General features: G+C 45.3%; 1 protein-coding gene across 1 annotated transcript; it reads left to right on the forward strand.

The window, feature by feature from the left end:
• The first annotated feature begins 23,183 nt into the window (after nucleotides 1-23,183).
• Nucleotides 23,184-40,607, forward strand: KCNG4 (potassium voltage-gated channel modifier subfamily G member 4). The gene is made up of 3 exons (XM_075282189.1): nucleotides 23,184-23,294; nucleotides 24,167-24,950; nucleotides 39,642-40,607. Exons 2-3 carry the CDS (start codon nucleotides 24,201-24,203, stop codon nucleotides 40,410-40,412), a joined length of 1,521 nt encoding a protein of 506 aa, XP_075138290.1. The 5' UTR covers nucleotides 23,184-23,294; nucleotides 24,167-24,200; the 3' UTR covers nucleotides 40,413-40,607.
• Nucleotides 40,608-72,089: the final 31,482 nt, after the last annotated feature.

A 72,089-nucleotide genomic window follows, 5' to 3' on the forward strand; every position in this document is an offset into this window, starting at 1 on the left:
CTGACAGGTCTGCGTCTGTAATGGCATAGTCCACCACGCTGTTGCCCACTTGAGAGTTTAGTGTGAAGCGTCCTCTGGGATCGCCTGTGGTACGTCCGTTTATTATGTACAGTCCTAGTCTTCGGCACATGTTCAGCAGTTGTCTCCCACTCTTGTTGACAATTTTGTCTTGGCTGTTTCTTCTTGTCTGTGTGGGTTCTGGGTGGTGGATCTCACTACCGTGCGTATGTGGGTTGTCGTCAGGGGGCAGGTAGTCTATCTCTGTGCCTGTCCTTGCATTCAGGTCTCCGCATATTAGTACTCTGCCTTTGGGTTGGAATGGACAGCTTCCCTTTGTAGGACCTCGTAAGTATAATAGTATAATAGTATAATATAGTATAATAGTATAATACGGCTCCATATGTACAAGAACATAAGTAGTATAATACTGTTCCATATGTACAAGAACATAAGTAGTATAATACTATTCCATATGTACAAGAACATAAGTAGTATAATACTGCTCCATATGTACAAGAACATAAGTAGTATAATACTGCTCCATATGTACAAGAACATAAGTAGTATAATACTGCTCCATATGTACAAGAACATAAGTAGTATAATACTGCTCCATATGTACAAGAACATAAGTAGTATAATACTGCTCCATATGTACAAGAACATAAGTAGTATAATACTGCTCCATATGTACAAGAACATAAGTAGTATAATACTGTTCCATATGTACAAGAACATAAGTAGTATAATACTGCTCCATATGTACAAGAACATAAGTAGTATAATACTGCTCCATATGTACAAGAACATAAGTAGTATAATACTGCTCCATATGTACAAGAACATAAGTAGTATAATACTGCTCCATATGTACAAGAACATAAGTAGTATAATACTGCTCCATATGTACAAGAACATAAGTAGTATAATACTGCTCCATATGTACAAGAACATAAGTAGTATAATACTGCTCCATATGTACAAGAACATAAGTAGTATAATACTGCTCCATATGTACAAGAACATAAGTAGTATAATACTGCTCCATATGTACAAGAATATAATTGTTAGAATATTGCTCCTGATGTATAAAAATATAACTGCTATAATACTGTGTCCTAGGTACAAAAATATAAAGGGGTTGTCTGTAAATTTCAGGACCCAGGAAGGAAGTCACGGAAGGTGAAAAATAAAAGGGTCATACTTGTTCCCAATGCTCCAGTGTCTGCTGCAACTGTCCAGTCCAGCTTGTGGAGATCCTTTGTTGGCGGAAGTTCTGAGCCGCATGTGATTGCATCAGCGGCCACAGGAAAGGAACTGGTGACATCACAAACATACGTAAGCAGTACCTCTCCTGTGACATGCATGGTGCAGGACTTCTGCCAGCAAAGAGTCTACACACGCTGGAACTGACATTGGAATCCAACTCAAATTCAGCGTCAAATTCCTACATGTGAATAGTATAATTTTGCCCCATGTACAAGAATATAACTACTAGGGCCCCTTCACATGGCGTAAGCGCTCAGCTCATTCCGAGCCGTACACGTGAGCCCTTCTAAACACTTCCCATTCACTTCAATGGGAGCGCTCGTAAAGCCGGCTTTACGCACGCTTCCATTGAAGTGAATGGGAAGTGTTTAGAAGCGCTCGCGTGTACGGCTTGGAATGAGCTGAGCGCTTACGCCATGTGAAGGGGCCCTATATTATTGACTCCTATGTACAAGAATATAACTACTATAATACTGCCTCATGCATACAACAATAAAACTACTAAAACACCGCCTCCTATACAAGAACATAACTACTATACTAGACTGGGGTGGTATGAGATTTTGTCTTGTCTGTTTGATTTTTCATGGTTGTGATATAAAGTGAACATAGCGTGCTCAGGATGCGCTGCGCTGCCTGCTTACTGTCCATCACTTACAGTTAATGCTGTTTCTGCCACGTTTGCTCTGGGCACTCAGGGTCGATTTACTGTCGTGGGGATTAGATACGTTTAATAAATATGAATTTCTCATTATTTCTTCATTTGTTTTGTGTCTATTGAATTATGGAGAATCAGCGTCACAGTGAATAAGTATCAGAATGAAGCAAAGGGTAGTATTTAAGGGAGGGAGCAACTTCCATAACTAGGGGCAGTGCCTCCTGTGCCTTTCATCACAATTACTGGGTCTTCATTCCCGAATCCATCACCCGCTACGCTCCTTGCACTAACACAAGCATTGATCCCGTTTTCAGAATCAATATGTATAGGGAGCTGTCACCGGAGGAGATGGGCTGTAAATCACAGGAATTACCTGTAATGAAATGACACAATTTATTTCAATAGAGGAATGGATTTATTTTTCCAGGGCTTTAGGGGCAATTTGTACTTAACAAATGATCATTGATAAAGTCATGAACAATTAAGGGTTGGTCAATAGAAGATGAAGTGGGTGGAAATTCATCTCAAGTGCTGCAGAAACACCTTTAGGCTGAGGCCCCATGTTGCGGAAAAGCAGCTTTTTCTGCTGCAGATTTTGCTGCGTTTTTTTGAGCCAAAACCAAGAATGGTACCAAAGTAATGAGAAATATTTAGGAAGTTCTTATACTTCTCCCTTCTGCTCAATCCATTCCTGGCTTTGGCACATAAAACCGCAGCAAAATCTGCAATAAAAAAAGCTGTGTTTGGCTGCATTCACACTGAGTAACACTGGCGTTTTTTTGTGCTTATTTTTGCACATAGCGCCGCGTTAACGCTGCGTTAACGCCGCGTATACGCTGTGCTATTTTGCGGTGGCGTTGAACGGCACAAACGCGGCGTATACGTGGCGTTAACACGGCGCTATGTGCAAAAATAAGCACAAAAAACGCCAGCGTTACTCAGTGTGAATGCAGCCTTAGTGGAACGTTTGGCCTCTCCATTAGTGTCAGTCTTGACTGCAGTTCTGGCATTATTATCTTAACAGGAGCCCAGAATAAGCAGAGCTTTATAATCCTCGTTTTTGGTTGTTCCATTTTTCTAACCTCTCTTTCTGTGATGAGCTATGGACATAACTAACATTCGTGATAAGATCAAACAAATCAAATCCATTGTAATAGTTCACAAAGACTAATTTGTTCCATTCTCAGTGTCTTGTCTTCTGCATTCATGTATGATAATCATATGTGATGTGTGCATACACTAGGACGGTCAGCGCTGGACCCTACTGTCCCCCAATAATAGCAATGTTAGCAATGATAACAAGCAAGGGAACGGTTAATGACATTGCTTATGTCTCATGCTTCATTTTCTGCTATGTCGATGTAAATATGATCAGTACTCAATGCTGATTCAATGAAGTGACTTGGTAGCCAACAGGCCATTACTTACTGGGGTTTGTCTGAGGACAGGACAACACAGCATCTTACCACAATTCACTGCTTTCCTGCAGGTTCCAAAGTAATGTAGAAGGGTTGCAACATAAAATGCATCTGTGGAAGGTGATCAGCTCTGCACCCTGATATAGAGTTTCATGTACGGACTGTCCTGACTCGTGATGTGGGTGTGGTTGTCATAGGTCATAGGTCAATTCACTCCACTCAATCTTGCACTCACCCCTAAGTCAGGCTGCAAAATGAGCGTAAATCGCCCCCCAACACAGTCCACACACCCCATACAAGGGGCCTTAGCCTAAAATGTTGTGGGTTTATAGAGCAAACACAAACTACCATAAAATTTAACAATTCAATATCCCAAGTGTGGATAGATAGATAGATAGATAGATAGATAGATAGATAGATAGATAGATAAATAGATAGATAGATAGATAGATAGAAAGAGAGAGAGAGAGAGAGAGAGAGAGAGAGAGAGAGAGAGAGAGAAAGAAGAAAAACAGCAACGATGTGGCCATGTTTTCATGGGATTTAAAGTCTTTTTTAATATGACGCTCCTAGCTCATGCTTGGCCATGCTCCCTGCCAGAATGCCACCTCTCTTCCCACTTTGCACATCTTGGATATTACCAGTGGCGTAACTAGGAACAGCGAACTTTTGATATGCCCCCCCCCAACCGATGCCCGCCAAAGAGCCCGACAGAATCTCCTCTCGCATTCCTGAGCTCTCTATTATATCCCATGGTGGCCCCTGTACACAGTATTATGCCCCATAGTGGCCCTTGCACACAGTATTATGCCACTTAGTGATTCCTACACACAGTATTATGCCCCATAGTGATTCCTGTACACACTATTATGCTCCATACAGTGTTGGCCAAAAGTATTGGCACCCCTGCAATTCTGTCAGATAATATTCGTTTTCTTCTAGAAAATGATTGCAAGCACAAACTCTTTGGTATTAATATCTTCATTTATTTTGCTTGCAATGAAAAAACACAAAAGAGAATGAAAAAAAAAGTCAAATCATTGATCATTTTACACAAAACTCCAAAAATCCGCCGGACAAAAGTATTGGCACCCTCAGCACAACCTTTAGAGAAAATAACTGCGAACAACCGCTTCCGGTAACCATCAATGAGTTTCTTACTGGAAATTCTCTGCTGGAATTTTAGACCATTCTTCTTTGGCAAACTGCTCCAGGTCCCTGAGATGTGAAGGGGGCCTTCTCCAAACTGCCATATTGAGATCTCTCCACAGGTGTTCTATGGGATTCAGGTCTGGACTCATTGTTGGCCACTTTAGAAGTCTCTAGTGCTTTCTCTCAAACCATTTTCTAGTGCTTTTTGAAGTGTGTTTTGGATCATTGTCCTGCTGGAAGACCCATGACCTCTGAAGGAGACCCAGCTTTCTCACACTGGGCCCTATATTATGCTGCAAAATTTGTTGGTAGTCTTCAGACTTCATAATGCCATGTACACGGTCAAGCAGTCCAGTGCCAGAGGCAGCAAAGCAACCTCAAAACATCAAGGAACCTCCGCCATGTTTGACTGTAGGGGTCGTGTTCTTTTCTTTGAAGGCCTCTTATTTTTTCCTGTAAACTCTATGTTGATGCCTTTTCCTACTTTTGTCTCATCTGACCAGAGAACATTCTTCCAAAACGTTTTTGGCTTTCTCAGGTAAGTTTTGGCAAACTCCACCCTGGCTTTTTTATGTCTCTGGGTAAGAAGTGGGGTCTTCCTGGGTATCCTACCATACAGTCCCTTTTCATTCAGACGACGACGGATAGTACGGGGTGACACTGTTGTACCCTCAGACTGCAGGGCAGCTTGAACTTGTTTGGATGTTAGTCGAGGTTCTTTATCCACCATCTGCACAATCTTGCGTTGAAATCTCTTGTCAATTTTTCTTTTCCGTCCACATCTAGGGAGGTTAGCCACAGTGCCATGGGCTTTAAATTTCTTGATGACACTGTGCACGGTAGACACAGGAACATTCAGGTCTTTGGAGATGGACATGTAGCCTTGAGATTGCTCATGCTTCCTCACAATTTTGCTTCTCAAGTCCTCAGACAGTTCTTTGGTCTTATTTCTTTTCTCCATGCTCAATGTGGTACACACAAGGACAAAGGACAGAAGTTGAGTCAACTTTAATCCATTTCAGCTGGCTGCAAGTGTGATTTAGTTATTGCCACCACCTGTTAGGTGCCTCAGGTAAGTAACAGGTGCTGTTAATTACACAAATTAGAGAAGCATCACATGATTTTTCAAACGGTGCCAATACTTTTGTCCACCCTTTTTTTATGTTTGCTGTGGAATGATATCCAATTTGGCTTTTTGACAATTCTTTTTGTGGTTTTCCATTGAAGACAAATTAAATGAAGATAATAATACCACAGAATTTGTGCTTGCAATCATTTTCTGGAAGAAAATGAGTATTATCTGACAGAATTGCAGGGGTGCCAATACTTTTGGCCAACACTGTACGCCACTGGATATTACTGGTTTCATCCACGCCTTAGAACGAAGTGTATTCTACAAATGGCCATGAGGTCACTGTCCAGACACAATTTCCCCTCCTTTTTACCTGACTGGGTTTGTTAGAGGCAACTAGATGTAGAACAATAAACCTGGCTCATCTGGACATCTAGTGGTGTGCTGCAGAACGTTAATAATCTTAACTGACATTACTTGTATACACATATTCCAATGTTATATACTGATAACATTCACTAATGATATACAGTATACATGAACAATATAATTCAATAATGATACATACACAAGTAGGGTTCCTTTCATTGCATAGAGAAAGATCATGTTATAGGGACACTAACTCTGTAGTTTGTTTCCTCGATTGCACAGGTGAATACAATGGCCAACATTCACATGACCAAGTTTCTGCTGTGAAACATGGTCTGTGTGTGTAGGATTTACCGGCCTCCACCTTATGCCAGGAGCTGGACTCCTAGAAGTATAGCTATTTAGGCTGCTAGGATGCCATACCTTCCCAGCAACATACTGTATGTATGTAAGATGCATGTGGCACACACAGTCCCAGTTTCATGGCTAAAACTCGGCTATGTGGATGGGGGTTAGTAACCCATGAGGATTACTCATGAGGATGCACCTTGAAAGTGGCCAAAAATGCACCTAAATTTAGCACTTTTTTGGTACATTGTGGAGCATCTCAGTCTCTGCACCCCATTCACCACTTTTTTAGACAATGGCCGGAGCGGGAAGAAAACTAGGTGAGTTCTGGACGGGGACTCCGTAGTCCGCCATTTTTACTATAACTCACACTGGCTTGAGTTATACCACAAATCTATACCACTCCCTGACTGGCATAGATGTGTGACCAGGCGCACCTACATGCTCTAGAATTACTAAGAGGTTGGAGTCTCTTAATAATTCTTGCGAGTTGAAAGGCTGATGGGGAATGAATTAAAACTGGCATAAGAATCGCCAGTCTTAATAAATTCTCCCCAAAATCTGTTGCTCTCGATTATTATTATTAAGTCTAGGAGGGGCTGTCTAGAGGGTAGGGAAATGCACTCTACTGATCTAGGTTATCAATTTAGAGCTGTTTTACACACCTGTGTTTGGTCATATCCATGTGTAAGGGTGTATAAGGCTAAGGCCCCACAGGCCGGAAACGCTGCGCTAAAGTGCTGTGGGAACAACTGCGGCGTGATCGCACTGTGGTTCTTCCTGTAGCACTTTGAACAGAAAGTTCACAGAGTTTTCCTCCGCGGACTTTCTGTTACAATTATATCTACGGGAAAGCCGCCAGCGTTTCCGTAGATATAATTGACATGCTTCGATTTTCAAAACCGCAATGGTTTTGGAAAGCGAAGTGTGTCCACGCTGCGATTTTTTTCCGCAAAGTGGGCATAGGATTCGCATGAATCCCATCCACCTTGAAAGTACTGTAAAACGCTGCGATTTTTCCCACGGCATTTCCGCCACGGGCAAATTGCGGCATTTCTGGGGTGTGGGGCCCCGGCCTAAAGCATTTCACAAGAGTTATGGTAAGTTCACACAGGGTTTTTTTAAATCAATGGGAGCCGGTCAGTTTTTCTTTCCGGGAACCGTTTCTTCCGGCTCCTAGAAAAAGAAGCGAGATGCTCATTCTTTCAGGTGGAATTGCCTCGCGACATCTGCCTGAAGACACTCCCTCCTAAATAGGCCCATTCATTTGGGCCTGATCTGGAGCAGAGTGCACAACTGGATGCTGGTGCAGTGCACTGGCATGCAGTCTCAGCTACCCATATTTTGGACTGGAACGTGAGGCAGCCTCTGCCTCAGGTTCCGGCCCAAAAAACCCCATGTGAACTCACCCTTAGAGAACTGTTCTTCCATTTTTCTTATATCTGTGCCTTGATTCTGCACGTTATAGTAAGACAGGTGACTGTGCAACACTCAGGAAGGCCAGGGCTGCTATCACGGTAATATATCCGATGTGGCCGGCTTTCAGGGGGTCCCAAATGTGCACAAACTCTCCCTTTTTGATGTCCCCGATTACCCGCCCCCACGTGATATCTGACAATGACAACAGACAACCAGGCTTCGGGGGTAATCGTTGCTCTTTTTACTAGCAGGACAAAGTAATACCAATGTACATATGGGGGAATTCTTCACATACAATACAGCGATCTTTGTAGGTAGTGTCCAATTAAGCAGGTGATGGAGCTTGGAGCAGGAATGTTTTGGATAGTTTAATTAATAGTTGCTTGAGTAGTAAACTTGTATATATTTGTAAAGATGGCCGGTATCCAGGGGGTTAGTCCTCAACAACTGGGTACACGTATGTAGAATAGCAAATACAATTTTTCTTAGCAGCGGGAGATTCTCGATTTCTGCTAGACTAGCTATGGGCTTCTTAAATATAGATTTGTCCAAAAGACTTACTTGGATAGAGAGATACGTGTAGACGTCCCAGATGTATGGATAAAACAAGTCCATCAACTTTAGCGCTTGTAAGATTGGAGCTTCAGAGGAACACTCTCTGAGAAGGACCTTGAGAACAGAGGAGAAGACATCTCTGCTTGGTGTACCCTGATAGTGGGCAGCCATTATCAGTTCTCCATGTGCTCTTTCTGCTAGCTGTCTCTACACAAAGGGGCAGACAGAAGGTCCCCCACCCCCCTCGAGGGGGCTGTAACTCGACTCCTCCTCCAGGCCAAATCAAGGGAGCTTGATTGGTCCTGAAGGTCACCTGATTATAATGGACACACCTTCACACTGACAACTCAAATTACAATGGCAAAGTATAGGCAGGTGTAGTTCACAAAAACATCCACAAGATGGCGCATGCTCTGGAAAAATAGAAATGAAGGAATGAAGGGGGAGTAAATCTTTACCTTATATGAAAATGTCCATACTATGTCGGTCTGCAAGGACTATTAGAGGGAATTGGACTAGCAGTATCGGGACATTACAACTGCAATCTATTACTACTGTTAGAGACTCCTTAATGACTTGGTGCTTTTTGCTGCAGGATTTAGGACAATTCCCAAACCTTGGGGACTTCATCTGTTTTCTGTGGGATATAAATGATGACAGCAATTACTCCCTATAAAATAGTCACCTTATGGGTGCATTGTAATGCATTGCATTAGTGATCAGACCCCTAGGGGGTGAAACAAATGCATAAAAATAAAAAAAAAAATTAAAAAAAAGAAAAAAAGTATAAAAAGAAATAAATATTAAAAGTTCAAATCACCCCACTTTCCCTAGAACACATATAAAAGTACTTAAATACTGTGAAACACATACATATGAGATATCCCTGTGTTCGAAATTGCCCGCTCTACAAATCTAAAAAACTACTTTTCCTGTATGGTAAATGCTGTAGCGGCAGCAGCCAAACTGATGTTTTTTACTGTTTTGCTTCTGATAAAAATTTGAGTAAAAAGTGATAAAAGAATTAGCAATTCCCCAAAATGGTAGAACTGAAAAGTACACCCGGCCCCGCAAAAAAGATGCCCTATACATCCCCGTGCACGGAAGAATAAAAAAGTTCCGGGTGTCAGAATACAACTTTTAGAAAAAAAATTTTTTAACACAGTTTTGGATTTTTTTTTAAAGGGGTTAAAATGTAAATAAAACCATATAAATTTGGTATCCCCGGAATCGTACCCAAACATAGAATACAGATGACATGTAATTTTGGCTGCACCGTAAACGCCGTAAAACTGAAACCCGTAAGAAAGTCGCACAAATGCATTTTTTCTTCAAATCCACCCCATTCTGAATTTTTTTCCTGCTTCCCAGTACATTATATAGAATAATTAATGGTGGCATCATGAAGAACAATTTGTCCCGCAAAAATTAAGACCTCATATGGCTCTGGGAGCGGAGAAATAAAAATGTTATGGGGTTTAGAAGGAAGGGAGTCAAAAATAAAGAACGAAAATATGCTGTCGGCTGGAAGGGGGTTAAAAAATAAAAATAATAATTTTTTTTTTTTTAATTTTTGCTTGGTAAACCCCTTTAATAGCTCACATTTGTAGGTATTTTCTGATCTGTTTCTCAAGAATCCATAGTTGGGAGATATTCAATGTTTTTGCCAAATCTCTAGTGCTTCTTCTACAATCTCTTCCTTTACTGCAGTGACAGGCATTTTGCACACATCAGTGTTATTTTCTGTGCAGAATGCTCACTCTACAAGTGACCTATAACTCTTCCTGTGTACTACATGCTATCAGCATTCATAACTTTCACTTCTCTTTTCTTTTTAACATTGGGTAAATGCATACCACACAACCATCCCGGATTCAGTGGGATAGCCCCAGATTCCAGGTCTTGTCCCGGTCAGCAGGAGGTATGTCCCGGTCTCAACTTATCTGCATCTGGTGAACGCAGTTGAATATAGTGGTGAAGCAGGAGCTGTCTCCCCTGTGTTCTAACGCCCACACACATCACGCCTACAGCTCCCTGAAGACTCTGGGAGCAGAGACTGCAGAGGAGTGAGGAGAGGTGAGTATCAGTGTTTTTTTATGTTAAACTTTGGCAGAGGAAGTGGAACATTTAACTGGGGGGCAGATAAATGGGGGACATTAAAAACTTTGGGGACAGATGTAGGAGGAATATTACAGTGGGGGGCAAGTGGAAACTTTGAAGGCAGATAGAGGGGGGCATTAAACTGAGGGCAGATGAAGAGGTACACTAAAGTGGGGGCAGATGTCGGGGGGCATTAAACTGGTGGGCTCTGGAGGGGAACATTAATGTAGGAAAACTGACATACAAGACATAATAAATCTCCTGCATAGTGATTTTACTGTACAGTTAATGCATGCAGAAATGTCACAATATAGTGATAATACACACAGTGATGTCACAGTACAGGAAAAATGCACACAATGACAGTTTCAGGACAATGCAGATAGTGATGTTACAGCACAGGGATAATAAACATAATGATGTCACAGTAGGGTGGTTATTCCCAATTGTAAGGTCAATAGCAAAATAGGCTTTTAATCTTAGGGCGCTATAGAACCTATGTAGGTCCATGCCCAACTGGAGCAGATCAAACTTGTACAATGGACAGAACGAGTGTCCTTTTTGTAATATATTAAGTAAGGATGGACTCAGTAGCTTGGAACTTATGTAAACTACTAGGAATGCGTTGGTATTGTGCAAGTAGTGCGCTATTTCTATCCCGCGAGTGTAACCTGCTGCTGGTAGACCTGAAGGCAGATGAATTTGGTGATCCTGACCAAATCAGGGTACTGTTTCTCATCGAGTGGTATCCATCTTGCCCCTTATAAACACTATTAGAGGTATAATCATCCAGAACCCTTTGAAATTTCTTGCATTTCTGTGATTCCACCTCCTTCCTATGGTTAGCGAGTAGGATGGTTAGCTTCTCCTGCATCGCACTGAAATCAAACAGGATGCTCTGAGTTGTAGTTCTGTTGTATCAATCTGCTGTTTCAATGAAGTGATACTTTCCTGTAGGAAGGAGATGGTTAAGTTAATAATATCATGAGAGCACTTGTTGAGGATTTGCTCAATTGTGTGTATCTGCTAACCTCCTTAAAGAATGTGGGTACAATAGTCATCCTCATGCCCCTCAGAATTCTTTGTACCTGTACATATTCGGCCAGTTTGGCACAATGCAATTTTTGGGAGGCCGCTCTTCTCTTGTAGTTCAATACAGGAGCGTACTGCGCAGGCGTCGGAGGTTGGACCGAGATGGAAGACAGAAGAGGCGGGGTTGCAGCTGAAGATGGAGGCATCGCTGGAGTGAGCTCTCGGGCAGCAGTGGGAACGCCCCCATCGCCGTTTGAGCGCTGGGGCCCGCCCTCATTGCTGCAGAGAACTTATTTGCATACCGGTTAAAACCGGTATTTCTAAGGAACGGCGCCGCGGCAACCACATCTAAAGGTAAGAGACGAATAGCCTTTCTTAAGGCTATTCCGACGTGGTAATTAGAAAAATTGTTGGTTTAGTGGTAGAATCCCTTTAATGCGCTGATGCATTGATGTGGAGTCAGGCCCCCAATCCGTAATACCAGAATAAAAAGGATTTCAACACATGTTGCTTTAGTGCTTTTTATTATAACTTTGCTCAAGCACATGCGATATAGTCGAATACTGAATAAATGATGTTTCGGCCATAAACCTGGCCTTCATCAGATTCTACCACATACTAAATTACAGAATATAGAATTATGTACATGCAACACGTAGATTTGTCATTCATATGTCTACAGTAATTGCGTTCCAAAATTTTTCCAAACTGCCAAATGGACAAGTAGTCATACAAGGGAGGTTAATTCAGACAGACATAATATATACAGGGGAGGTTAGTTCAGACACACATAATATATACAGGGGAGGTTAGTTCAGACACACATAATATATACAGGGGAGGTTAGTTCAGACAGACATAATGCATATAGTATTAGTAAGTAATAGGATAGGAAATAAAGATTAGAAGCACATACCGAAGATATTACACTTGTGTCTCAGAGGAATTTAACTTAAAGATGGCTGTCAGGTGCTTCTCTTGCTTACTGGAAACTGTAATGTATACATGCATATATAAATAATGAAGTAGGAAATGTAGTAGTTAGTTACAGCGATTTTTTTATTCACATTTTTTTCTCTCTTTTCACGGTTACGTTTATTTGTTTTGTTTGCCGTCTGGGCAGTTTTTAAAGCACGAATTAAAAGTTAATTTTTAAAAGTTTACCCAAGTGCTGCGGATTCTTCTACCGTATCTCTTTTGGAAACGCATTAGGAAATGTAGTAAATACAGGGTTAAAAATGTATCTGGATAGAATGTCATTCAACGGGGCCTATCTCATAGACCAAACAAATAAATAGATTCACATGGTATGTTCTATGAGACTTGTGCGGGTAATATATACTGTGCAGTCTGGAGTATCAGCAGCTGCAACAATGGACGGATTAGTATATACACCATCCACATCCCAACAGTTCTGATAAACTCAAAAAAATGGACTACAATACTGACAAGATATCCTACCTCTTAGTGGTGAGGGACCAGGATCACACAGTAAGGGAATGCAGCAATGTCAGATATAGAATATACAATGAGAATGCCCCATGAGCAACACTTCAGATCATCCATGTCATAGTACTGATAGTTCCCCCTACGCCAAACAGCGGCACAACAGGGGGTATTCCTGCCCCTGTGTACTGTTTAGGACAGGTGAAATAAGTTTAATCAACTAACAAATCTGACCTCCCCCTCCCCTATATTAGGTCAGAGAGACCTCTCCCCCCTGTGTTTTTTTCTGTCCTGTGGACAGAGACAGGTGGATGGGGGGAAGAGATCTCTCTCCTCCCCCTTAGAGTTACTTAACTTCAGGGGGGATCTTCGGAGCCTCTGTTCTTTGCCTGCGGCCGCGGGTCCCGCTGTGTTCGGCTGCAGCGGCGCTGCAGCCTTCAAACGCATAGGACCTTTTTTCGTCTCGGGACCTCCCTCCTGGAGTTGGTTCCTGGCGGCCGGAATTAGCTGCGCACCTGGCCGGGCCGCCGCGCATGCGCAGAGGTTCCTGGCGCCGCAGCCCGGCCTATTTGAGCCGATAGAGCTGCGGTTTATGGCTCTATCTGGCCGTGGCTTTCGGGGGTCCCCTCTCCCGCTTCAGGCTACCCCCCGCCTCCCCTTTTGAGAAGGGGGGTCTTTTTGGGGGGGGCTTTCCTCGGGATGGGGTGGGACTTGTAGAGTCCCCGCCCTGGCTCCTCCCTCCTCCTCCTTCCTCCGCCGGCCTTTATAAGGCCCTTGCTCCTGCTACTGAGTGCTTGACTGCATGCACTCAAGCTGGAACGCTGGTATCCTTGTGGTATTAGGATTCAGTTCCCTATTTGCTTAAAGTTAAGGAGTTCTTTGGCGGAGGGGGAGGGGGAGTGAGATTCCAATACAGGGTTAACCCTTGTCTCTTGCCTTCCAGATGTCGTCTTCTTCCTCTACACGTGACATCCCACCAAGAAAGTCCGCTGCTAAGCGCCGGCACCTGGCATGTATAAAATGCAACATCCTGCTACCGGATGGGTACGCCTACCAGTGCTGCCGTGGGTGCAGAGGTTCGTCTTCAGAAGAGACCTCTCTGCGTGATGTCGTGGGATGGGTGAAGGAGTTCGTAGGAGAATCTATGAGGAAGCTGGAGACCTCCATTGCTCAGCTAGGCAAGAGACCTCGTCTGGAGTCTCCACAGCTGTCCCTCCCGTCTTTGGAGGGCCTACAAATAGTTGATCAGGTTTCCTCTGAGGAGGAACCGGAAGAACCGGTAAAGGCTTCCTTTCCGCTTGAGAAAATCCCTAGGCTGCTAAAGATTGTCAGGGCCAGGGACCCAGAAGCTGAGTCCGGTGAGGGCCCTTCTGGATCTCTCAGGTCCTTCAGAGCAAGCCCTAAGGTAATGAAGAGGATGGAGGCCGAGTGGAAGAAGCAGGAGAGAGCGTTTAATGCATCCAGGAGATTCAAGACCCTCTTTCCCATTGCCGAAAGCCAGCTGAGCTCCTGGGGACCACCACCGAAAGTAGACATGGCGGTCGCTAAACTGTCTAAACGCACAGTTCTTCCAGCAGAGGACAGTTCCAATCTCCAGGACCCCATGGACTGGAGGTCAGAGGGATCCCTAAGGAGAATATATGCCGCCTCTTCAGCTCAGGCCTCCGTAAGCATTGCTGCAGGGGAGGTGGTGACCAAGCTTCGGTCTGACTTAGCCACCCTGCACAAGGACACAGATGCAGGAATCCACAGGGACGAGTTACTGGAGTCCATATCGGACATTAGTCTCATGGTGGATTACCTTGCCGAGGCCGTTTTCTACCAATCTAAACTGGCCTCTAGAGCCATGGCGTTATCTACGGCCGCGAGACGGCCTCTATGGCTTAAACCATGGCGGGCGGACAACGCCTCTAAGTTTACCCTTTGCAGTCTCCCCTTTGAGGCCGGAAGATTGTTTGGGAAACAGCTTGATAAAATAATGGAAGGGTTGGCAGATTCTAAAGGCAAGTGCCTTCCACAGTCATTCGGAAGAGACCAGCGCTCCTTTCGGACCTACCGCCCTTCAAGAGGAACAGCAAGAGGTCAATCCAGAGGCGGCGGTCGTGGCTCCTCCCAGGAGGCAAAGAGAGGCATATGACTATCACGCCTCTATGCACCGCGCTCCCGCGGTTGTAGGGGGTCGCCTTTCCGCTTTCGCCTCAGAGTGGCCCCGACATATCAAAGACCCATGGGTCCTCGACATCATTCACTGCGGCTACAAGATCAGCTTCGCTACACCACCTCCAGACAAATACATCAGGACCCGCCCTCTTCAGGGCACCAAACAACTTCATTTGGAGGAGTCCATACAGGAGTATGTGGACAAGGCTGAATTGGAACCGGTACCTATAGAGGAACAGGGTCTAGGAGTCTACTCCCCCGTGTTCCTGGTCCCAAAAGCGTCCAGAGGTTGGCGCATGATCATAGATCTCAGGTACCTCAATCAGTATATTTGCAGAGTACGGTTCCGTATGGAGACCATCAAGTCGGTCCTCCCCTTTCTGCAGCCAGGAGATTTTTTCGTTACCCTGGATCTAAGGGACGCTTATCTCCATGTACCTATATTTGCCCTTCAGGAGGTACCTAAGAATTGCTGTCCGCTTAGGCGGAAAACTTTGCCACTTTCAGTTCAGAGCTCTCCCATTCGGTATCATCGGCCCCCCACACCTTCATCAAGGTGGTGGCCCCGGTCGTAGCCGCCCTGCGTCTCCAAGGGATATTTATTGTCCCTTATCTAGACGACTGGCTCCTAAAGGCCCAGTCAAGAGAGACCCTCGCCACACAGTTGAGTATCACCGTGGCTTTTTTAACCGAGCTGGGCTGGCTAGTAAACTGGCAGAAGTCAGTATTGGTTCCTTCCACCCGGATTCAATTCCTGGGATTCAAACTAGATTCTCTCAGCATGATGATCTCCCTGCCCTCTCCGCGCAAGGAGAAGATTGGTTAAGCGGTACGACACCTTTCCCGAACCTGGAAGGTTACGATAAGGATGGCAATGAAGGTCCTAGGGCTAATGTCCGCGACCATCGAGGCAGTTTCCTGGGCGTTATGGCCGCTGGATCCAAGTATATTTCATCATCTTACGGAGAGATGGGGTCTCCCCGAGGTGGACCTGATGGCCACCCAATACAATGCCAAGGTAGAGGTTTTTTGCTCCCTCTACCGGGAGTACAATCCCTTGGCAATAGATGCCCTGTCAATACCGTGGAGGTTCAAACTAGTTTACGTTTTTCCTCCAATTCCAATGATTCCGAAGGTATTGGCGAAGCTCAGGCAGGATCAGACATCGGCAATTGTGATCATGCCATTCTGGCCAAAAAGGGCATGGTTTAGCCACCTCATGTCAATGAGTCGAGGGACCTACTGGAGGCTTCCACGAGTCCACAACCTGGTAACTCTAAACGGTCAGCTCTGCCAGGACCTGGACAGGTTCAACCTCACTGCCTGGAGGTTAACCGCACCGTATGTGGAGACAGAGGATTATCCCAGGCCGTCCTGAGGACATTGGCCAGCTCAAGAGCAGACTCTACCAACCGCAGTTACCAAAGGATTGCCCGGATTTATCAAGAGTGGTGCATAGATAGTCAGGCCGACAATTCGTCCATCGAAACAGTTCTGGAATTTCTGCAGGGTGGCCTGGACAAGGCATTAACCCCGGCCACTTTGAAGGTACATGTGTCGGCACTGTCTGCTCATCTAGGGACGCGGTTGTCTCAGAATCCTCTGGTTAAACAATTTTTGAAGGGGGCCTCTAGGCTCCGCCCTCCTGTGCAACCGCCGGTCCCGCAGTGGGACTTAGCCTCGGTACTTCAGGGTCTCTGTGAACCACCCTTTGAACCCTTGTCTGAGGTGGACCTAAGATACCTCACACTTAAGGTAACATTTTTATTGGCTATAACATCCGCCAAAAGGGTTGGAGAGCTACAGGCTCTATCAGCTTCAGAGCCTTATATTCAATTTTTTCCCGACAGGGTTCAACTGCGGTTTGTCCGCGGGTTCCTACCCAAGGTTCCCACCCCTGATAACATTAACCAGGTGATATCCCTACCCTCCTTTTTTCCTTCCCCTACCTCAGAACAGGAGGAGAAGTTGCATAGCTTGGACCTGGTGAGGGCCTTGCGGATATATTTGGAGCGGACAAGCCCCTTTCAGAAGTCGGAGAACTTACTCATAAATAAATTTGGTCACAACAAAGGTAACAAGGCATCCAAAGTGACCCTGTCCAAATGGATAAAGGAGGACATCATTGGCTCCTTACAAGCTCAGGACCTGCCTGTTCCAGAGTGCCTGAGGGCCCATACTACCAGGGCCGTATCTGCCTCCTGCGCAGAAAGGCATTCCCTCTCGGTGGACCAAATATGTAGTGCAGCTTCCTGGAGCTCTCACCTCACGTTCGCTAAGCATTATAGGCTTGGCTGGCGCACCTCCGATGCAGTAGCCTTTGGTCAGACCGTCTTAGCTGCGGCCTGCCAGGGTCTCCCTCCCTAGTGGGGTACTTTCTTGCTAGATCCCCATGTTGTGCCGCTGTTTGGCGTAGGGGGAACGAAAGATTATGAAGATAATCTGTTTTCCCTTAGCCCAAACAGCGGCACAAGGCTCCCTCCCTTTATGCAGATTTACTGTCTGTAAGGAAGATGGATTATTCTTGTGACTAACACAGGGGGGGATAGGTCTCTCTGACCTAATATAGGGGAGGGGGAGGTCAGATTTGTTAGTTGATTAAACTTATTCCACCTGTCCTAAACAGTACACAGGGGCAGGAATACCCCATGTTGTGCCGCTGTTTGGGCTAAGGGAAAACAGATTATCTTCATAATCTTTCGTTCTACATAGCAGTTGTTACAATATGCTCCTACCTTCCCTGGATAACCCCCATTGTGGTGCTGATCCTGCCATTCATAGCATGCTGAGTGATGGTGTCCACCACTACTAGTGTGGGGTACATTGATCATATACTCAGTGATGTCAAAGTACATGTACACACAAAGATCACTGTACACTGTGACATCACATGAAGAAAGTTTCACTAATTGCACCCTAGGCCTTAATAGAAATGGGCCCCTTTTATTGTTGGGCCCTTATGTGAGCTGATCTGTCTGCCAACCTGATAGTAACGCCCATGGGAAGTCTGTAAACTCCATTTGTTTTATACTTTTTAAAATCAGTTTTTCTCAATCCCAGTGACTTCTGATCTGTAGCTAGCGTAGGGTTAATCACTGCCTCTACTGTCCTGACATAAGGGGCAGTGAGTTTGGTACAAGGCGGCATCTGCTGCGGATCATCCCTCTTCACCGGCTCATTGTTCATTTCTATCTAATCCCAGCAGTAATTTGCATCTCTGTGATGGAGACCTGCACAAAGTAATCCTGCAGCCATCGTGTTATTTATGATCACAGAGAGATTGGGATATTCAGAGGACAACTAATCTGCTTCGATGTCTTCAGCCCATATGACACACCATGATCATTCCTTGTTCATCTTCACCTGAAGGAGGGTGAAAGCACCAAACTTGTTATCCAGAGCAACGGTTCTGTATCCATGAAGACAGTCAGATCCATTCACCATTAAACTAGTAAACCCAATCCATGGCAGAAGACTTCCCCCCAGTCATGTAGCATTGACCATCTCTCTATAATGTCACCAGTATATGTCGTAAAGTTTTCCTTCATATGGGTTTCTAAACCATATAATAGTATAATTTACCATTAACAGTGAATGATAATGTTATACTTACCTGTATCCACCACTAGGGGGAACTCAGGAATTTATCTATTGCTTATATATTCAGCAGGGTTTTTTTGTAGTTGTTTTTTAGTTAAAAGCAAAAACAAACAAAATGTTGTCCAAAGGTGGACATCCCCATTAAGGTAGAACTAATGTCTCACATTCCATCATTGTGTGGCACAGAAAAAGTCTTAGTCCAGGGACACACGGGACGAAACACTGCAATTTGCCCACGGCAGAAATGCTGCGGGAAAAACTGTGGCGTTTTACAGTCAGGGCAAAGTGGAATATCTAGCGAATATCATGCCCACTTTGCAGAAAAAAAAACAAAATGCAGTTTGGACATGCCATGGTTTTGGAAATTGCAGCATGTCAATTATACCTACAGAAACACCAGCAGGTTCCCCATAGGTATAATTGTAACAGAAAGTCAGCAGAGGAAAACTCTGCGAAGTTTCTGTCTAAAGCACTGCGGGATTAACCACGATGTGTTGCCACCGCGTTTTTTCCAGCAGTGGTTTTTGCTGCGGGATGTCCTGTGGATCCTTTGCCTTAAAGGGGTTTCCAGGGACTTGAAATTAACTTACCTGATCTGGACGTTTGTTGTAGCTGCTCCTCGGGGTTCTGGGCCGGTTCTAGCACCAGCTCACTTGATCATATCCAGCCCCCATGTCACTCCACCCCCTCCCTCTGCTCCTGTTTGCAACATATGCCCAGGTAAGTTAATTTTAAGTTCCTGCTTAGCCTCTTTAAAGGGGCTCTATCAGCAAAATCATGCTGATAGAGCCCCACATATGCGTGAATAGCCTTTAAAAAGGCTATTTAGGCACCGTAAAAGTTATATTAAATTACCCCCCCCCCCGTTTTAAAATAAAACCCTAAAACAGAATGTGATAAACTTACCGAATGTGCACGCTGGGCGGGCATTCAAGGTGCGCCTTCTTCTTCATCCATGCCTCCTCTTCGATGTCCTCGGGTCCCGTCCTCCTCCGGTGCTTGCGAACTGACATTGCATTAAAAAAAAATGAGCCGTAGTAGAAGCAGCATGCTACTGTGCATGCGCCCAGGCCATTTTTTTTTAGCAAATGTCAGTTCGCGAGGAGGACGGGACCCGAGAACATCGGAGGAAGAGGAGGTGTGGATGAAGAAGAAGGCGCACCCTGAATGCCCGCCCACCGTGCACGTTCAGTAAGTTTATCACATTCTGTTTTAGGGTTTTATTTTAAAACTGGGGGGTAGTTTAATATAACTTTAGCGGTGCCTGAATAGCCTTTTTAAAGGCTATTCACGCATATGTGGGGCTCTATCAGCATGATTTTGCTGATAGAGCCCCTTTAAAGAGCAGCAAGGAAAGGATGCTAACATGTTGGACAGAGTGGAAAGTGGGAGTGGCCTTTATAAAAGTGGATGGCTGCATATATTCAGACCCCATATAATAATAATAGACCCCAAATAAAATAAACAATTGCAATATTTTTTATTTCTGTCATTTAGTGATCAATATTTTAAATACTGTATTAAAAATACAAAAGTTTCTAGAAGATTACTGTGCAGGTCTCTCCATCTATTCCAATCTTTGTTTCATATATATCTTTAAAGGTGTATATCAAAGATCGAACAAAGGACACCATACATATAAAGCAGGCTAAAGTGTTAGGGCTAGTTCACACGTGAACTGCCCGCGCGGGTTTTGACACAGAGAGAGACGCGGCGAGCCGCGTCTCTCTCTTGTCAAAAACCCGCCCGCCGCGACCATCGCTGTCGCGGCTTAACCCTCTGCTGTCGGCTCAAATGAATGAGCCGACATAGGAGGGAGCTGCCGGGGGCGGAAGCCGCGCGGCTGAGACTGCGCGGCTTCCGCCTGAAGAAAGGACATGTCCTTTCTTTTCTCCGCTAGCAGCAGCTCGCCGCTAGCGGAGAACAGAAGCCCGGCGGTCTCCATAGACCACCATTATAAGGGGAGGTTTTGGACGCGAAATCCGCTGTCAAAAACCTCCCCTTATACTCACGTGTGAACTAGCCCTAAGTCTACTGACAAAGCCATTAGAATCAGAGATTCGTCTCTTGCCACTTCACTTGTCTCTCTTAATACTATATGTTTTCCCTGTATAATGTATTGGTATGTAGGAAATAGCTCTATATAAATATATATCTCACTGTACAATGTATTGACAGAGATATTTCTCTACTAAGCGTGAAAGAGAAATAAAACCCTCCTGAATAATGGAGCTATAGGCTCAGTCAGTAGGGTGACAGCTTACGCTAGGTTCACACCTGCGCAGGGTCAGACTTTGTATGTTTTCCCCATGTTTGTGTGGATTTTCTCCCATATTCCAAAAAGACATACTGATAGGGGAAAAAAATGTACATTGTGAGCCCTATCTGAGTTGTCATGTCTGCCATAGACATACAGTAGGTCTCCTGTATAATGATACAGCTATCCAGGAAAATCATCACAGCAATACCAAACGCAATAACATTCTAATACAGTAAAAATAAAAATTGAATCAAAAATACTTATTTTTGGGAACCTTCTGGGAGCCGCAGGCTGTGGATCTCCTCTAAAGCGACTCAGCCGGAGTTCATTCAGTTTGTCTCTGTATGATTTTACAGACCTCAGCCCCCTAATCCCCAGGCCTCAGTATCTTCATTTAGGTGGATTTATGCTACGGTTATTTGGTTGCTGACTCTCCCTATGACTGCGTTAATCACAGTGCGGAGCTTTGCATGTGTTTTTGCTGTGGAATATGTTGTCGCTATATAAGCTATGCAAGTGGGGGAGGTTTCAGGTTAAGGACAGTATGTTCGTTTATTGGTGTAAGACAACTCTACAGTGTATAGGTTTCCATACATTATGTATCAGGCCAGGGCTTGGATCACACAGGTGACTCTAAGAAGCCGATAAACATTCAGCGCATCTTCATAATTCAGTACAAATCTATCAACTTCAAGGCTTCAGATGCTCATCCCACAGACACACTGACTGCACACTATCTCCAAGGAAGCGTATCCTGGAGTCAGGGGCGAATTTAATGAAGTGTTTTGTAGAAAACTGGTCTAATACCAAGAGGGTGGAGGAGTGGGTGGGCCGCTCATTTCCTAAAGATAGAAGCAAGTACTTTCTCTCCCGGGTGAGGAAACTCTGCAGGTTATTCTGATCTGCACCTGGGAGATCTTATTAATTACCCTCCAAGGACATTAGAGAAATAACAAGACAAGACACAAGGAGAATGCTGGAAAGAGGAGGCTCTTGGGGGGCATTGACCTCATATTTATGTATTTTTCTTCCTCAGTCCTATTGTGTGAATTGACTATAACTCTGTAATGTATCATTTAGTCTGAATGAACCCTACCATTTGTAAAGTGTTGGCGCTATATAAAAAAAAAAATGTATTATTGTATAACACCAACTGATTCAGCAGTGGAATCCGTGGCAAGAAAGGACAGCTCACTTCATTTTTCCGCGAGCTGGAAGAAACCACTTGTGGAAAAAGTAAGTGAATGGCTCCCATTGAAGTCAATGGGAGACGGTTTTTTGAGGCGGATTCCGTGACAAAATCCGGTCCAAAAAACCCTGTGTGAACCCAGCCTAAGTTTGGGAGTCAAAACTCACACAACAGAGTGAAGAAAATGAAATGAGATATTTAGCCATCGGGGTGAATGGTGAGGCGACCATTTTTCTGGACAACAGCTTTTACACTTCCATAAGCATGTGACTATTACAATTGCACACACAGTTTTGTGAATGAACTGACCTTTTCCAGTAAAATTATATGTCCCTTATCAATTTAAAAACCATATCAGCAATGTGAAGCGGGGGCTCCATGTGGAGAGCCGCAGAAAACAAACGTGGTGGAAATTGCATTTTTTTCTGCAGTGTTTTTCGCAAAAAGTCCACAGAGTTTTCTGCTACAGATTTTCTCCGCTAATGTACTTATATGGGAAATGCCAGCATTTCCGTAAGTATAACTGACATGTTGCGATTTTCTAAAACGCAGCTATTCTCCTGCTGCCTTTTTTTCCTGCATTGTGAGGATGGAATTAGCCAGAATCCTATCCACTTTGCAGGTAGTGTTCCAGGGCGTTTATGCAACATGTGACTTTAGTCTGATGCGTTAGGGCCAGCTTGTGAATAGCGTTCTAAGAACAAGAGCTGACACTCTATAGATTGGGCAGAAGGACTTGTTCAGGAATGATAATGACCAGGACACCAAAGATCACTGCTCTAAAAGCACATGGGAGAGGAGCCAAAAACTGAACATATTGTAACCCCATAACACACAATAGAATACCTGATACAGACAGACCAGGTATAATAGACTCGCTTGGAGCTCTTGGGCATCAGTGCAAAACTGGAACACCCCAACTATCACATCTCATTTCAAGTAACATTGGGACTTCATGGTCTCCAGGTTTAAGATGTGGACCTTTGGGTGATAGAGCCAGCACACACCTGCTGCAGATCATGTGAGATCTCTGTTACTTCAGTTAAACACATGGAAGAATGTGAGAAGGCAGAACTAAGGGAGAGAGGTGCAGGAGGGAGGTGACACAAGAGGAGGAGGAGAGGAGACGACAGATGAGCGCTCCACAAATTCTCTTTATTTTGCTGGCAGCAGTCAGTGAGGAGATGGGATGGAGACAACAGAGCCAAGAAGAGGATGAGGAGCAACAAATTGACAACACTTATCAGGTAAGAAAACTTTATAGCAAGTGTCCTGTAGCTAGTATCACCCCCATCATCCACCCCTTATACCTAATGCATCAACCAGCAATACCCATGCAGCAACGTTGTCACATTACATAATGGGAAAGTAGTGCTGGATAGTTCTCACATACTGTATGACACGAGACACTAACAGATGATAATACTAGATACGGCAGCTCAGGAGGTAGTATCACACATGACAGAATTAGATACAGCAGCTCAAGCAGAGAATGTCACACATGATGGGATCAGATACAGCAGATGGTATTACGCATGATAAAATACAGTGACTTGGCAGAGAATATTGTATATGATAATATTAGATACAGTAGCTCAGCAGACAGTATCACACATGATACACTTAGATACATACATCACCTTGGCAGACAGTATTGTACATGATAATATTAGATACAGAAGCTAGTTTCGCTCATAATATGATTAGATACATCAATCCCACAGGCAGTCTCACACATGATACACTTAGATACATCAGCTTAGCAGACAGTATTGTACATGATAATATTAGATACAGAAGCTAGTTTCGCTCATAATATGATTAGATACATCAACCCCACAGGCAGTCTCACACATGATAGGCTTAGTAACAGCAGTTAGTCAGTTACATACCTGATAAAATTAGATACAGAGGCTTAACAGCCTGTAACACATGATAGGATTAAACACAGGACCTCAATATGCAGTATCACACATGATAGGCTTAGATACATCATCTCAACAGACATTACCACACACAGTAGGATTAGATACACCAACACGATACACCACTTTCCATCTCTCTAGGTTCTGTGAGTAGTTTGCTGGTATATGTTAGTGATCATATCCTTCTCTTGCAGTTCTCCCGTGTGAAGTGCCAGTTTACCATCAGAGATGCCTATAATCTCAGGAGGCAGTGAGCATGACTACAGCAATCTTAGCTATACATCAAGCAGCACATTAAACCATTTCTTCCCCATTGCTATAGAGTCACAGACACTTAAGGGGGTAAAGTACCAGAGGGCAAGGAGAATCTATGACCCTGATGAATTATACACAGCCGACTTTAAACAAGAGATCATCATTAACGTAGGAGGCATCCGGTACCTCATGCCTTGGAGTACACTGGACGAGTTCCCCATGACAAGACTTGGGAAGCTGAGGTTCTGCAGCAGCTACGATGAGATCATCCAGATCTGTGATGACTTTGATGAAGACACCAATGAGTTCTTTTTCGACAGGAATCCATGTGCTTTTAGTATGATCATCAGTTTCTTGGCAGCAGGAAAGCTGCGGCTGCTGCGGGAGATGTGTGCCTTGTCTTTTCAGGATGAGCTGATGTACTGGGGCATTGAGGAGTCCAACTTGGAGCGCTGCTGTCTGAGGAAGCTTTTCCAGAAGCTGGAGGATCTGGCGGAAATCAAGAAGGAGGAAGAGGCGCAGAGAACCCGGGAGACAATCTGTGTCCTGGAAGACCACTCCAGGATGGGTCACTGTATGAGCAAACTGAGGGACATGGTGGAGAACCCACAGTCTGGCCTGCCGGGAAAGGTGTTTGCCTGTCTGTCCATCCTTTTTGTGGCCACCACGGCAATCAATCTGTGTATAAGCACCATGCCAGACCTCCGTGCCGAGGAAGACAGGGTAGGTGTGCGTCCGATAAATGAGAATGGGGTAAAACAAAGATATCTTACCAATATCTGCTAAATTCAGACACTATCAGTTTTTGTGTGTAAATGCTCTACCAATCTGATACAAATCAGTGACAGAAAATTAGTCTATGAATCGCCATTATTGCCATGACTATAACACGTAAACAGCTATACGAACCAGCCAGTCTTGCTGATCGCGGGCATTAACGTCGGGTCTCTGCTATATAAAACAGCAGAGACTCGGCAGCTATGGCACCCGCATGACTCCCGAGCGGCTGCCATCCTTAAACACCTGACATCCGCCATACTATTATGGCAGATGTTGGGAAGGGGTTAATGAAAAATTTATATAGCACCAACATATTCTTCAGCACTTTACATACCAGATGGGACATGAACAGACAATATTAGACATTATAATATATCAAAATAATGTGTGACGTCCTCTATCAACAGGATATGCAGTACTGTGAAAAAAATCCAGAAAGGAAGAATGTTTTCAAATTTAAGTGAATGAATAAAAGAGAAATCTAGACCATATCAATATTAGGTGTGACCACCTTTTGGAGGAGGAGTACTAAAAGTGATATGTCCCCCCACAGCGCCCTCATCTCAATATCATCCAGTCTGTCTGGGATTACATGAAGAGACAGAAGGATTTTAGCAAGCTGACATCCACAGAAGAGACAGAAGGATTTTAGCAAGCTGACATCCACAGAAGATCTGTGCTTAGTTCTTCAAGATATCTGGAACAACCTCCCAGCCAGACTCCTTCAAAAACTGTGTGCATGTGTACTTATAGAAGGCAAAGAGTGGTCACACTAAATATTGATTTGATTTAATATTAATTTTGTTCTTTAACTTATAGGGGTTGTCCAGGACCTAGCAAAGTTGGATGAGATCACTGGAGTCCGACACACAGCTCCATCACTGATCAGCTGTTTTGCTCTCCAAAAGCCGTATACCATGTATACAGCCGGAACCATCTGTGCTTCAATTCCAATGAATAGGAGCAGAGCTGCAGTTCCCAGAGCCACTGCAAGATTACAAGGACACAAAGTTGTATGTATTGTACAAAGCTCCGTACACCGTTCTGGCCTTACACCTGGTATATGGCTTTCCACAGGAGAAACAGCTGATCAGCGCAGAGTTCATTTGTCGGACCCAGGCCGATCCGATACTGATTAGCTATATTGTGCATATGTCATCACTATTCAACTTTGCTAGGTTCTGAACAACCCCTTTCATTTTGCTACCTGACCTTTCTAATTTTGAAAGTATTCTTATATCGCAGCATTTTTCTACAAAATGTCTCAGCTTCATCCTACTGATAACTGCAGTCCAAAAATTTTGAATGGTAAAGTGACCAGTAGGTGTCAGTGTCTTATAAACCAATCTACCAAGAATGTAAACTATTAGGCATGGTACAACACTGATCCTCTAACCTCAGCATCAGCATGTGCAGTGTTCCCTCTAAACTGAGCGCTCTGGAAAGGAAAGAGTTAAAAGAACACACTAATGAGGTCAGCCATGAGGATGGTGACCCCGTGTACCTGGGGCGGTATAGCTGCATTCCCTCCCTGCTCACCAGTGTTTCACTTCTGTGTAAATGAAGCACCAATTGATTCTACCTACATATATTTATAGACGATACAGTTTTGTTGTTATCGCACAGCCGTAATGGTATGCAAATAGAATTCATTGGTGTTATACAAAAGTAAAACATCAGTGGCTGGAGACTGGATGTGACCATAGCCATGTCCCAGGTACATAGTGTTTCACCTCCCCAACAGCCATACATGTCCGCAGGGTGTGGAATTTTTTAACTCCTTATCATAAATACCTACCTCACCTTACATACCAACCACAGAATACAAACAATTTAATTAATGTGTCCCATAATAAATATAGACCCAAGCTCAAATCCCGAGACAAATAACCCTCCCAAAATAACAAAAGACCCCTACATCACACTCCCTAAAGTAATACAGACCCCACCGCAGGACCTCTAAATGAATATGGACCAAAGACTAGTTCTAAATATATTCTCACAGTTAGTAAATAGACCCAAAAACAAACCCCCAAAACTAATACAGACCCCAGATCAAACCCAAAAATTAACAGACTTCTGAAATCCATAAAGACTTATGACCCGGCACCTACACAGAATATCTCATCCTCATGTTCTGTGTCTTGGACAGTCTAAGGGTCCATTCACACGGAGTAAACACACGTTCATTTTGGCAAAATACGCGTGTAAAGAATACACGTGTAAAAATAAGAATCCCATTGACTTCAATGACATTTTTTACACGTGTAAAAAAAACGCGCCAGAAAACGCTATGTGTTTTTTGACGCGTTTTTCTTTACACACGTGCACACATTTGCAAAAATGTTTAACTTTTAATTATCTACAAATATAGATATGATTATGTACATGGGAATACCCCTTTAACCTTGTTTGAGGTACCGAACCCACCACTTTTATATACACATTCACTGAACCCTTCTTTAGTGATAAACCAAATATGATTTTTTTCCAAATTCAAGACATAGGTATATGTTTTTTTACTGGTACACAAAATGAACCGTGTATATGGCCTAGGGATCGATCGAACCCTGGTTAAGAACCACTGGTCTAATAGGACCATAGATATGATGGGTGCAGTGCCCCTTTAAATCTGGCCCATTCATAGTTAAATAGGTTTTTTAATCAGGGATGACATGAACAGAGGTAGCAGAGAAACAGTACAACTTTACTCACAAGGAAGCAAACACATTGAGGGTTACAGCGTTCTGGATGGTGGAAACCAGCATATGAGCATGCAGTCTATTTTACTGGGTTGTTCTTAACTCCTCTGTCACTTCTAGCTGGTCAGCAATGCCCTTGTGGTAGCAATTCTCACTGGTCACTCTGCAGAGGTCTAGACTGGTCCTCTTCATAGAGGTCTAGACTTCCTCTTCATAGTGATGTGCACTTCACAACCATTGTGATCAGTCCCGCCACAGTCTCCTAGCAGTCTCAGGCATGTCAGTTATCTTGAGGCCGGGACCCCAAGTGGTTTAAATGCCACGGTTTAGCTGCAGCTTTAACGCTGCGGAAACAATGTTTTAAAGTCACTATCGAATCCCATCCACACCTTGCAGAAAAATAAATGCAGAAGACACTCTGTGATTTCCAAAAATGTAGCGGTTTTCGAAATTGCAGCACGTCAATTATACCTGCGAAAACGCTTTCCCTATAATGGAAGCAGAAAGGTTTCCTCTGCGGATTTCCTGTAAAAAGCGTTGCGGGAAAACCTGCGGGTTCTTGCTGCTGCATTTTTCCCGCAGCGCTTTTTTGCTGCTAGCTGAGGCTTGTCAGTCGTCTCCCCTCGCCTTGCTATAGATGTGCCAGATGAGGGTTTTTTTCCGTGTAGAACAGACTCCTCACTGTAGAACAGATGGAGCGTTGAAGTCTGTATTTGGGAGCCTGCACACGAAGTTACGCTCCGCTCAATCTGATCGTAAAACTCGTTCAAAACGAGCGCGTAAAAACCAGATCCCATTGATTTCTATGGGTGCCGGCATACGTGCGCTACCCATTGAAATCATAGACAGTTTAGTAAATTCCCTCCACTGTCTTGTATTAGGGAGCATGATTGGCTTTTGTTTCTCCACAGTCCATAGCAGTGGCGTAACTAGGAATGGCGGGGCCCCGTGGTGAACTTTTGACCCCCCCCTTGAAAACCTCCCCTCCTGAAGGCACCAACCAACCCCCCCCCATTCCTGCATGCACTATTATGCCCCATAGTGGCCCCTACACACACACACACACACACACAGACACACTATTATGCTCATAGTGGCCCCTGCACACAGTATGATGCCCCATAGTGTCCTTTGCACACAGTATCATGCCCCAGGGGAGCATACAAACATAAAAAACACTTTTACTTACCTCTCCTGAGTTTCGGCGCACTCCCTGCTGATGTCGGCCATCTTCAATGATGAACCAGATGTCACCCGGAGCTTGTGTCGCGACACATAAGGACGCAAGCCCAGCCCATGTGACATCTGTGATGTCACCAAGTAGGCCCAAAGCCTTACGGAACCAGGAGAGGAAAGTAACAGCGTTTTTTTTATGTTCCCTCATCTGTCCTGGTCCAACGATCATTATACTCTGGGGTCTGAAAAGACCCCCCTGAGTATAATGATAGTGTTTGTGGGGTTCAGGGGCCGCGGCCTAACTTACCAATCCCTGCTCCTGCTCACAGCCACCTTCGCAGAAGGGGAAGCATCAGCAGCCGTGAGCAGGGGCCAGGATTGGTAAGTAAATATGTCCCGTCAACTGCCGGAGTAATAACTGCCTATTAAAAGAAAGAAAAGAAAATCCGTAGAGGCTGCCACCGAGCCTCCTAGTGTCCCAGGCCCTGGGGCAGCTGCTACCACGTTAGTTATGCCTATGCTCCATAGAGCTTAGTAATAGTACCTTGGACACAGATCTGAATTCTTCTTTGAATATCAATGCCATCCCGTGCTGCCCCACTCCTACGTACTTTATGGGGCTTGATAAAGGAACAAATATCCATTTAGAACAAGTATGAATCTAAAGATAGAAAGAACATTTCCCTTCATCTGGCAAGACGTCGTCTCCCATCCAATGATTCATTTATGAGGCTGAAGTTCTACTCTGTACGGAATGAGCCACATGAGAACATTGCAATCTGTAATAGAAAATGAGTCTAATCTCAACAGCATAATGGTCAATGTGACATAGTGATTACAGGACCAGAGGGCATCTATAGAACCTCACTTAAATTGTACAATCCCCAGCAGCACAGAGTATTTCAGGAAAGGAGAGTGCCAATCTTGGCGGTGGTGCATAGTACTTACAACAGCAGAAATGATTACTGAATTACTTTTTGGAATGAATAAGCATATGAGTTTTCCAGCTATTGTAAGGTAGCATCCTATACATCAGTGCCCAACCTTCAAGAAGTCTTGTAACATGACTTGGGATATAAGCAAATGAGAAAATCTCTTCCAAAAGGAAATTACATCAGACCGCAGACAACTGTTTGGGGTTATTGCCCCTTGTCAGTGCAGAATGGGGTTCTGAATGTTTTGGATGATAGTATGACCTCTGGTCATGAAGGTATTATGTCTCTTTGTGGACATTGCCTCTGTATGGCTTTATTCACACATAAGATTGATTGGTTATGATAGTTCAACTTTATTCAAGTAAAATATATAAAATAATATAATATAATATATTGCATGCCAAAAATATGCAATACACAGTGCAGCAGTCACACTTGCTACTTGGCCCCAAAAACAAAGGGGCACATAGTCCCTCCCCCACCTCACTACAACTGTCTGTCTCCTTCTCTCCCCATATATCGCTGATGCGGAGTGCAGAAGATGGTGTCCGTCTTCTATTTTTCTCCCAGCTCCTCTACTTCATGCTCTCAGAATAAGTGGACAAGGGGGCCAGAAGGAGAATAGAAGACACACACGCTTCGATTGGGGGAGGCTCTATTAGGGAACTGCTATCTATGTAAGAGGGACACAATTACCTTATGTTGGGGGGACTTTTAGTTTGGGGCCACTGTTACCTAAGTGCGGAACTATTGCCTAGGTGGAGGGCACAAGGGGGACACTAGTCCCTTGTGGGGCAAAAAGGCGAGCACTGTTGCCTTGCTTGGGGCACGCTATTACTTTACTGGAGGCATAATTACTTTGCTGGGGGCACTTACCTACAGAAGCTACAAGGGGGCACTATTAACTTTTTTTTTTGGGGGGGGGGGGGGCTTAAAAGGGGCCTCTGGTTATTAGTGCTGCATTAATGGATCACTTAAGAGACCCAGCGATGCAGCTGAAATTTGGACTAGGGCTACACATGGACTATGGCTGCAACTCCAGCTGTACAACCAAAGATGTGTCAATGGCAACTCAGTTACTACTGTAAGTGAATGGAGCAGCACTGCGATTCCAAGGGTGCTTGAACTGTGATTTCCAGTAAAAAAAAAAAAAAAACAACAAGCAGTGATTGATTTGCTTTTGTGACTACAAGTGAAAGTCACAACATCCCCTAGGTCACAATGCAGCTCACTTTGGCGACAATGTTTGGTTGTGCGACAGGAGTTGCAGTCTATATACCCTTGTAGCCCTAACCTTACAGATGGCCCTGAAAGAGGTTGTGAGAGGGTTGGGGGCCCCAAGCTGAACTTTTGCACCAGAGCCTATAAGCCTTTAGCTATGCCCCTGCTTAATGTGAGTTTGAGAATTTTTAGTATGTTTACAGTTTGCTGCAGATTCTCATGCAGCTTATGAATGCATTTGTTAAAATTCTGTTCACATCCAGTATTCTCAGCGCACAATGTGTGACCACCAGCCAGTATCTGAGCGCGGTTTGAGCCCAGGAAGCGCTGGAAGCCTGTACTGTAACATTATATCATTACATCATTATACTTTATTATATCATTACCATCCACCCCAGCTGACAGATCTCTTTGCTGCGGTGGTATCCATTTCTGGCCACAGCAGGGTGGCACGGGCGGCATTGTATTTCCCTTATGTCTTAATTAATTTGTCTAGCGATTACTCAGCGCTCAGAGTTTACGCTCTCGGATTCAGTAAATTGATTTCTTTCTGCTCATCTGCTGTCTAAACACATTTGTCCTGAATATTTCATGTGTTGTTAGAAATAACAAGATGACTATGGCCGCTGTGATTCTACTACAATTTCTACATCTGTCAAAAGTGAACATAGAGATTTCTGAAGATTATTAATCCAGCAGAGGTAAGTAACATTGTTTTTTATGTTTGTATTCTACCCTGGGTCTCTGATCATTATACACTGGGGTCTTTGAAAAGACCCCAGAGTATAACAATTGTTTATGGGTGATCAACAATGGGGCATAATACTGTGTGAAGTCGCTTCTATGGGGCATAAAAGTGTGTGCAAGGGCCACTATGGGGCATAATAATGTGTGCAGGAATGCGGTCTGTGCATGGGGAAGGGGAAATCAGTCGAGGTCAGGGAGGGAACCATGTCAAATGTTCGCCTTGGGGCCCTGCTATTCCTAGTTGCACCACTGGTTATCTGTACTCAGTATCATGCAGCTGAGATTTTAGGGTGCATTAGAAGGGAGAGTAAAGCCTGAAATACTCTGTGGTCCTGGGGACCCTGTTTCTTTCACTATGTATATTTCAGTGTGCGATTCCCACAAGATCATTACAGTACTCCGCTGAAACACTGTGCTAGTGTAGAGCCGGCTGCTATCACTACGTCTATCTCAATGTGTGACCTTCTCTGGTTATTACAGACTGTGACATGTGATGTTTATGATGCACTAGGATCTGCGGCTCTTCTGGGTACTGCTCATATTAAGAGAATAAAACACAATGGCATTCTAGAATCTCTGTGAATAAAGTTACCAGTCAGGGCCCGCAACGACTCTCAGCAGATACATAACTCTGGATCCTGTGAAAGGAGCATCTTCCTATCTGTTTTATTAGTCAGAATTTGAGCTACTACTCTTAATGCAGTTCTAGTTACGTCACAATCTGGAGTGAGGAGATTGTGTTCTCCAATGTCTGCAGATATCACTATGAGGAGTAATGTATCCCAGAGTCGCCAAGCCACCCAGCACCAGAACTGATACTGATCGCAGAGGATCAGGTTCCAGGGTCAATGAAAAAAGTCCAATGACACCATAAAGAGCAGCTTGACCTCATCTCAGAAGGCTAAGGCCCCATGTAGTGAGCTGCAGCCAAAAAACGCTGTGGAAAAGACTGTGGCAGAAACGTATTGCGTTTTTTTTTCCAAAGTGTTTTTCACAGAAAGTCTGCAGGGTTTTCATAGGTATAACTGACATGCTGCGATTTACAAATATGCAAACGTTTTGGAAATCACAGCATTTTTTTTCTGCAATGTGTGGATGGGATTAGCCAGAATCCCATCCATTTTGCAGGTACTATAAAACGCAGCATTTTTTGCTGCTGCATTTTCGCAGTGTGGGCCCCCGGTCTAAAAGGATTTTCCTGGACTGGAATAGGTCATCAATATTTGATCAGTGTGCGTCCAACACCTAAGATCCCCACAGATCAGCTGTCTGAAGTGACTGCACTGTTCAGTAAGTGATGCAGCCTTTTTACTCAATACCAAGCACAGTGCGATACATTGCATAGGTATTGCAGCACAGCCCCATTCACTTGGTGGGACTGAACTGGAAACAGGCTATGTGACTGGACTACACTGGCCTGTGAAGTGAAAGCGGTGGTCATTGCTGCTTTGAGCAGCTGATCTGAAGAGGTCCGAGGTATCAGACCAAAAATGATAAGATCCTGATGACCTTTCCTAAGGATACGTCATCAACATGTAAGCCCAGGAAAACTCCCTAACTCTAATATACTCTATATAACTCTGCAGATACCTTACATCATGTCATAGTCCTAACACACCTACAGCTATAGTCACTATCCCCTTGTTTCATATTTTATAATTCAGTCTATTATGTTGTTACAGCATGTGCTATACTCCATTCACATTCAGATCTAGAATCACTATTCTTATGCTGCCAGTTACATGCAAGGCTGCGTCTACTGTTTTGCTAGTTCATTGTGGTTTTTCATTACGTAGTGTTTTCATCTGGCTCTGTTTTGTATAGTCTATGATGAGTTATGTATATATTGTATCATGGCTAGTTATGGATGTTGTGGCTATGAATTCTGTGAAACGTGATAGTAAGTCTGGGTAGGAATTACCATGTCTATTGTGTATGTTAAATCCAATTCCCAAACTACACCTCAGGATACAGGTAATTAATTTGCCTCAGGATTAATTAAGTGTAGACAGTCAACTAATTTGCTAGAAAATGCCATGACAGTGGCACATGAGGAAATGAGGCGTATAACTCTTACTTACCACCAACTGCCGAACCAAACTAACCGAATTATTACCCTAAAAGGACCCCCCACCCCTCCCCCAGCCAAACCTTCCCAGTAAATAAAGACAGTGACAGGGGGTTGGATTAATTGGCCACAGCAGCCATTTTATTACATACATAACAAATAGGATAATGATATGCAAATATTTATATTTTAATAACCAAAAGATAATCAGTTTATTAACACCCCTTAAACCATTAACCCATAGCTTAATTAACAACCTGACTAACTAAAGTTAACCATAACGAGCCTACATATCCAACGAGGGGGAGGTCCTTGGAGCTCCAAAAGTCTGGCTGCCAATTTGTTCACCATAACCAAATTTCTTTACCCCCAGCCACAAGGACAGGCCCAGGGGCACCATACAACCCAGAATGGCAGTTGATAAACACAAATCACTCCTCAGGACACCGGCCCAACAAGAGTCCAAAAACCTTCCAGACTACCACAGTAATTCAAATAGGGAAACTTGTCCACCATTTTTTCCCAACTAACATAAATTTGTCACCAACTCCAAGGACCCCCAACTGCTTCAACAACGAGATAGACCCTCAAATCTACCCATACTAAAACAAGGGCAGGCAGGTGGAATCACAATCCTTCCCGCGGTGAATCTGAGCGCAGGGAGGCATCGCCGGGAGATTTATAACCTCCCATAACAACACGCGCCGTGCGAGGCCCCGCCCCTACCAACCAGCCTTTTGCTGATGGACCGTCATGGTGGCCTCCGCCGACCGCTGCGCTGCTAGCTGCGGACTTACTAGAAGCCAAATGGTCTTCTGTGGGCACAGACCAGACCTAGAAGCATACCATGCCAAAACTCTGACATTGAACAAAGGAACCTCAAAACATTGTGGAGGATATTTTGATACCATTTGCATGTTTGGTATGCCTGGACTGGTAAAAACATTCTACATCACTTTCTGGGCATATCATACCCACCCAGAGTTATGGTATGTACCCAAAAAAGTCATATCAATCTAGATTTGAGGCATATCATCAGGGGGCTGGGTTTGGGTTTCTTCATAAAAAAGGGTCGCAGTCAGAACCTCTTTTTCAGATATCTGAAGATGTAAAAAAAACGTGCAGTCTGTTCAACTTTCTCTATTGATCTCCATGGCCAGTTATAACAGATCGTGGATCCACATGCCACCTAACCGGTTTGACTTTGGAAGACTCCTGAGGGCATTATGTAAGTTGTGCCCTGGTTGTTTAACTATGCTGGCCACCCGGGAGTCGGGCGGCCGCCATAGCCGCCTGGAGTCTGCTGGTGTCAGCAGACATCCAGCGCTAATGCCTCCGGTCGGTGCCCACACACGCTCCCATAGAAATGAACGGAAGCGCCCGGTACGCCGATTAACCCCCCGCTTGCCGGCTACTTCCATTCATTTCTATTCACTACGTCTTACTTTCGGGGGAGCGCCTTATATTAGGCAAGGCAGCAAAATGTCTGCCATGCCTTACTTTCGGGGTACGTCCTATTTTCGGGGAAACACGGTATTATGTCCCTTAGTGGCCTCTGCACACAGTATTATGTCCCTTAGTCGCCCATGCACACACTATTATGTCCCTTAGTGGCCCCTGCACTCTGGGGTCTTTTCACACCCCAGAGTATAATAATCGGAGACCCGGGGGAATAAAAACATATAAAACTACTGTTGTTTACTGTCCCCCAGCTCCTACGCTTCTTCAATGACGTCGGACGTCACATGACCCGGGACGCAGGCCGGGTTCATGTGACGTCAGAGACATCAGACAACTAGGCCTGAGGCCTGCCCGGATCGTAGAGAGGTAATCTCTGGTGTAGCAGAGCTCAGCACACACTCAGCTCTGCTACATCTTGGGTGTAGCAGAGCTCAGCGCACACTCAGCTCTGCTACATCTCGGGTGTAGCAGAGCTCAGCGCACACTCAGCTCTGCTACATCTCGGGTGTAGCAGAGCTCAGCGCACACTCAGCTCTGCTACATCTCGGGTGTAGCAGAGCTGTGCGCTCAATACTGCTACATCTGAGATCGGACTGTGGACCGATCTTAGACTCCGTCTCCTCCGGCACTCAGCTCTGCTACATCTCTGGTGTAGCAGAGCTCAGTGTACACTCAGTTCTGCTACATCTCTGGTGTAGCAGAGCTCAGCGCACACTAAGCTTTGCTACATCTCAGGTGTAGCAGAGCCCAGCGCACAGCCAGCTCTACTACATCTCAGGACCGATCTTAGACTCCGCCTCCTCCGGCAGAACCAGCGTTGATTGGCCGAATGCTGTACTCTGTATGGCATTCAGCCAATCAACGCTGGTCAATGCATTCCTATGGCAAAAAGTCAGCTCCCGCATACCGCAAGCTGACAGGGATCCCGATGAGATAGTGGTGTAATACAGGTACTTGGGCATGTTAGATGCCCCCAGGCATTCTACCCCTGCTGTCCCAGTTGCATTCCAGGGTGTTGGCATAATTTCCTGTGGTGTCATAATGGACTTGATGACTCTCCTGAGTCGAAGTGTGGCTTCCCCTGAAACAAAGCATTTTTCCCCGTAGACTATAATGGGGTTCGATATTCGTTCGAATAGTCGAATATTGAGGGGCTATTCGAAATGAATATCGAATCTTGAATATTTCACTGTTCGCTCATCTCTACTCATTTGCATACGGTAAAAACCGGTATTTCTAAGGAATGGCGCAGCGGAGACCACGTCTAAAGGTAAGAAACGAATAGCCTTCCTAAAGGCTATTCTGACGTCTTAACCACAAAAAAAAAAAAAAAAAAAAAAGGTAGAATCCCCTTTAACTTGAAAAGTGGAGAAGGAAGAAGGAATCATATTTCTTTCATAAGATATATTACAGTTTTTATATTCCACTGTACTATTCATTTATGCATAGTTGTTTGTAACTGGAGGTTCACTTTAAGCACTGTACTTTTTTGTGTATATTAAATCTTAAAATTTAATAAGATTTCCTTGGCTATAAAATGTCCCCACAATAGCAAGGAGATAAAATACGGCTCAGGTTCATTACTTTTTGTATCCCCATGTTCTAGTGGTTCATTGTGTGGTGCCAGAGGGCGCAGTTGTGATTGTTCTGGGTATAGCGGTGTCTCTTCTACCATAAGTTGATGGCAGCTATTTGTATGGGTGTGTTCACCTCACTCCTTTATACCCCAGTGTGAAAAGTGAATATGGAAGTGAGTGTGGAAGCAGTGTCATATATGGGGTCACACCTGCTTGTGTTGTGAGTGGGTTTTTGGATCACTGATACAGTTTGATATAGAAAAATATTATGTATTATAAAGCATAAATACCTTGTCGAGTCCAAGCTTTGTCATTTCCCTGATGTTGCACTGGAAATGGCACTGACTGATACACTGTGTAAAGAGGACACTTTGCACAACCAAACAGAAGAAACTTATCTGGTTATTCAAAGGCTTTAGAAGGTATCATACGCACATGTCCATAACCAACTGGTATGCATACCGCACATATACCCCACTATGTAAATATACACTCCACATCCAAACTGATTTGTAAACCACTTACATATCCACACTGCACACACACTCCTCAGAGTTGAAACTGCAACACCAAGAAGGATTTGCCAGGGTCAAAAGATCAAATTTTCAGGCAAATTTTCAATCTCTGGCATGTGGGAGAGGCATAAAAACCAGATTGAATGCAAAGATTTTTAGCCACATGAAACTTCATAAATCGAATCATGAGGTGTGGTAAGATTGGGCAATGCCTCCTGTTTGAATTCTTGAACTGAGATACCTTGGTTTATCACTTCAGCAGCTCGCTACCCCTTCCCCCCAAGCCAGGGCGTCACTACTATTCAACATTGTGTCTCCTTGTGGCTTGGAGAACAACTAACTGGAATGACAGCAAGAAATGTGCGGAGGTAAACCTCTGCGTAGAGACAGATCGTCAGACTGGAACTGCATGTAGTGATCCATTGTGTACTGTATGTGAAATTGAATGTCACATCCAAAGCCCAGAGCAGCAAACCGTGCCAACACAAACCATTAGAAGGCATTTCCGTGATAGAGGGCTATGACTCAGATGTCCAGCTACAGGTGTGCCATGAAAAGGCCTTCACAAGGGAACATGACACTGGTGACCCCTCTAGTGTTGTACTCGGATACACTAACAGCTTGGCATTACATTGATTTGGATTTGCATTTCATTAACATGTCTATCAATGCTGTGCTTTCCATAATTCCAAGACTTTTCCTTCTTAGTTTTACAATATCAATGATAAGGAGTGTACATATTGTATACATGTATCCACACTGCACAGAAATACTCACCATATATGTATCCACACTGCAAAAATATAAACAATGCACTGTAATCCACATTGCATATACACACAGCACATGTATTCCCACTGCACAAATATTCACAATGTACAGATACACAGACCAAACACATATCTGCACTTACAAATCACACTGTAAATACTTAAAGTGCACATGTATGATACTACAGATATATACAACACGCATGTATCCACACCTTAGATATACACACACACTGCACATGTATGACCACACTATGAGAATTTCTCTTCTTTGCTTGCATTATCACCATGTTCTAATGAAGAATCTTCATCTCTTTGTGACAGCCTGGTGATAAACTGCTTCTTATGTCCAGTATGTCTTATTCAGCACCTCCAGAAATAATCGCAGAGTGTGGACAGAGAGTTATTAGTCTTCTGTCTGCTCAGATCCTGACATTTTACATCATCTGCTCCACAACCAGAAAATGCAGCCTTCGTCATCCTCTTGATCCTTATCATCCTTTTCATAATCAACCCCATCATCATTTTGATCCTCACCCATATCTTAATCGCCAACCTCATACTCCTCATCTTCCTCCTCCTGATCCTTATTTTCATCCATCTCTCCATTCCCTTTCTAATCATCCTCTTGGTTGTGACATCTCCCTCGTCATATTCCACATTTTTATACTTATCATCCGTTTCATCCTGATAATCACCCTTGTGATCCTGAATACACCATTGTGCAACCATGTATCTTAAACTATCACTTTCAATATCACAATATTGGAGCAAGGCTATCACATGTGCAGTCTAGGAACTTCCAAAGACACCAACACCCAATCACCTTCATGGAAGAAGGCGGCTTATTGTCATCCTGGTAACTGAAGGACGTGTACAGCCACAGCTGCAGTGGCGTAACTACCGTAGAGGCAGCGGAGGCAGCTGCCACAGGGCCCGGGACATTAGGGGGCCCAGCGACAGCCGCTACTGCTGCATTTTTTTTTTTAATAGGCCGTTACCGTCTGTAGTTACTCCAGCCGGTAACGGTCCCTACTTACTTACCGATCCTGGCAGGGGCCGGGATTGGTAAGTGACACCGCGGGCCCTGCAAACATCATTATTATACTCAGGGGTCTTTTAAGACCCCTGAGTCTCAGATGTGATGATTTAGATAGCAGTAAAAGTGAAGCCAGTACACTATGCAGACATTGACTGGCGCATGTACTTCCAAAGACCATGAACAATTGTGACTGCAGGAAGACCCAGCACCATACTGATGTAGACTTCTCACACTGCTGACATTCCTCCAGGAATGGAAAGGACAGCTAAAAGAATTACAACAGGAGTGGGGATGAGCAAAAAATAACTGGAACTGCAATGAACGAGTGGCAAACACATACGTACACTTTCTTAAAATGTAGGTAAAATGTCATGTACACTCTAAGCCATATATTCATCCATCTTCTCTTTCTCCTCCTAGGGTGAATGTTCCCAGAAATGCTACAACATCTTTATCATTGAGACGGTCTGCGTGGCTTGGTTCTCTCTTGAGTTCTTGTTGAGATTTGTGCAAGCCAAGAGCAAGTGTCAGTTTTTCAAGGGTCCCCTGAACATCATTGATGTATTGGCCATCTTGCCGTATTACGTTTCTCTCATAGTGGAGGATGAACAAAAAACTTTCGATAAGCCTGGCAGCAACTCATACCTGGAGAAAATCGGGCTGGTTTTGCGGGTCTTACGTGCCTTGAGAATACTGTACGTCATGCGTCTAGCCAGACACTCTCTGGGCCTGCAGACGTTGGGCCTGACAGTGCGCCGCTGCACCCGGGAGTTCGGGCTCCTTCTGCTGTTCCTGTGTGTGGCCGTCACACTTTTTGCTCCTCTTGTTCACCTGGCAGAAAATGAAATGGGCCGATGCCAAGAATTTACCAGCGTTCCTGCGTCCTACTGGTGGGCCATCATCTCTATGACAACGGTCGGCTATGGTGATATGGTGCCCAGAAGTATCCCAGGTCAGGTGGTGGCCTTGAGCAGCATCTTAAGTGGAATTTTAATCATGGCATTCCCGGCAACATCCATATTTCATACATTCTCACGTTCGTACTCTGAGTTAAAGCGAGATCAGGAAAGGCTTCAGAGTCGTCTTATGAGGCTGAAAGACGCCAACCATTCAGGGGAAAGTGACACCTTCAATGACACAGACAGCTTAGTGTCAGAGGAAACATACAAGTATTTTTATACAGGGAAATAGATGACAAACGTACATTTATAAGAAAAGCCACTATTACATGGAGCCAAGCCATGCATCCTCAAATACTGACAGGGAAACGAAATCCAACAGCTAAAGTGTTAACAGGAGAGGTGGCGCCTACCAGTATAAACTATGATTTCATTAGAAGACGGACGTTGCTAATATAATATTGCAGAAAAAGAATCATATTTAAATAAAAAGCCATATGTTTGCACATTGTACTGTGTCGCTATGAGACTCACCAGTTTATATGTGGCAGTTTCATGGTAGTCTACTTTATCAAATCTCTACACTCTGACATCTTGCAATCTGAAAAAGCAGAGTTGCAGCGCAAGCATGGGGGGGGGATACAAAACAGCATCAGTCTGAACCTCTGGTGAGACAGGAGATGGATTATAGATTATTTAAGACTCCAATAGACAATGTAGTATGTATGGAATCAATTACTATAGCTGTGCCATGGAGGCGCTGCAGTGTAAAGCATAAGACAAGGGCATTGTAACAAACTGAACCTGTGATGAGACAGGAAGTGGATTTTAGAATATTGTAGACAATGCAATTAAGTTTAAGTAACTTATAATAGCTGTGTCCTAAAAGAGTAAGGGCGCATTCACATGGAGGAAAATGGCGCTGAATTTGGTGTGGAATCCGCATCAGATTCAGCGCTGAAAAAAAAAGCCTCCAATTGACTTCAATGGTTTCCTTTTTCTGCTAGCATTTTATATTTTCTTGCAACTGTAAATTATGAGGATGAGACATAGCATCACTCCGAGCTTATATAAGACTGAATGTATATTTCAGACTCCCTATAGGCCACTGACCATAGTTGTATTATGGCTGCTAGTTTTCAAGAAGAGGAGTCCAGCATTACAGCACAGTGGCAGGCTTGTTTGTAAAGAGGTAAGTGACTGTAAGGATATTGAGAACAGTTACCGTATCACTGTGGCAGACAGTATATATGCCCAAAGAAAGACTGAGCATGGTGAACTAACAGTAAAGTGATACTCAGCCCTCACTGACCACTGTCCAGACTGCTTATATTTTGACACATGGAAAAAAGCTTGGAAACCTCCAGTGATGGACTTGGCAGGTGTCTCCAGACATTTCCTATGTGAGTCACTAGATTTGGGGACCTGGACAAGTATTCAAGACCCTGTCATTGAAAGTCGCTGTCATTTTATTCAGCGGCTGTATTCCAGTGTTGTGCAGACTATTACATGAAAGGCATATTGCTTGCTTGTAGCTAGAGGAGGTTGAGATCAATGGAATGTAATTGCCTCAAAGACCCACAGAGCTATTACTTCACAATGTTAAGGGATGGGGCAGGGAGCAGCTTCATCTAGTCATACAGTCACTATACTAAATGACACCTTGTGCAGCATGATTGGCATGTCTCTCACTGTGTGATGTCAGCCTGATACATACCTCACAACTTTTGAAGAACAGAAAGAGACAAAAGGGAGACAGAAGGGACAAAATGTGTGTCGCGCTATGCGTGCTGTGGCGAATTTAGCTCCTCCCACTTTTATGTTGACTCCGGCCATTTTCATTCATTTTTCATGTGCCCCCACACAGTATAATCCTCCTACAGTCACCTGTACATTATATGTCCCCACATTATAATGTTCCCTTCCAACAGCCCCACAGTATTAAGTCCCTCTCCTCGTGCCCCAGTTTAAACTGGGGGAACTAGAGGGAACATGAAACTGGAGCAGCTGGAGGGGGACATTAGCAGTGGGGGTAGTTGGAGGGGGGCAATAAATTAAGGGCAGATGAAGTGGGACAACTGGGGGCAACTAGAGGGGGACATTAAACTCGGGCAGCTAGAAGCAGACATTAAACCATAGGGGTAGCTGGAGGGTGACATTAAAATGGGGGCAACTAGATGCAGACAGGTCCAGCTACCTCCACGGTTTAATTCCCCCTGCAGTTGTCCCCAGTTCAATGTCCCCCCAGTTTAAGTGCCCCCCTTCATCTACCCCCAGTTTCATGTCCCCCCCTCCATTTCTCCCCCAGTTTCATATTCCCCTCCATCTGCCCCCAGTTCATTTCCCCCCCAGTTTCATATCCCCCTTAACCTGCCCCCAGTTTCAGGTCCCCCCTTCATCTGCCCTGAATTTCATTCCCCCCCTCCATCTGCCCCCAGTTTCATGTCCCTCCTCTCCATCTGTCCCCAGTTTAATGTCTCCCCCCCTCCATCTGCCCCCAGTTTCATGCCCCCCCTCCATCTCTGCCCCCAGTATGTCGTTCCCCTACCATCTATGCCCCTAGGTTACTGAGACACACACACAGAGACACACACACAGACACACACAGGCTCTCTCTCTCCACCCTGCATCTCACATCCCCCTCCCCTCTAAGTACCTTATATCACACAGCTCTCCATCTTCTTGCACTGTCTGCATACTGCATACTCCCTAGTCACGTGAAGTCTGATGTCACACAGGTCCTTCGGAGTACAGTAGTACAAGCTTTTCCCCATCACCCCCGCTCTTATCGCTGTTATAAGAGCAGGGGGTGATCAGGAAAAAGTTTGTTAAGTAAAAACTTCAGGGACATAGCGGGATATGCGGTGAGCTGCGCGAGACTCCAGGACAGGAGTATAAAACCGGTTTAAATAGTATATAACTTGATTTTTCGGCAACAGACATCGTAGTGAGGGACACCACAGTAAAGGTCATTTGCTGGATGTTACACATGCTGGGTAAGAACCACCTAAAAGGTTCCCTTTAAATGGTCCATTCTTCAATGCTGTCATTTCTGTGAGCCCCTTCCACATATAGAGGCTGTTCCTCTGAGGTCCAAAAATTCTGAATGGTCACTGCACATAAACAGTCACCTTTACACCGTGAGTAAGAGAAGGATAGAGGGTTGCAGTTGATCCTTCACTGACTGACGTGTCATAATAGGAAGTCCTCTGTGAACTGTTCTGCACAGAACCCTGCAGCGGTCACCTCCCTCCATCACATTAGAATCTTATTCATAGCAGTCACAGATAACATACAGTTCTCGTATTTGCTCTGTTATCATTTTGCGCTGTATGACTGATGGGAGCGTTGTGCTCCAGGCAGCCTCTGTGCCAGATTTATAGATTTTTGTAACAGAAAAAAGTTACAATTCTATCAGAACAGAATCATTAAGTGAGAACCTGTGGCGAAGAAGATTACAGCGTAAAGTGCGGATTATAATATAGTAAAAAAGATACAGCGTAAAAAAGACAAACCCTAACAGCAGTACATTGATCGGAAGGAAACTGAGAGTATGACAATAATACAGAATTCTTGTTCAAAATGTACCATAAATATTCCCAATCCCTGGATTAGTAGAAAAGCCACTAATGGAAAGCATTGAAGCAACCGATTATCAGTGCAAATGGTTCTGTTTGGGTTACAGATACCATTAGAAAGGAGACAACAACAACTAGAAACATGTTAATGCACTTTTTTTCACAATGGTCTCAAAATGCAATCCAGTGGATAACTGAGCAGTATATTTGTAATATCTATGAGTCTTGATCTAAAATTGTTCAAGTATGAGATCTCTCTGATCGGTCTGGGTAGTGCATCCCAGAGAGTGGGGGCTGCATGGCCGAAGGCTCTAGCTCCAAATTAAGATGGATCCTGGGGATAGACAGTACATTCGTTCCTGCAGATTTGAGAGGTCAGTAAGGATTATAAGGTTTCAGAAGTTTTTTAAGTAGTCAGGGTTTAAGTTATTTATGGACTTAAAGAGGACCTTTCATGGTTTGGGGCACAGGCAGTTCTATATACTGCTGGAAGCAGACAGTGCGCTGAATTCAGTGCCCCGGGTAAAGAGCTATCTGTGCCGGTACTGTAGCTCTTTACAGTCAGAGGGGCGTTCCTGACAGCCAGTCAGGTATGTCCTTCTTCAAAGCAGCACCTATCGCGCTGTTCAGTGTGAGCAGAGAGGAACGCCCCCTCCCTCTGCTCACAGTGCTCGTCCATAGATGAGTATTATCAGGAGGGGAGGGGACGTTCCTCCCCGCTCACACTGTACAGCGCGATAGGTGCTGCTTTGAAGAAGGACATACCTGACTGACTGTAAAGAGCTACGGTACTGACACAGATAGCTCTTTACCTGGGGCACAGATCGGGAAAGCCGACAGTGCGCTGAATTCAGTGCACTGTCAGATTTCCAGCAGTATATAGAACTGCCTGTGCCCCAAACCATGAAAGGTCCTCTTTAAAGGTTATTTGAGCAAAGCTGAAAGTCTTAATTTTGAAGAGGTTTTCTAGAGATAGACGTAGTGGATGTGCAAATTGCCACTTTGTTGTTAAGTGCTGAACTCCAACCATAAGAACTTCAGTAAAATGTTATTAAATCTCCAGACAGAAATAAACCTCATCTGAACTCCTGACTCCACCTGTGCAACCACTGAGCACAGTCTGTTCCTCCTGGGTAGGTACTATAAGTACTGTCTACTTTCTGTGTAACCTCTTCTCCAGTCTTTTTCTTCTGTGCAGGCACTGTGTGTAGTCTCTTGCTCATGTGAAGTCACTGGGTGCAGTTTTTTTTCCTTCTGTGCATTCACTGGCAACAGTCTCTTCTTCCTGTGCATTTTCTGAGCGCAGTCTTTTCTTCCTATGCAGCTGCAGTCTCTTTCTGCTGGGTATTCTTCCCCCTTTGCAGTCACTGGGTGTTTTCCCAGCTGTTTTTTTCTCCATTTCTTTTGGCATTCTGTCTCTGGCTCAAGAAAAAGCTGTTTACTGCCATATTAGCTCTCATAAGACTATTTCTCCATAAGTTCTCCTCTCCCACAGCTCTGCTGGACTGTCAGGCACAACACGGGACCCTGTTCTATAGACACACAGAACAGAGCATTCACTTTATTAGACTATTAGAAGGTGACAAAGAAAAGAATAAGTAATGCTAGGAAGTGTATGAAGAGATCAGAGAGGCAGGAAGTAGCTAGCTTCTCTGTCTGCTTGGGTTTCACTGAATACACATAGATGTACAGGGTGGGCCATTTATATGGATACACCTAAATAAAATGGGAATGGTTGGTGATATCAACTTCCTGTTTGTGGCACGTTAGCATATGGGAGGGGGAAATCTTTTTAAGATGGGTGATGACCATGGTGGCCATTTTGAACTCAGTCATTTTGGATCCAACTTTAGTTTTTTCAATGGGAAGAGGGTCATGTGACACGTCAAACTTGTTGAGAATTTTACAAAAAAACAATGGTGTGCATATCAGGCACCAAAATTAACAGTATTGATTGCTCGGGAACGGTGGGGCTAGAAGAAAAAATCCAACTATTTCAGAATCAGTGGAGCAGCTGTATTAAATGATGTGAAGAACTGGACTTGTTGGAAGTGTAAAAAACAAAAAAAAACTTTGCAAGTCTTCAGTAGGTGATACCTTTTTTAATGGCTAACTCATAATGATGACAGAATATGACGTTTCGAAGCTTTCCTCTGAGCTTCTTCTTCAGATATAACTAAAAAACACTCTCTAGAGGCTGCATATTTATAACTGGACACAGGGCTAGAATTACAGGAGGGAGGGGGGAAGAGGCTAGTTACTATATACTTATAACAACAAACAATCAATTGCCAGATCCCCCAGTTCTTATCTTAATGGCTGTCTTAATGATGTGTATAAAAAGACATAAACCCACGTGAGATGTTCATCCCATTGTCCAACGTCTGGAATAGGGTCATGGCCTTGTACTCATAAATCAGTCGCTGTTTCCTTGATTTAAAGTTCCCTTTTAAGATCAAGATTTTCATGTCATTGATGATGCTGTGGTGTTCCTGGCAAAAATGATTTGGCACGGGAAGATCAGTTCTCTGTTGTTTGATTGTATGGCGATGTGAATTAATTCTCATTCTGAGTTTCTGACCAGTCTCTCCAACATACAGATTTTCAGTGGAACATTTGGTGCAAATGATCAAATACACCACATTAGGTGTGTTACAGGTGAACGTACCTGGGATTTTATATTCCCTGTTAGAGTTTGGTATCTCTATCTTGTCAGTGGTCAGTATGTGGGGGCAAGATAGAGATACCAAACTCTAACAGGGAATATAAAATCCCAGGTACGTTCACCTGTAACACACCTAATGTGGTGTATTTGATCATTTGCACCAAATGTTCCACTGAAAATCTGTATGTTGGAGAGACTGGTCAGAAACTCAGAATGAGAATTAATTCACATCGCCATACAATCAAACAACAGAGAACTGATCTTCCCGTGCCAAATCATTTTTGCCAGGAACACCACAGCATCATCAATGACATGAAAATCTTGATCTTAAAAGGGAACTTTAAATCAAGGAAACAGCGACTGATTTATGAGTACAAGGCCATGACCCTATTCCAGACGTTGGACAATGGGATGAACATCTCACGTGGGTTTATGTCTTTTTATACACATCATTAAGACAGCCATTAAGATAAGAACTGGGGGATCTGGCAATTGATTGTTTGTTGTTATAAGTATATAGTAACTAGCCTCTTCCCCCCTCCCTCCTGTAATTCTAGCCCTGTGTCCAGTTATAAATATGCAGCCTCTAGAGAGTGTTTTTTAGTTATATCTGAAGAAGAAGCTCAGAGGAAAGCTTCGAAACGTCATATTCTGTCATCATTATGAGTTAGCCATTAAAAAAGGTATCACCTACTGAAGACTTGCAAAGTTTTTTTTTGTTTTTTATATTTTATAACCACTGGCTAACACGGTACCAAAACAAACATTTTCCTTTTACCTTGTTGGAAGTGGTGAAAGGTCCTCATTAATCAGATATATCTATACAGTGAATACCATACAACCTGCCAAAATGTCACATACAAATGGAGCATATTTACTGTCAGAGATGTAGACTTTGGACACTCTTTATAACCATCCTAATCTAGATACATTAAGCAGTCGCCTCACTGGTTATGGGATTCGCTGAACATGCACTTAACCTGCTGTATACTATGCCATCAGATATTGCCACACAGATTAATAGTACCAGAAATGAAGGCGTTGATATCTGTGATTCATTCCTCTCATTAACATGAACATTTATTTTTATAGATTCAGAATTTGGCAGGAACCATGAAAAAAACAATTAGTTATTCAGTCAGACGCTAAAATCTGGAATTGCTTCATAGCTGGCTTCTAAAGAGGGAAAGAACGAACAGATCCAGAGATGAGCAGCCGGAAAAAAGCGGAAAGGCGTAATGTTAATCTTGGGAAGTTGTACTGTGCAGGGTAATACTGTGACATATCAATTATCTTCATTTGATGTGGGGATTTTAAATGCTGCCAATCTGGACTCTGGTGGGTGCTGGCCCTTTAAGTTCTGGTAGTAACACTCACACGAGTTGTCACTGATGTACTGGTCACACCAGCAGTGCTCTCTACAGACATCGTTTCACGTGCTTTACACATTTAGAGCAAAGTCCTGGAGGAAATTTGTTTCCTTTGCGTTGTCCCAGAGGAAGTGACAGGAGAATAATATCTAGCATCAGCACCTCTTGCATCATCTCCTCCTCATTATTGTAAGAAGGTGAAGAGTTAACTGTTATTTGTGTTCCCTGAAGCTCTCATTTTAATCCAGCAATCTCACACATAACATATCTCCCCACCAGTGTTGGGCAAACTCGAACTACAAAGTTCCGGTTGATGACGAACTTCTTGGGTTTGGGTATCCGAACCCGAACTTCAGCTCTAAAGTTCTGGTTCAGATCCCTAAAGCTGTTTGATTGACTGCTGAGTATACTGTGTAGACTGCTGAGTATACTGTGTAGACTGCTGAGTATACGATGTAGACTGCTGAGCAGCCAATCAACCAGCTTTAAGTCCACAGACATGCCCAGAATGGTCATGGTTGTGATTGGCCAGGCGGGAGATGTGACCCCTCTGTATAAGAGGCGGGGTCACAACTCCTGTCACCATGTGGCTAGTTAGGCTAGGTAGGGAGAGGCTGCAGCTGGAGATAGGGACAGTCAGGCACTGAGCTAAATTTACTAATTGTGCAGTGAGGTAGGAAGAGGAGCCGGATATTGTGAGGGGCAGTTACTGTGTGTACTGTATATACCCATACTATCTCCTAGCACAGTAACAATAACTGTGTGCATACACATACCATCTCTTAGCACAGTAACAATAACTGCTTGTGTACCCATACTGTCTCCTAGTGCAGTAACAATAACTGTGCGTATACTCATACCCTCTCCTAGCACAGCAACAATAACAGTAACAATAATAATTTCCCTATGCCAATTTTTGCTGGGCACTTGCCCTGTTATTACCCCCATTTTGCATACCTCTACCTTTTACTATTCCCATTTTACAGCCATTTTTGTATCACCGAGTTCGGTTCCCATTGATTTCAATGGGGTTCGAGTTCGGGTACCCAAACCAAACTTCTGGGCAAAGTTCGGCTGAAATCGTCGAACCGGAACTCAGGTTCCTCAACTCTGCTCTCCATAATTCATGACCCCATGTGCTCACCATCTTATTTATGTTATCCCTATCCACAGCAGCTCACAGTATAATAACATTTCAAGCCCCAGAGGGATAACTTGAAGCTCCTGGGCCTCAATACAAAATAGGTAATGAGGTCCCACTTAACATATGCTATGTATAGTACTGGTTTCTTCTTATGTTATAGTGAAGCCTTTGACCTCTGAGGCTACAGGGCCTGGTAGTGATTGCTACCACTGCACCCCTTATAGCTATGCCCGACACCTCTCATCTCTATTCCCAAGAGCTCACAATTTAATCTTCCCATCCCACAGACAATGTATCACTCCCGTCATCCCTAACCCCAGGAGCACATAGTCTAATCTGCCTATATCACAACCATCATCTCCAGATCCCTGCAGCTCACATTCTAATATCCCTATCTCAGACACTAAAGATTTCATTCACATGAACGGGAAAAACAGCAGCAGTGTGACAGTTATTTTTGTAATGTGTTTTTGAAAACACATTGATTAAAATGGGGCTAATCACATGTACAGTGTTGGCCAAAAGTATTGGCACCCCTGCAATTCTGTCAGATAATACTCGTTTTCTTCTAGAAAATGATTGCAAGCACAAACTCTTTGGTATTAATATCTTCCTTTATTTTGCTTGCAATGAAAAAACACAAAAGAGAATGAAAAAAAAAGTCAAATCACTGACCATTTTACACAAAACTCCAAAAATGGGCCGGACAAAAATATTGGCACCCTCAGCCTAATACTTGGTAGCACAACCTTTAGACAAAATAACTGCGAACAACCGCTTCCAGTAACCATCAATGAGTTTCTTACAATGCTCTGCTGGAATTTTAGACCATTCTTCTTTGGCAAACTGCTCCAGATCCCTGAGATGTGAAGGGGGCCTTCTCCAAACTGCCATCAAGAGATCTCTCCACAGGATTCAGGGCTGGACTCATTGCTGGCCACTTTAGAAGTCTCCAGTGCTTTCTCTCAAACCATTTTCTAGTGCTTTTTGAAGTGTGTTTTGGGTCATTGTCCTGCTCGAAGACCCATGACCTCTGAGGGAGACCCAGCTTTCTCACACTGGGCCCTACATTATGCTGCAAAATTTGTTGGTAGTCTTCAGACTTTATAATGCCATGTACACGGTCAAGCAGGCCAGTGCCAGAGGCAGCAAAGCAACCCCAGAACATCAGGGAACCTCCACCATGTTTGACTGTAGGGACCGTGTTCTTTTCTTTGAAGGCCTCTTTTTTTTTTTTCCTGTAAACTCTATGTTAATACCTTTTCCCAAAAAGCTCTACTTTTGTCTCATCTGACCAGAGAACATTCTTTCAAAACGTTTTTGGCTTTCTCAGGTAAGTTTTAGCAAACTCCAGCCTGGCTTTTTTATGTCTCTGGGTAAGAAGTGGGGTCTTTTTGGGTATCCTACCATACAGTCCCTTTTCACTCAGACACTGACGTAGAGTACAGGTTGACACTGTTGTACCCTCGGACTGCAGGGCAGCTTGAACTTGTTTGGATGTTAGTCAAGGTTTTTTATCCACCATCCGCACAATCTTGCATTGAAATCTCTCGTCAATTTTTCTTTTCCATCCACATCTAGGGAGGTTAGCCACAGTGCTATGGGCTTCTTGATGACACTGTGCACGGTAGACCTGGTAATAATCCCAGCATCATTGCAAAACAAAGCCCTCTTGGAAGGTCGAGCATGATGTTAAAGGGAGCAGCCTTTATTGGGCTATTTCACTGAGATTCTGTCTTCCTAATTACATCAGGTAAGACAGGCTTGCACATTCCAGTGAGCGCCCTCTATTGGTTTGCAACACTGAGGCACCATACTTCCTAATTACATCATGGAAGACAGATTTGCATATTCTTCCCACGGTGTACACAGTAACATTCAGGTCTTTGGAGATGGACTTGTAGCCTTGAGATTGCTCATACTTCCTCACAATTTTGCTTCTCAAGTCCTCAGACAGTTCTTTGGTCTTCTTTCTTTTCTCCATGCTCAATGTGGTACACACAAGGACACAGGTTGAGTCAACTTTAATCCATTTCAACTGGCTGCAATTGTGATTTAGTTATTGCCACCACCTTTTAGGTGCCTCAGGTAAGTAACAGGTGCTGTTAATTACGCAAATTAGAGAAGCATCACATGATTTTTAGTGCGGAGAATACATCTAAAGGTAGGAGAAGAATAGCTTTTTTTTAAGGGTATTCCGATGTGTTAGTGAGAAAAAATTGAGTCTAAATGATAGGATCCCTTTAAAAAGGAAAAGAGTGATCTATAAGAAAAGTCAAGAAAACTGCTTGCTGTGAAGAATATCCAATCTGTAATTGCATAAACAGCTAGAAGTATATACAAGTACATAGGGCGGCAACTGCCATGAGGCAACCAGAGCCCCCTAGCAAAAACTGAGGGGTGGCATTTTTTAAATCAACTGCTACTTGATGGATTAATCCAACAGGTAGTGGTCAATATTTTACTCACTGATCCCCACACTTGTGCAGTTCTGCCTCCATTCTTCCATATTGGGCTGGAGCATTCTTCAGTATCTGCATCCTGTAAACAGTAGGCCAGGCAGCACAGGAGAGGGAAAAACATCAGTTACTACCTGTTGGTAATAATAATGTAACACCCCTTCAGACCTCACTCTATAGGAAGGGTGTGTGTATCTTCTATAGGAAGGTAGGAGGGTTGTCCTCTTGTGCCAGGGGTTGACTCGGGAAACCCCTTCCTAAGCTCAGTACACACTCACAGAAATAGGGGTAAAACAACCGGTGAATATTTATTGGGATAGAAGTAAATAGGAGTGTGCTCAGGAGAACAAATTGGAAAAGTAGAAAGGTAAAATAGCATATAACATAACATATAAATAATCCAGCGGTTGCTCCTTTGTAACCATAACCATGAGCTGTAAATGCATGCCAGGCCTGGCAGATATAGTATAAATGGATCCCCTAACACTCTAAACTCTGGGGAACACAGGATAAATGTACAATGACCCACACATAGTACATAATTCTCTCACACACTCCACATAGCTAGCTGCATGTACCAAATCTCCCCTAATAAAGCTGCAGCAACATAAATAACTCAGTCCATCAGTTGGGGCCCTGTTGCCACGGGTCTTGGCACGCTTGCTGGAACCGTTGGTGCACTTAGGATTACTGTCCTCAGAAATAGTTCCCAGAACAACTCTATAACACAGTTCAGCAGTGGCTTCTCACAACTCCCAGACACATATGTAGGTGCATCCACTTCCAGAATTCTTGGCTCTGCAGCAATCAGTTCCTGCAAACTGCTCACTAACTGAGAATCTAACGGACCTATGAAGACTTAGGGTCTTCAGGTCCCACCCAACAGCCTGTGATTGGCCATGGCTGTACCAAGGCTTACAAAGTAGAGGGGTAGCCAACAGCACTCTTCTAGTCCTCTGTCTGATGTCATATGCCCTGGGGTCTCTGCTAAATCCTGTGATTCAGCCTGAGTGGTCAAATGGGGCAAACTGACAGTTTTGATAACAGACAAAGGTCTGAAGACAATGCCAGGGACCACTGAATGCTGCAAAGGTGCCCAGGAGAGCTGAGGCAAGGTGAGTGTTTTTTTATTTTTACTCACCTCCTCTAGGCCTCCACTTTTTATACTTTAGTGCTTTGTGGGTGAGGAAGTACAAAAGTTTTGAGTTTAGGCCATGCCCGATATTCTGGAAAATTCAGGCTAAATCTCCGACTATATATCTCTGACTGAATATCTCTGTGTTGGGGCCAAAAATAGGGGCAGTATAATATGTAGAGGCTAAAAAGAAAAGGGAAATATGTGTGGGTGCCTAACAAGGGACATTATACTCTGTGGGAGCCAGTACAGTGGGAAATATACTGTGTGGGGCCAATAAAGGGGGCAGTATACTGTAGAGATCTGTAAAGGGGATGTTATATTATGTGGGGACCAGTAAAGGGGATAACATACTGTGGGGGCCAGTAAGGGGGTGTTATACTGTGTGTGGACAAAATAAGGTGATTTTTGACCTGCAAATGTGTATTCTTGGCCTACAGGTTTAATTAGGGAAACTCCATAACAGAGCAAAAGATCGCCAGGTTTTTTTGTTTGGGAGAGGTTAAGGGGGGTGGGACTTCCTATCAGTTGCCTCAGGCAGCAGAGAGAATAAGTACACCCCTGCAAGTACATAGAAAACTTTTCTTACATTGTAAGCTGTGAGATGTGCAAAATGTTTTGTCATGTGCACAGAGAAAGCACTTTGAAGATGTGTGTGGAGGGTGTATGGAGAATCAGCCCCTCCCCAGTCTATTCATTGTGTGAAGAGTGAACAGAACCTATCCCTCCACTCACTGTAAAGCCATTTGCATCTACTGAATAGCAATTGAGTTAGAAGGGAGACACCTAGTGGTAGGAAATTTCTAGAGTTTTTTTCAGGCAGAAAACAGCAACATTTTTAGTAAAAGTGCATTACATTCTGGTCCAGAATCACATGCTTTACAAAATGAGACTTAGGGCTCATTCACATCTGCGCCCGTACTCCGTTCTGCAGGTTTCAGTTTCCTGCACAAAACAGGGGCAGGAGACGGAGACCTGCCTGCATGTTTCAAGCCCATTCATTTTGAATAGGCTTAAAAAGTCTCCGGCCGTGTGCGTCGGTGAGCGTTTTATGCACTCTGCGGTGAAGCCGGTTTAAAAAAAAAACGATTTCGCCGCGGAGCGCATAATACAATCACCAACACTCACGGCCGGACTCAGCATGACTCTCTATCATTCGGGTTCAATCCGCTAAAATGGCAGTTTCTCACAGACCCCAAAGACTATAAAGGGGTTCTCCAGGTGTCTGTTGGGTTCCCATGCAGGATTTTTCTCTCCAATGATTTTCAGCGGAATCTATGGCAGAGACTCTGACGTAGATGTGAACCTATCCTAAATTGTCTCAAAAGTTAGTTGCTGTTTAATTCTATGAGAGATCTGTGAAAACAACTGCCCATGGATACAGAATAGCTGTAAAAAATGGACCATTTCATTCAATTTTCATGGCCATTGATAAAATTCTGCTCAGATGTTCCTTAGCTCTGTTTCTAATAAATCTGGGTGATAACTAACTTTACCACTATTACAGCTTACATAGGCATGGTCACACAGCTCTCCAAGAATCCTGAATGTGATACAGTACACTAATGGCTGAGATGACTGGATGTAGCTGCAGGTACAGAGCATGGACCCAGCGAACACCATCCATTAGTAGATTGTAACATATAATTAATACACTCAGGTTAATGATTTCCTTTCCATTGTGTAACAAGCTCTCATTTCTAGCCGTCTACATCACATGCAAATCACCAATCAATAATTGATGTTGTAAATGTCAGACAAGCACAGGCGCTCATTCCGGATAATGAATATCCAGCTGCTGCAGATCTGTGTTCTCCAGGCTGGAACTAGTCAAGATCAGTGGTAACGAAGGATTATGTAGATAATCTTGTTTCCCTTAGTCCTAACAGCGGCACAATGTGGGGTATTTCGTGCCCCTGTGTGCTGGTAGGACAGGCGGAATTTTAATTAGCCATGTATTAATTTCACATGGCTTGTTCCCTTTAAGAGGGCACAGATACCTCCCCCCTGTGCGTAAATAACAAGTAATAATACATACATTCCAAAATAAACAACAATAGGGGGGGATCCTTGTGCCGCTGTTAGGACTAAGGGAAACAAGATTATCTACATAATCCTTCGTTCCCTGTCGTCCTTACCAGCGGCACAATGTGGGGAAATAGCAAGTAATCCCCATAAGGGTGGGAGATTAAACACAAGCCGAATGTAATACAGTGCGCCCGAAGGCAGTAGCTTCTGAGCCATACCAATCAAGTCGGTAGTGCTTCACAAAAGTCAATTCTGAAGACCAGGATGCTGCCGCACAAATTTGGTCCAAGGTGAGAGCCTTGACTTCTGCCCAAGAGGTCGATACTGCCCGCGTCGAATGGGCCTTTAGGACGGTCGGCGGAGGTAAGTTCTGACTTACAAACGCCAACTTGATTGCTTCCTTTACCCAGCGAGAGATGGTGGCCTTAGAAGCCTTGCGGCCTCTATGGCCACCTACATAATTTATTAACAAGTTCTCAGATCTCCTGAAAGCGCGTGTGCGCTGAAGATAAATCTGCAGGTTCCGGACTAAATCTAGGGTATGCCACTTCTCCTCCTCAGGGGAAGTGGGCACGGGAAAAAAGGTTGGCAAGCAAATGAGCTGACTAACATTCACCCTAGAAGAAACTTTCGGCCTGAATCCTGGCAGAAATCTCAACTGAACACGGTCTTCAAAGAAGGCAATGTAAGGAGCTTCAGATGAGAGTGCTTGAAGCTCCCCTACTCTTTTTGCCGAGGTGATAGCGAGGAGAAAAGATACCTTATAGGTCAGCCACTTTAGATCCACCTCCTCCAGAGGTTCGAATGGAGCAACACAAAGTGCCGTTAGGACCTTGTTGAGGTCCCATTGGTGGACAGGAGCAGAAACTGCTGGTCTCAGCCTAGTTGCCCCTTTGATAAAGGTGCTCACTAAAGGATCCTGAGACAACCGCCTCCCCAGATAGGCGGACAAAGCGGCTACATGTACCTTCAGGGTAGAAGCTGCAAGCCCTCTGTCTAGGCCGTCCTGAAGGAAATCCAGAATCGCCCTCACAGGGGGATCGGAGGAGTCCACTTCGTGATCCGTGCACCAGGCCTGGAAAATATTACCGATTCTACGGTAATTCTTATTGGTCGAGATGGCTCTGGCGCTGGCTAAAGTCCTTAGGACGCCTTGAGACAGTCCTCTATTCCTTAATAGGGACTGGTCAACCTCCAGGCTGTCAGATTGAATCTCCTCAGATCGTGGTGTCTCAGCTCTCCTTGTGTCACCAGATCTGGGAGGGGGGGAAGCCTCCAATACCTGCCTTGACTCATCCACATGAGCTGGGCAAACCAAGTCCTTTTCGGCCAGAACGGGATTATGGCAATTCCCGAGACTTGGTCCTGTCTGATTTTCATCAATACCTTGGGTATGATGGAAACTGGAGGGAAAATGTATATCAGCCTGAACCTCCATGGGATGGACAGGGCATCCACTGCCAAGGCATTGTCCTCCTGGTACAGAGAGCAGAAGGTTTCCACCTTGGCGTTGATTCGGGTTGCCATGAGGTCGACATCTGGAAGGCCCCATGTTTGGACAATCTGATGGAATATGTCTTGATTGAGAGACCATTCTCCTGATACAGGGATACCCCGACTCAACTGATCCGCTACTATATTCAGGGAGCCCTTGATGTGAACAGCGGATAGGTGGGTCAGATTCTTCTCTGCCCACGTAAAGATCAAGTTCGCCTCTCTCAGTAGGGCTGGGACCCTGGTGCCGCCTTGTTTTTTCAAGTATATTACCGTCGTCATATTGTCTGACCGGACCTTGACTGCCTTCCCTTCGAGAAAAGGGGCGAAGTACTTCAGCGCCAGATAAACTGCTTTTAGCTCCTTCAGGTTGGAGGTTCCTACCTCTGGATTCCTCCACAGACCCTGGACAGTCCTGCCGTCCAGGTGGGCTCCCCATCCCAAATGGGACGCATCTGTTGTCAACAGGGTCCAACGAGGTTGAACCGAGGACCTTCCGTCTTTCAGGTGTCTCCACCATCTGAGGGAAAGACGGGTACCGGGAGAAAGGCAGATCTTCCTGTGCAGTCCCCGTGGAGATCCATTCCAGGCTCTCAACACTTCCATCTGAAGGGGACGCAAGTGCCATAAAGCCCAAGGGACCGCCTTGGCTGAAGAAGACATCAGGCCTAGGACCCGCATGGCGGTGCGAATGGTGATCCATCGGGACCTGAGAAGGCCCCGAACCGAAGCTTCTATTTTTGCTCGCCTTGGAAGAGATAGGAAAATCTGCATGCTCTGGGAATCCAGAACAAACCCTAGGAATTTCTTCTGGGTGGATGGCACTATTTCTGACTTCTCCCAATTGATCAGCCAACCTAACTCCTGGAGGAAGGTGATGGCTATCTGGAGGTGGTGATGGAGAATTGAAGTAGACTGAGCTTTTATAAGCCAGTCGTCGAGGTAGGGAACCACGAAGAGGCCTTGAAGTCTGAGAGCGGCGGCAACTGGTGCGACCATCTTGGTGAATACATACGGAGCTGACGATATGCCGAATGGCAGAGCAGTGAATTGTAGGTGCTCTCTGTGACCAGCCATAAGAACGGCTATACGTAGATATTTCCTGTGTGGCGGGAAGATGGGGATATGTAAGTAGGCATCCTTCAGGTCCAGGGTGACCATGACCTCGTCGCGCAATAGGAAACTGGTTACTGAGTCTATGGACTCCATCCTGAAAGGTTTTTTCTTTATGAAGAGGTTGAGGGACCGAAGATCTATAATCATCCGCCACCCTCCTGTGGACTTTGGAACCAAGAACACGGGTGAATAAACTCCTTGTCCCACTTCTGAAGGAGGGACCCTTTCCAGGGCCCCCTTTGAGAGATATCCTGCGACGGAAGCCTCCAGGCAGTCTTGTTGTAGGGCTGGTAAAACCCGCGTAGTGATGAAACGATCTACAGGAGGATGGGAGAACTCTATTGCGTATCCTCGCTGAACAACTTGAAGGACCCATGGGTCCAGAATATGAAGATGCCATGCCACAAGGAAATTTGAAAGGCGCCCTCCTACGGGAGAGCTGGTCACAGAGAGCGGCGTCTCCTCAAAACCCCTTCTTCTTAGGGTCCTCCTTGGGGATCCCCCGACCCGCCCCCTTCGGACGGTATCTGGGGCGTCTCTGGTTACCCTGTTGAGGCCTGTATTGAGACGTGGAGCCTCGACCCCTAGAAGGGGGAGGCCTTCTTCCTCTGGTCGCTTGTGGTAGTGATCTGCCTCTACCATCAGCCAGTCCCTCCATCAGGTCGTCCAGCCCCTGGCCGAAAACCTTCCCAGGTTGAAAGGGGAGGGAACACAAAGAAAACTTGGAGGCGACATCAGCCCGCCAAGGTTTGAGCCACAAGGGCCTCCTGGCGGCGGTATTCAGGGCCATGGCCTTGGAAGCCAGCTTCACCTGCTGTCTTGCTGACTCTCTCAGGAAATCCGTAGCGAGACGGATCTCCCCCATGGATGCCAGGATGTCATCCCTGTTGACCCCGGAGTCGATATCCCATTCCAGGCGGTCCAGCCGGGCTTGAAGCTTATCAGCTACTTCCGTTGAGGCGATGCCCACCGTCACCTGGGCTGAAGCAGACGAATACGCCTTCTTGAGCGTTGAATCCACTCTTTTATCAAGCAAATCCTGAAGGTTTGACCCGTCATCGATGGGCACGACAGTGCGACGGGAAAGCTTAGAGATGGCTAAATCCACCTTGGGTGGCGGACCCCAGCGATCCAGCTGGGAGGGATCAATCGGATACACTGCTTTGAAAGCTCTGGTGGTGACGTAAGCCTTCTCCGGCTGCTTCCACTCTTGTTCCATTAGGCTGGCTATGGAGGCGTCCACTTGGAAAACCCTTCGCTTCCCAGAGGTGGACGCAGAGGCTTCCCCCTCGCCAACCTGGTCCCACGACCGGATGGCCTTCAGCAGCTAATTAGTCTTCTCCCGATGGAAAATTGGTCTGCTGGTACAGGAGGACTGATCGTCCGATGATATGGACACATCCTCCACCTGGAGGCGCTCCAGGGAGGGCAGTGAAGCAGAACGCCTCTCCACGCGCTGCTTCTTGGTGAGCTGAGCCAGTGAAGTACGGATATCCTTTAAAGAATCATCCTGCAAAAAACACAAGGATACTTAGAAGCCGGAGGGGACCCTTCCCCTCTTTGCGGCAACCGTACTCACCATGTACTCCTTGACCCATGCTACCATATCACTGGTAACGGGTTCCTCCCGCAGAGGTCCCCTGCATTGCTGGCAGCGTGACCAGTCATAGCCTAAAGGCAAAACAATGACATTCAGGATACTCCCACCATTGGGAGAATTAGCAGACGAAAAAAACCGCACCTACCATCAGGTAGTGGAACGTCACATTCAATGCAAGCCAGGTGTCTCCTTTTAGAAGACCTCTTCCGTCTCACTTGATCCCCGGGAGGGGTAGAAGAGGAAGACATGACAAACAGAAACTAGCTTTCAGCGATACCTAAGCATTAGAGATGAGCGAACACTAAAATGTTCGAGGTTCGAAATTCGATTCGAACAGCCGCTCAATGTTCGTGTGTTCGAACGGGTTTCGAACCCCATTATAGTCTATGGGGAACAGATACTCGTTAAGGGGGAAACCCAAATCCGTGTCTGGAGGGTCACCAAGTCCACTATGACACCCCAGGAAATGATGCCAACACCTCTGGAATGACACTGGGACAGCAGGGGAAGCATGTCTGGGGGCATCTAACACACCAAAGACCCTCTATTACCCCAACATCACAGCCTAACAACTACACACTTTACACACTCAATACCACCTCTCTGACAGTAGGAAAACACCTTGAAACATGTGTATTTGGCACTTGCAGTGAGGAGAGCTTGTCACCAGCAGTGAATTTGGCCCTTGTAGTAAGTTGAGGTTGGCACCAACATTTGTTTTGAAAATCAGGGTGGATTGAGCCTCTAACCAGCAGAGTTTGGGCAAATTCATGGTGGAGGGAGCCTCTAAACACCCCAGTTTGGGCAAATTCATGGTGGAGGGAGCCTCTAAAAACCCCAGTTTGGACCAATTCATGGTGGAGGGAGCCTCTAACCAGCCCAGTTTGGGCAAATTCATGGTGGAGGGAGCCTCTAAAAAACCCAGTTTGGACCAATTCATGGTGGAGGGAGCCTCTAACCAGCCCAGTTTGGGCAAATTCATGGTGGAGGGAGCCTCTAACCAGCCCAGTTTGGACCAATTAATGGTGGAGGGAGCCTCTAACCAGCCCAGTTTGGACCAATTAATGGTGGAGGGAGCCTCTAACCAGCCCAGTTTGAACCAATTCATGGTGGAGGGAGCCTCTAAACAGCCCAGTTTGGGCAAATTCATGGTGGAGGGAGCCTCTAAAAAACCCAGTTTGGACCAATTCATGGTGGAGGGAGCCTCTAACCAGCCCAGTTTGGACCAATTAATGGTGGAGGGAGCCTCTAACCAGCCCAGTTTGGACCAATTCATGGTGGAGGGAGCCTCTAAACAGCCAAGTTTTGGGAAATTCATGGTGGAGGGAGCCTCTAACCAGCCCAGTTTGGACCAATTCATGGTGGAGGGAGCCTCTAAACAGCCAAGTTTTGGGAAATTCATGGTGGAGGGAGCCTCTAACCAGCCCAGTTTGGACCAATTCATGGTGGAGGGAGCCTCTAAAAAACCCAGTTTGGACCAATTCATGGTGGAGGGAGCCTCTAAACAGCCCAGTTTGGGCAAATTCATGGTGGAGGGAGCCTCTAACCAGCCCAGTTTGGACCAATTAATGGTGGAGGGAGCCTCTAAACAGCCCAGTTTGGGCAAATTCATGGTGGAGGGAGCCTCTAACCAGCCCAGTTTGGACCAATTCATGGTGGAGGGAGCCTCTAACCAGCCCAGTTTGGGCAAATTCATGGTGGAGGGAGCCTCTAAAAAACCCAGTTTGGACCAATTCATGGTGGAGGGAGCCTCTAACCAGCCCAGTTTGGGCAAATTCATGGTGGAGGGAGCCTCTAACCAGCCCAGTTTGGACCAATTAATGGTGGAGGGAGCCTCTAACCAGCCCAGTTTGGACCAATTCATGGTGGAGGGAGCCTCTAACCAGCCCAGTTTGGACCAATTAATGGTGGAGGGAGCCTCTAAACAGCCAAGTTTTGGGAAATTCATGGTGGAGGGAGCCTCTAACCAGCCCAGTTTGGACCAATTCATGGTGGAGGGAGCCTCTAAACAGCCCAGTTTGGGCAAATTCATGGTGGAGGGAGCCTCTAAAAAACCCAGTTTGGACCAATTCATGGTGGAGGGAGCCTCTAATTAGCCCAGTTTGGACCAATTAATTGTGGAGGGAGCCTCTAACCAGCCCAGTTTGGACCAATTAATGGTGGAGGGAGCCTCTAAACAGCCCAGTTTGGGCAAATTCATGGTGGAGGGAGCCTCTAACCAGCCCAGTTTGGACCAATTAATGGTGGAGGGAGCCTCTAACCAGCCCAGTTTGGACCAATTAATGGTGGAGGGAGCCTCTAACCACCCCAGTTTGGACCAATTCATGGTGGAGGGAGCCTCTAACCAGCCCAGTTTGGACCAATTCATGGTGGAGGGAGCCTCTAAACAGCCCAGTTTGGGCAAATTCATGGTGGAGGGAGCCTCTAACCAGCCCAGTTTGGACCAATTAATGGTGGAGGGAGCCTCTAACCAGCCCAGTTTGGACCAATTCATGGTGGAGGGAGCCTCTAACCAGCCCAGTTTGGACCAATTAATGGTGGAGGGAGCCTCTAAAAACCCCAGTTTGGACCAATTCATGGTGGAGGGAGCCTCTAAAAACCCCAGTTTGGACCAATTCATGGTGGAGGGAGCCTCTAACCAGCCCAGTTTGGACCAATTAATGGTGGAGGGAGCCTCTAACCAGCCCAGTTTGGACCAATTAATGGTGGAGGGAGCCTCTAACCACCCCAGTTTGGACCAATTCATGGTGGAGGGAGCCTCTAAACAGCCAAGTTTGGACCAATTCATGGTGAAGGGAGCCTCTAAAAACCCGTTTGGACCAATTCATGGTGGAGGGAGCCTCTAACCAGCCCAGTTTGGGCAAATTCATGGTGGAGGGAGCCTCTAAACAGCCCAGTTTGGGCAAATTCATGGTGGAGGGAGCCTCTAACCAGCCCAGTTTGGACCAATTAATGGTGGAGGGAGCCTCTAACCAGCCCAGTTTGGACCAATTAATGGTGGAGGGAGCCTCTAACCACCCCAGTTTGGACCAATTCATGGTGGAGGGAGCCTCTAAACAGCCAAGTTTGGACCAATTCATGGTGGAGGGAGCCTCTAAAAACCCCAGTTTGGACCAATTCATGGTGGAGGGAGCCTCTAACCAGCCCAGTTTGGACCAATTAATGGTGGAGGGAGCCTCTAAACAGCCAAGTTTTGGGAAATTCATGGTGGAGGGAGCCTCTAACCAGCCCAGTTTGGACCAATTCATGGTGGAGGGAGCCTCTAAACAGCCCAGTTTGGGCAAATTCATGGTGGAGGGAGCCTCTAAAAAACCCAGTTTGGACCAATTCATGGTGGAGGGAGCCTCTAATTAGCCCAGTTTGGACCAATTAATTGTGGAGGGAGCCTCTAACCAGCCCAGTTTGGACCAATTAATGGTGGAGGGAGCCTCTAAACAGCCCAGTTTGGGCAAATTCATGGTGGAGGGAGCCTCTAACCAGCCCAGTTTGGACCAATTAATGGTGGAGGGAGCCTCTAACCAGCCCAGTTTGGACCAATTAATGGTGGAGGGAGCCTCTAACCACCCCAGTTTGGACCAATTCATGGTGGAGGGAGCCTCTAACCAGCCCAGTTTGGACCAATTCATGGTGGAGGGAGCCTCTAACCAGCCCAGTTTGGACCAATTAATGGTGGAGGGAGCCTCTAACCACCCCAGTTTGGACCAATTCATGGTGGAGGGAGCCTCTAAAAAACCCAGTTTGGACCAATTCATGGTGGAGGGAGCCTCTAAACAGCCCAGTTTGGGCAAATTCATGGTGGAGGGAGCCTCTAAACAGCCCAGTTTGGGCAAATTCATGGTGGAGGGAGCCTCTAACCAGCCCAGTTTGGACCAATTAATGGTGGAGGGAGCCTCTAACCAGCCCAGTTTGGACCAATTCATGGTGGAGGGAGCCTCTAAACAGCCCAGTTTGGGCAAATTCATGGTGGAAGGAGCCTCTAACCAGCAGAGTTGTGGGAAAGCAGGGTGGAGGGAGCCTCTAACCAGCAGAGTTGGTGGAAATCAGGGTGGAGGGAGCCTCTAACCAGCAGAGTTGGGGGAAATCATGTTGGAGGGAGCCTAGTATTAGCAGAATTGTGCAACGCTTATGGTGGATGAGTATGAGGATGCGGAGGAATTGGAGAGGTTGAGTACAGACATGGAGTTTCATGTTGGGGTGCTTTACACAGGTGGGCACAAAAATGAAGGCTCTATCCAGTGGTGGTTCATTTTTATCAAAGTGAGCCGGTCGGCACTCTCAGCTGACAGACGGGTGCGCTTGTCAGTGATGATGCCACCGGCTGCACTGAACACCCTCTCAGATAGGACGCTGGCGGCAGGACAGGACAGCACCTCCAAGGCATATAGGGCAAGTTCAAGCCACAGGTCCAACTTCGACACCCAATACGTGTAGGGCGCAGAGGGGTCGGAGAGGACAGGGCTGTGGTCGGAAAGGTATTCCCGCAACATGCGCCTATACTTCTCACGCCTGGTGACACTAGGACCCTCCGTGGCGGCACTTTGGCGAGGGGGTGCCATCAAGGTGTCCCAGACCTTAGACAGTGTGCCCCTCGTTTGTGTGGACCGGTGAGAACTTGGTTGCCTACTGGAGGAACTGCCCTCCCTGCCGCCACTGTCACATGCTGGAAACATCTCCATCATATTCTGCACCAATTGCCTGTGGCAAGCATTGATGCGATTGGCCCTCCCCTCTACCGGAATAAAAGACGAGATGTTGTTTTTATACCGGGGGTCAAGGATAGCAAAGATCCAGTACTGGTTGTCCTCCATGATTTTGACAATACGCTTGTCGGTTGTAAAGCACCCCAACATGAACTCAGCCATGTCTGCCACAGTGTTAGTTGGCATGACTCCTCTGGCCCCACCGGAAAGTTCAATCTCCATTTCCTCCTCATCCTCCATGTCTACCCATCCGCGCTGCAACAATGGGACGATTCGAAGTTGCCCGGAAGCCTCCTGTATCACCATCACATCATCGGACAACTCTTCTTCCTCCTCCTCCTCCTCCTCCTCCTCCTCCATTAAACGCAGTGAAGCGGACAGATGTGTGGACCTACTCTCCAGCTGTGACGGATCGGATGCTATCCCTAACTCCTCTGTGTGATCTGAGTTATCCCTGATGTCAATCAGGGATTCTCTCAGAACACACAAGAGCGGGATTGTAAGGCTCACCATCGCATCCTCAGAGCTCACCCTCCTTGTGGACTCCTCAAAGACCCGTAGGATGTCACAAAGGTCTCTCATCCATGGCCACTCATGGATGTGAAACTGAGGCAGCTGACTTTGTGGCACCCTAGGGTTTTGTAGCTGGTATTCCATCAAAGGTCTCTGCTGCTCAACCACTCTATTCAACATCTGAAACGTTGAGTTCCAGCGTGTGGGGACGTCGCACAAAAGCCGGTGTTGTGGCACATGCAGGCGTTGCTGGAGAGATTTTAAGCTAGCAGCGGCTACTGTCGACTTGCGAAAGTGGGCGCACATGCGCCGCACTTTCACCAGTAGCTCTGGAACATTGGGGTAGCTCTTTAGGAAACGTTGCACCACTAGGTTGAAGACGTGGGCCAGGCATGGAACATGTTGGAGTCCGGCAAGCTCCAGAGCTGCTACCAGGTTCCGGCCGTTATCACAAACGACCATGCCTGGGCCCAGGTGCAGCGGCTCAAACCATATTGCCGTCTCATCGAGGAGGGCATCCCTCACCTCGGAGGCAGTGTGCTGTCTGTCCCCCAAGCTGATCAGCTTCAGCACAGCCTGCTGACGTCTACCAACGCCAGTGCTGCAACGTTTCCAACTCGTAGCTGGGGTCAATCTAACAGCGGAGGAGGAGGCGGTGGCGGAGGAGGAGGCGGAGGAGGAGGCGGTAGAGGAGGAGGAGGAGGGGGGTGTTCTTCTCGTGTCCCTGCCAGGAATGTTAGGCGGGGAGACGAGGTACACCGGGCCAGTTTGGGAAGCAGTCCCAGCCTCAACTACATTTACCCAGTGTGCCGTCAGTGAAATGTAGCGTCCCTGTCCGCATGCACTTGTCCACGCGTCGGTGGTCAAGTGGACCTTTGTGCAAAGCGCGGAACTAAGGGCCCGCCTGATGTTGAGTGACACGTGCTGGTGCAAGGCGGGGACGGCACACCGGGAGAAGTAGTGACGGCTAGGGACGGCATAGCGAGGTGCCGCAGTTGCCATCAGGTCCAGGAAGGCGGGAGTTTCAACAAGCCGGAACGCCAACATCTCCTGGGCCAGCAGTTTAGCGATGTTGGCGTTCAAGGCTTGCGCGTGTGGGTGGTTAGCAGTGTATTTCTGCCGCCGCTCCAATGTCTGAGAGATGGTGGGTTGTTGTAAAGAAACGCCTGATGGTGCCTTTGATGGTGCAGGAGAAGGAGATAAGACAGGACCAGGGGAGGATGAGGTAGAAGTCAACAAAGTGGCGGAGGCAGATGAAGTGGTGTCCTGGCTCGTCCTCTGGAGTGCATCGCCAGCACAGTCAGCAGTGGCAGTGGCAGAGGCAGAGGCAGAGGCAGTGGCAGTGGCGTGAACGGCAGGCGGCCTTTGTCCTGCCGTTGCTGCCTGCCACTGATTCCAGTGCTTGGATTCCAAATGACGGCGCATTGAAGTGGTGGACAGGTTGCTCTTCTCAGAGCCCCTAATCAATTTCGAGAGGCAAATTGTGCAGACAACACTATATCTGTCCTCGGCGCATTCCTTGAAAAAACTCCACACCTTCGAGAAACGTGCCCTCGAGGTGGGAGTTTTTCGGGGCTGGGTACGAACTGGAACATCTTGGGAGATTCCGGGTGTGGCCTGGCTTCGCCTAAGCTGCTGACCTCTGCCTCTGCCTCTAGCTACCCTTTTTGGTGCTGCACCTGCCTCAACATCCACACTACTTTCCCCGCTTGACATCCCCCCTGTCCAGGTCGGGTCAGTGTCCTCATCATCCACCACTTCCTCTTCCAACTCCTGTCTCATCTCCTCCTCCCGCACAATGCGCCAGTCAACTGGATGCCCTGACGGCAACTGCGTCACATCATCGTCGATGAGGGTGGGTTGCTGGTCATCCACCACCAAATCGAACGGAGATGGAGGAGACTCTAGTGTTTGAGCATCTGGACACAGATGCTCCTCTGTTAGGTTCGTGGAATCGTGACGTGGAGAGGCAGGTTGAGGGACAATGAAAGGAGCGGAGAACAGCTCTGGGGAGCAGGGACAGTTTGGGTTATTGTTCTGTAAAGCTTCGGAATTTTGGGAGGAAGGAAGACAAGACTGTTGGGTAATAGGAGGAGAGGAGGCAGAGTCTGACTGGCTGCTGGACAATGTGCTGTAAGCGTTCTCTGACAGCCATTGCAAGACCTGTTCCTGGTTCTCGGGCCTACTAAGGTTTGTACCCTGCAGTTTAGTTAATGTGGCAAGCAACCCTGGCACTGTGGAGTGGCGCAATGCTTGCTGCCCCACAGGAGTAGGCACGGGACGCCCTGTGGCTTCACTGCTACCTTGCTCCCCAGAACCATTCCCCCGACCTCGCCCACGGCCTCGTCCACGTCCCTTTCCGGGAGCCTTGCGCATTTTGAATTCCTAGTTAGAAATTGGCACTGTATACCAGTAGTAAAAATTGTGGGTGCACGTAACCCCAATATATTCTTTGAATTCCCAGTCAGACACTGGCACTATATGGCAGTAGCAAGAAATGAGGGTATTTGTATTCCCAATATACTCTTTGAATTCCCAGTCAGACAATGGCACTGTATACCAGTAGTAAAAATTGTGGGTGCACGTAACCCCAATATATTCTTTGAATTCCCAGTCAGACACTGGCACTATATGGCAGTAGCAAGAAATGAGGGTATTTGTATTCCCAATATACTCTTTGAATTCCCAGTCAGACAATGGCACTGTATACCAGTAGTAAAAATTGTGGGTGCACGTAACCCCAATATATTCTTTGAATTACCAGTCAGAAACTGGCACTATATGGCAGTAGCAAGAAATGAGGGTATTTATAACCCCAATATATTCTTTGAATTCCCAGTCAGACAATGGCACTGTATACCAGTAGTAAAAATTGTGGGTGCACGTAACCCCAATATATTCTTTGAATTACCAGTCAGAAACTGGCACTATATGGCAGTAGCAAGAAATGAGGGTATTTGTATTCCCAATATACTCTTTGAATTCCCAGTCAGACAATGGCACTGTATACCAGTAGTAAAAATTGTGGGTGCACGTAACCCCAATATATTCTTTGAATTACCAGTCAGAAACTGGCACTATATGGCAGTAGCAAGAAATGAGGGTATTTATAACCCCAATATATTCTTTGAATTCCCAGTCAGACAATGGCACTGTATACCAGTAGTAAAAATTGTGGGTGCACGTAACCCCAATATATTCTTTGAATTCCCAGTCAGAAACTGGCACTATATGGCAGTAGCAAGAAATGAGGGTATTTGTATTCCCAATATACTCTTTGAATTCCCAGTCAGACAATGGCACTGTATACCAGTAGTAAAAATTGTGGGTGCACGTAACCCCAATATATTCTTTGAATTACCAGTCAGAAACTGGCACTATATGGCAGTAGCAAGAAATGAGGGTATTTATAACCCCAATATATTCTTTGAATTCCCAGTCAGACAATGGCACTGTATACCAGTAGTAAAAATTGTGGGTGCACGTAACCCCAATATATTCTTTGAATTCCCAGTCAGAAACTGGCACTATATGGCAGTAGCAAGAAATGAGGGTATTTGTATTCCCAATATATTCTTTGAATTCCCAGTCAGACAATGGCACTGTATACCAGTAGTAAAAATTGTGGGTGCACGTAACCCCAATATATTCTTTGAATTACCAGTCAGAAACTGGCACTATATGGCAGTAGCAAGAAATGAGGGTATTTATAACCCCAATATATTCTTTGAATTCCCAGTCAGACAATGGCACTGTATACCAGTAGTAAAAATTGTGGGTGCACGTAACCCCAATATATTCTTTGAATTCCCAGTCAGACACTGGCACTATATGGCAGTAGCAAGAAATGAGGGTATTTGTATTCCCAATATACTCTTTGAATTCCCAGTCAGACAATGGCACTGTATACCAGTAGTAAAAATTGTGGGTGCACGTAACCCCAATATATTCTTTGAATTACCAGTCAGAAACTGGCACTATATGGCAGTAGCAAGAAATGAGGGTATTTATAACCCCAATATATTCTTTGAATTCCCAGTCAGACAATGGCACTGTATACCAGTAGTAAAAATTGTGGGTGCACGTAACCCCAATATATTCTTTGAATTACCAGTCAGAAACTGGCACTATATGGCAGTAGCAAGAAATGAGGGTATTTGTATTCCCAATATACTCTTTGAATTCCCAGTCAGACAATGGCACTGTATACCAGTAGTAAAAATTGTGGGTGCACGTAACCCCAATATATTCTTTGAATTACCAGTCAGAAACTGGCACTATATGGCAGTAGCAAGAAATGAGGGTATTTATAACCCCAATATATTCTTTGAATTCCCAGTCAGACAATGGCACTGTATACCAGTAGTAAAAATTGTGGGTGCACGTAACCCCAATATATTCTTTGAATTCCCAGTCAGAAACTGGCACTATATGGCAGTAGCAAGAAATGAGGGTATTTGTATTCCCAATATACTCTTTGAATTCCCAGTCAGACAATGGCACTGTATACCAGTAGTAAAAATTGTGGGTGCACGTAACCCCAATATATTCTTTGAATTACCAGTCAGAAACTGGCACTATATGACAGTAGCAAGAAATGAGGGTATTTATAACCCCAATATATTCTTTGAATTCCCAGTCAGACAATGGCACTGTATACCAGTAGTAAAAATTGTGGGTGCACGTAACCCCAATATATTCTTTGAATTCCCAGTCAGAAACTGGCACTATATGGCAGTAGCAAGAAATGAGGGTATTTGTATTCCCAATATATTCTTTGAATTCCCAGTCAGACAATGGCACTGTATACCAGTAGTAAAAATTGTGGGTGCACGTAACCCCAATATATTCTTTGAATTACCAGTCAGAAACTGGCACTATATGGCAGTAGCAAGAAATGAGGGTATTTATAACCCCAATATATTCTTTGAATTCCCAGTCAGACAATGGCACTGTATACCAGTAGTAAAAATTGTGGGTGCACGTAACCCCAATATATTCTTTGAATTCCCAGTCAGAAACTGGCACTATATGGCAGTAGCAAGAAATGAGGGTATTTGTATTCCCAATATACTCTTTGAATTCCCAGTCAGACAATGGCACTGTATACCAGTAGTAAAAATTGTGGGTGCACGTAACCCCAATATATTCTTTGAATTACCAGTCAGAAACTGGCACTATATGGCAGTAGCAAGAAATGAGGGTATTTGTATTCCCAATATATTCTTTGAATTCCCAGTCAGACAATGGCACTGTATACCAGTAGTAAAAATTGTGGGTGTATATAGCCCCAATTCTATTGCTAGGGGACTTGCAGGGTATTTCTGGGGTGAAGGTGGGGGGGCACACCGTTGGAACGGGTATCGGGGTATATATCGGGTATACGGGAATACACTGACAGTGTATTCCATTCAGGATCCTGGGAAAGCTGGGTTGCGGCGATTGAGCCCGTCAGTGCCACGTTACACTGACAAGCTTCTCCCTGGAATTTAGCTCTTACAAGAGCTGTTGGTTGTCTTCTCCTTCCTATCCTAGCCTGTCCCTGCCTACCCAGAATCTAAGCCCTAGCTAGCTGGACGGAAACCTCCGTCCTCGGTGAATTGCAAGCTCAGAATGACGCGAAGCTGGGCGGCGCTGTTCTTTTAAATTAGAGGTCACATGTTTTCGGCAGCCAATGGGTTTTGCCTACTTTTTTCAACGTCACCGGTGTCGTAGTTCCTGTCCCACCTACCCTGCGCTGTTATTGGAGCAAAAAAGGCGCCAGGGAAGGTGGGAGGGGAATCGAGTAATGGCGCACTTTACCACGCGGTGTTCGATTCGATTCGAACATGCCGAACAGCCTAATATCCGATCGAACATGAGTTCGATAGAACACTGTTCGCTCATCTCTACTAAGCATAGGATACGGAAAACATCAGAGGAGTACATTCAAGGAACCATATAAGGAGACTCACCCAGCTTCTGCAGACCACTTACCGAACTTCAGCAGAGTTTGCAGTAGAATAAATGCAATTGAAGCGGTAACCACAAGCCACAGCGCAGAACCAGCTAGGGATTAAACTAGCAGGCAATGAGGGAAGCAACCTGCCCCCTTTTACAGCCCCATACCCGGAAGGGGCGTGGCCTTAGTCAAAAAAGCGAGCTCCGTTCCTTTTGCCCTAATAACACTCTTAGCCCTTTCAAGGCACGCTCCCCCCTGAGCCAACTACTTTTGGCACCTACCTTAAAGTTCCTGAGAACCTCTAGCGTCCAACGCTGCTGTTCGCGTGGTCCCGGAGCGGCGAATGCCGAAACCGGAAGTTGCCGGTGTCACACTATTGAACGACCGGCCGGAACCCTCCTACGGCGGAGGAAAGGGTCCGCGAAACCTGGAAGTTCCCCTCATGGAGCCGCGCGTACACGCCGGCTGGCTGCGCGCGGCTCCCGAAGCCCAGCAGGACTGGATGCCGGGGAACAGGAGGTAGGATTGCGGGAGGGAGGTGGGTAAATAGGTAACCTTAATCTTACCCATTCTCTTTGCAGGACCGACACCGAAGTCCAAAGGGGCAGAGTGCATCATTGAAGACACCTGAACAGGTAAGTACCTGAAACTTCTTCTTTACTCTTTCTCTTTAGGAGGACACAGAGTCCTCCCCACCTGTCCGATCCTTTACACAGGACAGAAAAAAACGCACAGGGGGGAGGTATCTGTGCCCTCTTAAAGGGAACAAGCCATGTGAAATTAATACATGGCTAATTAAAATTCCGCCTGTCCTACCAGCACACAGGGGCACGAAATACCCCACATTGTGCCGCTGGTAAGGACGACAGGGAACAGGTAATGCAGAAGTCCCAGTACATCTTCCTCTCACATCAGAACCATTCCAGTAAGAGTAGACAGAGCCATAATAAAATCAATATACAAATATATAGTGTCATTGATGGTTAGGGAGACACATTTCTGTTGAGGATACCCCAGTATGTTTGATGGTTAATAATACAGTCACATTTTTAGGTGTAGGAAATGTAAGGAAATGTAGGTCCCCAGTGGATTACCATTACCTGAGGGGGAAGGTGTGGGTTGACTCTGACCATCACTATACCTTTGTGACCCAGGTACTGACTTTTCCATATCTCTTTGCAGGGATGTAGGTATGCTAGGTGCAGCGGTAGCAGTCTTTGATATCAAAATTAAACAAATGCATTTTCTGCAATGCAGAAAAGACTGCAATTTATTATAAAGTGCTGCCTAAACTGGCTTGTTGGCTAAGTGTCCTATATCATGTTGCATGTTACAGAGCTTTGTGCCATCAGTCCTTTTGTAGCATCTGGAGGCAGAATATGATGTATTCAGGGTGATCTATTGGCCTGTAGTGAAACAGCATGCAGTCAGGAGATGTCTATTCTTAGTAAATTCCATCATTATTATCACTTGCCCTGAGTAATCGCTCCATCACTAAAATGTTTACAACTCAAACTAAAGGCAAATTTACTTGGGACTATGAGATGAATTTCCATTTTTCTGTTCCATTATAGGATAACAGAAACAACAGAACCCGAGGGACCCCACTGACTATAATTGGGTCCACTGGGTATCTGCTATATTACCTGTCATTTCACTAAAGGAAAAAGTCCTCACCTAATGTGCATTAAACACATCGGCAGCGCTTATCACTTTCCTGTTCTCATAATTTGTTGGGCTAGGTTCACATTAACATCAGATGTTCTGTTAGGAGTCTCTATTACAGATTACATTAAAAAAAAATCACAAATAAAATAGCAAGTTGAACTATTTTGTCCAGAAAAGTGAACACTGGTGGAAATAGTCCATTATGAACTGTCAAAATAGAAACAAAACTAACTAGATGACTAAGATGATACTAGTGGATAAGAAGACCCTGCCTTATATGCTTACAGTCTATAAGAAACGGTGGAGACATCACTCTCCCCTTGAGCTGTCAATCTAATTTTCTTACTTCATATTGCTGCCTTCAGGTGAGCATAAGTATTCATAAGAGCCATTTTGCAGAAAATGTGTGAATAGTACTAGATCAGATCAATCACACTTGGGTACAATGCAAAGGCTTCATAAATGGTTCCCCACTATAATCACTGCCAATTATACGTATTTCCAGCTTTCAGAGGGCGTAAAAATGGACACTCGTGGCAAAGGTTCTGTGTTAAGCCA

The sequence above is a fragment of the Leptodactylus fuscus genome, chromosome 7, assembly GCF_031893055.1.
Source record: "Leptodactylus fuscus isolate aLepFus1 chromosome 7, aLepFus1.hap2, whole genome shotgun sequence".
In the NCBI taxonomy this organism is placed as follows: Eukaryota; Metazoa; Chordata; class Amphibia; order Anura; family Leptodactylidae; genus Leptodactylus; species Leptodactylus fuscus.

Coding starts and splice junctions, on each gene's coding strand:
- KCNG4 (XM_075282189.1), top strand. CDS start 24,201: ATGCCTATAATCTCAGGAGGCAGTGAGCATGACTACAGCAATCTTAGC. Junction 24,951..39,641: donor TCCGTGCCGAGGAAGACAGG/GTAGGTGTGCGT, acceptor TTCTCCTCCTAG/GGTGAATGTTCCCAGAAATG.